This window comes from Amblyomma maculatum, chromosome 1 (genome assembly GCF_055883805.1).
Source record: "Amblyomma maculatum isolate TAMU_Amacu chromosome 1, ASM5588380v1, whole genome shotgun sequence".
NCBI classification, from domain to species: domain Eukaryota; kingdom Metazoa; phylum Arthropoda; class Arachnida; order Ixodida; family Ixodidae; genus Amblyomma; species Amblyomma maculatum.
Window position 1 is genome coordinate 141135671 of NC_139344.1, and position 71677 is coordinate 141207347.

The 71677-nt window shown below is 47.9% G+C and overlaps 3 protein-coding genes across 3 annotated transcripts; 1 reads left to right on the forward strand and 2 right to left on the reverse strand.

Annotated features, from left to right (window-relative positions):
* Window positions 1–11934: 11934 nt before the first annotated feature.
* On the reverse strand, window positions 11935–17702 carry LOC146204178 (uncharacterized). Its single transcript, XM_084589132.1, has one exon. It carries the CDS (start codon window positions 17493–17495, stop codon window positions 16209–16211), a length of 1287 nt encoding a protein of 428 aa, XP_084445258.1. The 5' UTR covers window positions 17496–17702; the 3' UTR covers window positions 11935–16208.
* A 13737-nt stretch (window positions 17703–31439) lies between these two features.
* On the forward strand, window positions 31440–33459 carry LOC146204179 (uncharacterized). Its single transcript, XM_084586186.1, has 2 exons — window positions 31440–31776; window positions 32668–33459. Exons 1-2 carry the CDS (start codon window positions 31580–31582, stop codon window positions 33368–33370), a joined length of 900 nt encoding a protein of 299 aa, XP_084442312.1. The 5' UTR covers window positions 31440–31579; the 3' UTR covers window positions 33371–33459.
* Window positions 33460–36729: 3270 nt separating this feature from the next.
* Window positions 36730–37772, reverse strand: LOC146204180 (uncharacterized). The gene has a single exon (XM_084604381.1). The coding sequence runs from the start codon at window positions 37765–37767 to the stop codon at window positions 36730–36732; it is 1038 nt and encodes a 345-aa protein (XP_084460507.1). The 5' UTR covers window positions 37768–37772.
* Window positions 37773–71677: the final 33905 nt, after the last annotated feature.

Here is a 71677-nt window from a genome sequence, read left to right on the forward strand (position 1 = left end):
CTATGTGCTGATATCTCCAGCTGCATCAGTTTCCTTACGCGGGCGTCCTCTTTCTCGTGACGTTCCCTACGTTCACGATCCTCTTTCTCGCGACGTTCATGTTCCTCTTTCTCGCGACGTTCCTTCTCTTTTCTCTCTTGAATATCATCCCAGGCCTCTGCGGCTTCCTCAACCGTCACTTCCTCTGCCTGCATGATCTCAAGAATTTCCTTTTTTCTTTTTGTTGAGCCCAAATCAATGCCCAACTCATCACAAATTTGGAATTCTCTGACCTTGTAACTCTCCATCCTTTACACCGGCCTCTTGTTGTTTGCCTTTTTAGAATAGTGTACTATACGTTCGCTATCTCGCTCCTAGCAAGAGATGCGCAAGCCTTTCTCACACTGATTCCCTTCTCAGCATCCCCTGGTTTTCAAAACACTTCCTGTAGGCTTGAAACACGCAAGGTTAACACAATGCTACGCTCAGCCTTTCTCTAAGCTACCCTGTGTGTTAGAGAAGTCTGGCGTTTGAGGGAAACTTCAGGTACTCACCGCGCCGAGGTGCCTGACGCCGGTCAATCCCGCAGCTGCCATCCAATGTTGTGCCAGTGGATCCCACCGCTGCCACCAATGTTGTGCCGGTGGGGTTATCACACAGTAGCCCACCGTCAACAGGGTTGTGCCAAGGAGTTGGTAACGCAGCGCTCGTCACCCGTTTCGTGAACGAGGGCTGTCAGCTTCCTGGGCGGTAGCGATGAATCCGAGTCGGCGTTGGTGAGATGAAGAAAAGGCTTTATACACTATTTACATGTATTTACACAACAAGATCGGCTCTGGGGCCGAAAGCTAACATAGCCGTACGCGACTGTTCTCGCGCAGCGACGGCCGGGGAGATTCCGCCGCGTCCGCACTGTCAGGAGGCGAACTGCTCCCGATGGACGCTAGTGACGAACTCACTCTCGGAGTCTCGAACGGAAGCACTTGAGACTCCGTTGCCGAGAACCGTTGACGCTCAAAATGGTCCAATCCGACGGCAGCACTTTCGCAGGGCCAATGGGAGAGCTTGCTGCGCTCTCGCTTCAAATATGCCGCGGGGCGAGAAGGGGTTCACCGTCAGGGCCACGGCGCGCCGTGCTGTCTGGACGTTCAGCGCATGCTGAAACACGTCGCTTCTGTCCCTTTGGTACGGCTCGCCTCCAGTGCATTGGTGCTTTGCAGAGAAGTATCCAAAGTTTGTGAAGGAGGCGTTCGCCGAAGAAGTTTGGCGTCCGGCTGAATTTCTAGGCGGCTTTGGCCAGGCACAACACCGTGGCCGCTGTTTCCTGTCGCGAGTGGTTGACGAAATTCTCCGTTCGTGTTCCGTCCGCCACAAATTCACCACCGCATATCACCCCCAGACCAACGGCCTCACGGAACGTCTAAACCGTACTCTCACAGATATGCTGACCATGTATGTGTCTGACGACCATCGAGATTGGGACGTTCATCTCCCCTTTGTCACATTCGCCTACAATTCATCTGTCCATTCTACTGCTGGATACTCCCCATTTTATTTATTATTTGGCCGACACCCGTTACTACCCTTCGACACCTCTCTACCCGCGGCAGACGCCACCAGTACTTACACCAGTGATGCCGTCACCCGCGCTCATGATGCCCGCCGGATAGCTCATGCCAGGCTCTCTGCATCCCAAGACTCTCAAAAGATCCGGTACGACAGCTGCCACCGTGATGTCCACTACGCTCCTGGATCTCTCGTTTTGCTGTGGCTCCCGTGCCGTCGAGTAGGCTTGTGTGAAAAACTTTTGCCCCGTTACACTGGCCCTTACCGTGTTTTGCGCCCCGTGACCGACGTCACCTACGAAGTTGAATCTGTGGTTCCGGAGTCCACGTCCACAGCTCCAACCTCCGAAATAGTGCATGTGTCCCGTCTAAAGCCCTATCATCAACGTTCTATTTCGCTAACATAGATCGCACCGGGACTGTGCTTTTCCCGCGGGGGGGGGGGGGGGGGGGGGGGGGGGGGGGGGGGGCTAGTGTCACTTAGCTGTATTCGCTGTTCCTGATGAGGATGAAGAAGTGCAACAGACTCCGAGAAGACGACGACGCTGAGTGTTGTGAAATCGGTGCCCTCATCAACGTTAGTTGTGCGGACAGCTTTGGGACTGTAAATCTTCCACGTAACAATATATATATATATATATATATATATATATATATATATATATATATATATATATATATATATATATATATATATATATATATATATATATAAATCTATATAAACTTGAAGTAGGTGACACACAGTGAAAAAACAACTTTAATCCGACGTTTCGGCCGGGGTCCGGCCTTTGTCAAGGAATGTAGGAATGTGCTACATTCCTTGACAAAGGCCGGACCCCGGCTGAAACGTCGGATTAAAGTGTTGTTATTTCACCGTGTGTCACCTACTTCAAGTTTATGACCTACCGGACCCATTCGAGCTTCAACCCCCTCCCTATATATATATATATATAGACGTACTTGGTTGCTAGAGGTTACATACAAGTGAAAAATTGCTTCATACTGTTTCCAAGTTTATTTGTAGTGGACGTTTCGGCAGGAGCCCTGCCTTTCTCAAGAGTCTTGAGAAAGGCAGGGCCCCTGCCGAAACGTCGACTACAAATAAACTTGGAAACAGTATGAAGCAATTTTTCACTTGTATATATATATATATATATATATATATATATATATATATATATATATATATATATATATATATATATATATATATATATATATATATATATATTGTCACCGTGAAACAGCCAAAAGGTTAGAGGTTAGAGCTTATTCACAGTGACGCGGCACTGGGATGCGGCAAGGCTGGAGGGAGCTCGCGAGAAAGACGAAGAAGGCCGAGATCACTAGCGTGGTTAAGGTCAGCTAAAACGTCGGTAATCCAGTCTGGCCGCATGACGGCTCCACGAGAGTGATTAGTAATGCGTCATTTCTCCCCCTCGTTGAAAGGCGCCGTCCTCGGCACTAATCGTTAGCGATTCGAGCAACAAGGAACATTGGTAGTATGGGGTGGCTTGGCGAACGAGCGGCTAACGAGCATGGTAGGGAATTCATTCGTGCAACGAGAACCTCTTCGGACGTTGGCCGTCGAGAAGAACGGACAGTTCCCTTGGGAAGAACTTCATAGTTCACCTCGTTGAGTTGGCGGACTACCTCATACGGGCCGAAGTATCGCCGAAGCAGCTTTTCAGACCGCCCTCTTACACGGATTGGGCTCCACACTCAAACTTGTTCTCCTGGCTCGTAACTCGCACCAGATACGCTATCGAGCAAGTTGGCGAGCGGTCTCGGCATTCAGAACAAATTCATCAGCACCCATGACTACGGGATTAGCATTATCAGGAAGCAGCATTGCGTTCAGCATAGTCGTGGCTTCGCGGCCGTGGACTAAACGAAACGGAGTGAAGTGCGTCGTTTCTTGCGGCGCAGTATTATACGCGAAGATGACATAGGGAAGTATTGCATCCCAGTTTCGATGGTCCTCGTCAACATACATTGAAATCATATCGGCGATTGTCTTGTTAAGCCGTTCGTTTAATCCATTTGTTTGCAGGTGATAAGCGGTTGTTCTTCGGTGGCTTGTGCCACTGAGTCGCATAACTTCCTGCGTAAGCGCCGAGGTGAAAGCCGTTCCCCTGTCAGCTATAATGACTGCGGGTGCACCGTGACGAAGTACAATGCTCTGCATAAAAAAGGTCGCAATTACAGCAGCAGTTCCGCGGGGAAGAGCTTTCGTTTCACAGTATCGGCTGAGATAATCGGTGGCGACCACAATGTACCGATTACCGAGGGAGGACTCCGGAAACGGGCCGAGTAAATTCATGCAGACTTGTTGGAACGGGACTTGTGGCGGATCAATAGGTTGTAGCAATCAGGCCGGCTTCGTCGGAGGCGTCTTTCGACGTTGGCACTGTTGTGACCGTGCATGGTCCGCGCTTGCGCGCACTATTGTGCGCCTGTGGGAATGGTAATTGATATGTGCTTTTGGTGCAAGGGCTCTAAGTGAGCCTGTTTCCATGAATCTTTTTGTGTGAGCCTGCTTTGATTTGTCGAGACCCTGCAACTGCCAAATTGGCCTGTCAAGGGAACCTCAAGAAATATACAAAGAAATGTCGCCCTGTGGGAAATAGCCGGAAGTGCTTTTGTTCAACTGTTCACCCTTCCCGTCGAGAGGCGCTATTGTCAAGTGAGGAATGCCTATTGTCCAAAGGAGACGATCGGAATGACACGTCCGCTGACTTACAGGAGAAGAAATGAGCATGACGAATACGGCCATTAGAGGATTTCCCGGGAATGCAGGAAAGAGTTGCAATTGTCGGAAAGGGACAATGCTGGGAGCAGTATTCGTGGCGCGCTCGTACACTTGGGTTTCTGAGAAGGAAATCCACTTGCCGGAACCACCATATCGGATCTTTGCAGAAGAATAGAAATGTACCTCCTCGCCGTTCCCAAGCTCTACCCGCTAGCAAGTGACCACGCCCGACGAAACAATACCGGACCAGTCAGGGCATCAGACCATCAGTGCAGTGATGTGTTCGATTGGACGCCGATATCTGAGGGGCGTGCCCTGGAACTGGTTGGTCAGCATCTTCAGAGAGGGGCTGGACATGGGGGTTTTTAAGGACGTTGCAGAGCACGAAATGAGGCTCTGAGCCCTGGGTAAACGGCTCATCCAGTCGCTTCTCGCTATGAACTCTTAACGCTTGCCATTTTGCCGATATACCTTTTTTTTCTCATGTAAATAAGTTTTCTGAAAGTGCCATTAAACCTGCTTGTATATATTTTACCAACTTCGAAGATTCAATCCTTCATCAACCCGGAGTCTCTGCATGCTACCAAGTGAAGGCCGGGTCAACTTAGTCCCAGCGTCACGACAGCACTCCCGGCAAGTTTTGAAGTAGCGCTTAACTACCGCAGTGAGCTTAGGCCAATAATATTTCTGGCGTATGCTTGCAAACGTTCGGGAAAAGCCCAGGTGACTAGCAGAAGGGTCGTCGTGGGACTTCGTTGCGAATATCCTTAGGTATGACGAGAAGGTAATTAGCTTTCGTCGACCAGTAGTTCTTGTACAGGATCCCGTCTCGTAAGCAGAACGATGATATACCGCGCGAGACGATTCGCGGCGGAGTCGGAATATTTCCTTCTAGATACTCAATGAGATGCCGTAGTTCAAGGCGGTCTCTTTGTTGTTGGGCCGAAGTGTCCGCGGAGATGGCGCCAAGAAAATAAATCGTCGTCGAACTCAGTGCTGTTACGCTGAAGAGGCGCGTGGGACAAACAGTCTGCATCACTGTGCTTCTAGCCTAATTTATACACCATGGTAGCATCAAATTCTTGAAGTCGAAGGCTCCAGCGTGCTATCTGCCCTGAAGGATCTTTGAGGTTCGCCAACCAACAGAGTGAGTGGTGATCGCTCACTACTCAGAAAGGCCGGCCATACATGTAGGGGCGAAATTTTGTCACTACCCACACATTCCTTTTCAGTAATGGAGTAGTTCACCTCGGACCGGGATAAGGTACGGCTTGCGTATGCGATTACGCGTTCCTCACTATCCTGCCATTGTACGAGGACCGTTCCAAGGTCGGCGTTACTTGCGTCTGTGTGCAGTCCTGTGTCGGCTTGCTCGTCGAAGTGACCAAGTATAGGTGCCCTTTGTAGATGAGTTCGTAGTTTCTCAAATGACCATTGTTGCTCTCGACCCCAGTAGAACGGTTCGTTCTCTTTTGTGAGGCGAGTTAGGGCAGCTATCCGCGAGAAGCTGTTCACAAAATGCCGATAGTAGGCGCAAAGACCCAGAAAACGACGCACGCTTCGCTTGCCGGTTGGAGTGGGGAAAGCAGCTATGGCCGCTGTCTTGTCGGGATCTGGGCTAAAGCCCTTGGCACTCACAATGCGGCCCAGAAACTTCAGCTCTTGGGAAGAGAAATGGCACTTTTCTTGTTTAAGGGACAGACCGGCTGAACGAATGGCCTCGAAAACGGCACGCAGGCGCCTCAGGTGTTCCTCGAAAATGTCGGAAAAAATAACGTCATGTACACCAGGTAAGACTGCCATTTCAGGTCAGAAAGCACAGTGTCCACCCTCCGCTGGAAGGTCGCAGGAGCCGAGCATAGGCCGAAAGGGAGCGCCCTGAATTCGTACAGACCATCCGGGGTAATAAAGGCGGTCTTCTCCCGGCCGCGTTTGTCCATCTCTATCTGCCAATAACCGCTGCGTAAATCTAGCGATGAGAAGTATTTGGCGTGGCGCACACGGTCGAGGGAGTCATCAATGCGCGGTAGAGGATAAACGTCTTTTTTGGTAACCTTGTTTAAACGGCGGTAATCAACGCAGAACCGTAGGGTCCCATCTTTCTTCACCACAAGGACAACAGGCGACGCCCATGGGCTCGTCGACGGCTGGATCACGTCGTCCTGCAGCATTTCCTGAACTTGCCGGCGAATTGCATCCCGCTCCTTTGTAGAGACCCGATAAGGCGACTGACGTAATGGTCGCTGGTTGTCGTCGACTATAATTCGATGCTTTATCTGCCTAACACAGGAGGTCGTTGCTAAACAATCCCGGAAAGAGTCGGTAATGATCTCTAGGCAGCGTTTTTGATTAGGCAGGAGGTCCGGGTTGACGTCAGTTTTAACTGGAGTAGTCAACGTTTCTAATAAGTTTGTTATTTCTGACAACGCGTACTGCCCTGCACATCCCGGGAGTCCTTCAAAATACTCAAGAGTTGTTTTACTAGCCAAATATTGCAGTTCACAACCAAAGTTCGTCACCGAAAGCTCGGTTCGCCTGTCCTTCAGTTCAGTAAGTCCTCGAGCTACACAGACTTGCCAGCCCAGAAGAAGCGACATGTTGACTTCGGTGATGTCACAAGTTCCGGGGCTGCTATCGCACTCAACAGTCACAAACATGCTGGATCTTGACAGTATCACAACGTGATCATCCCAGACTAGAAGCTTCGGTATGTGTTGATGGGGTTCGGCGTCAAGAATGCGGTGGGCGGCAAACGACACCATTAGGTCCTTAAAGTCGATCACAACGCTATACTCCCGGAGGAAATCTAAGCCAAGTATTAGGTCTTTGGAGCACTCAGAGAGCACTGCGAAGCAGCCGGGGAAAGTTACGCCTCGGATCTGTATTCGCGAGGTACAGACACCAATCGGTGTCACCACATGGCCACCAGCTGCCCGGATCTGCGGCCCAGTCCAAGGCATCAAAACTTTTCTTAGGGTCGTGGCTAGCCGGCTGCTCATTACCGAAAAATATGCGCCGGTATCCATGAGTTACGGTTGTCAGCGATTACTCTAATTTCGGTGGAAACCAATTTTTTGCAGCTCGTCGGTAGGCTGGTCGGGTCGAGTCGCCGTCGGTCGGCACGTCGTGGTATATAGTCGGGTGGAGGCTCTTGACTCTGTACAGCTGCGGCGGCCCCACCCCCGGAGGATGCCGTTATTAGTTTTCCCGCCGTGGGGATATGCCTATGAACTGCCCAGAGGTCGACGAGCGGTTGGGAGAAGAGAACCTTCTTGAAGACGGGGATCGGGACTGGTGTCGTTGTGTAGTCGGGGCTGCACGTTAGCGGACAAGTAGGGCTCGATCTCCTGCGGTCGCTCACCGTAGCGAGGTCAAGATGCGTCGGGAGAAAAACCCCTGAGATCCATCTGGCGGTAGGGGCAGTCGCGCGGAACGTAGCCGGGTTCCCCGCAGTGGTAGCACAATGGCCGGTTGTTTCGCGTTCACCATACGTGTCCCTTACGGATGGTGGGCCTGAATTCCTGCTGTTGGACGGGCACAGCTGGGACTTAGTACTGCACAGGAGGTAAAGTAGCAACAGGAGGACTGGCTTGTGACAGAAGTGCAGGCTTTCGTAATACCTCGCTGTAAGTCATTATGTAGGGCTCTGGTTGCGGGCCTACTGGAGGTGGCTGCACCACTCGGCGGATCTCATCCCGGATCACGTACGCTACTGCAGCGACGCCTGTCTGGGGAGTTTCGAAGTGTAGTTTCTGGAGCTCTTCACGCACAATCTTCAGCACGAACTCTCGAAGTTCCTCAGCGGGCAGCGACGTAGGCGGCCAGTGATGTGCGGTTGCTACAGAAGCAAGTCGGCCGTACTGCGCGCAGCGCTCTTGCAAAGAGCGCCCCATACTCGTTGCCTCTTTCGTAAATTCCGCCACAGTTGTCGGAGGGTTGCGGACAAGTCCGACAAACAACTGCTCCGTTACGCCCCGCATTAGGTGGCGCACATTCTTGGCCTCGGGCATAGCTGGATCAGCCCGATTGAAGAGTCGCGTCATGTCTTCAATAACATGGCAACACTTTCATTTGGCTGCTGCGATCTTGAGTGCAGGGCGAGTTTGGCTCTCTCTTTCTTCTCGTCGGTACGAAATGTCGCCGAAAACTCTCGGCGAAAAGTTTCCCAGGTGGTTAAAGAAGCTTCGTGATTCTCGTATCACGTTTTGGCCGTGTCCAGAAATGCGAAGTAGACGTTTTGCAGCTTGCGCTCACCGTCCCACTGGTTGAAGCCCGCCCCACGGTGGAAACTGGCCAACCAGCCTTCAACATCCGTTCATTGAGAAGCATTGAGCGTGCTGTCATGCAAGTTTTCGCTTTTTGTTTAGCATCCACCTTCTTTTCCAGTTTAAGCCCCATTTGTGTCAGGGATTCAAGCTGGTGACATGTGTGGCTCCAATTCTATGCCGTTCACTGTAAACGTAGTGTTCGCCGAGACGATGCTGTGTCTTTACCCTAAAATAAGAAACAAATAGACCTAAGTTTTGCCAACTACGTGCCAGCCTCTAGATGCCTAAAATTGGCGGAATGAAGAGACCGCTTTAAAGGTGCTGCTTGCGTCCTCTTTTAAGTCGAAGCTTTCTGCTATATTTTTTGTTTACATCAGGTCTCTTTATGCTGGCCTGCATGCCTCGCACCGGGGGCAACGAAGCCTATGAAACGATTACTTGGATGTCCGTCATTTGTTCGTGTCACTGATAGACTTACTCGAGATTAAAAGGTGGGCGCAAGCTCTGCACATAAGATATAACTTACTTCGAAGTGAACAATTTCTGATCTGCATTTAGAAAAGAAACTATATTCAAGTACTCTCGTGATAGTTCGTGTAGCAAAGCTCCTTATTTTCTTGCTGGCACATATTTCGAACGCAAAATGCATTATATACCGAAGATGAAGCACCCTAATAATCGCGCTGCCCCGTGTGTTTCGACAGCAATGCCAGTAGAGAACTTTCAAGATTCCAAGAGCCTATCAGTGTACATTGCGCAAATCGTACAGCTGAGCTGCACAAATGAATTTTGATATGGATCATTTTGAGTTCGTCGCAGTACCAGCAATTCGAAAGAAATTTGAGTACTTTCGCAACGAGGAAATAGACGAGCCATGAGGGTGAGGAATTTTGCTTGTTTAAAGACTTTTATCATTGAGCGGTCAATTGTCACGGCAATGATATGTCGTGTATAAAGTTCTCATATCATGTGAATTGAGCCTTTATTACGTAGAAGCTCTTCTGAAGCTCTGGTTACGTAGAAGCTCTTCATATCTGACGTAGTTTTTTTTATCATTGAGCGGTCAATTGTCACGGCAATGATACGTTGTGTATAAATTTCTCATATCATGTGATGAGCCTTGATTACGTAGAAGCTCTTCTGAAGCTCTGTTTACGTAGAAAATCTTCATATCTTATGTTGTTTTAGACAACAAATGAATATTTTGTTTTTTACATTGCTATATACGGGAGTGCGAGAGTGCCGATCCGGAGTTATGTTTCACGCCATACCTCGAAAGTGAGACATTAAGAAAAGCGCTTCTGATTAGGAGACGACGGAGGCGGTTTATTCGTAATCTGTGTTCACTATATCTTTTGACGCGAGTAGCCAGACTTCATGTACTGCATGAACAGGCTGCCCAGGCAAGCAGGTGTCTGCATATAATGGAGACAATCTGCGCAGCGCAGTAGTAAACATGACAACCACTGCGTTACCTTCTAAGGTTAGAGTGCTCCTATGCACAGAAAATTTGACTAATTTGTTTGCATGACAGGATCTATGCCCTGAAAGAAAATATTAAGAAACACAGGTCAGGGTGTAAAGCACGAAACAGGACTTGTGAGTAAGCCGACGGCGCGCACACTTGTTTCGCAGCATTAACAAGTGAATTTAGCATAACACGAACGCTTTCTCCGAGGTAATGCCAAAGCCTTTGTAATGTAGTTATAATTATACTGCAGCCATGTACAGTGCAACGGCTGCACGCAAAAGCTACGTGTGGGCTGGCTCCTCCATGCTTTCGCGCCGCGTGTAATAGATGACGCGCCTTGCAAGGAGCAAGAGTTGACTGCAGCGCTTTGACGGCTCGTGCACCTGCGCGTGCCGGTCAGTGACTTATGGACAGCCACCTGCAATCTCGACCTGTGCACGTGCGCGAGGCGCGGACCTGCCTCGAGTGGACTGCTCCCCATCTGGGAAAAGGCATGGAGCGAAAGGGCTTAAAAAGAGGTGAATGGAAGAGGGGAGAAGATCGCAAGGAGCGGACGATACGGTCGGACAGCAAACGAGCAGGGCAGAAGACTGGGGCTGCGCCACGACTTGCGAGCTCGGTTTCTAGCCACCGTTCAAAGTTCGGCCCCCGTGTCATCCTGCCTCCACGCCTGGCAACTCATCCCCCCCCCCCCCCCGCCAGCTAGACACAAGGAAGCAGCAGCAGCCCTCGGCATTCCACCATCTGGCCGTGACGAACACCCAGCCCTTCTTCGGAGCCTGTGCAGCACCCCGCCAACTCAGCGACGCATCCCAGTGACGTCCAGCCGTAAGCGAAACTGAGCCAGTTATTTTGATTAAATATGTTTAAAATTATATCCCGAGTCTGTGCCTCCATCTCCTCATGTCCGATGTGGACCCAAGACCACTTTAAATAACTCGAGTCATCACATTGGTGTCAGAAGGGGGGTCCACAATAATTGGGCAAAAGCTGGACTGTACTCCCAGCGAGAGAGCTTGAGGCATTAACAATTTGTTAAAACGAAAGGAACCCAGTCGAGTGCACAGCCATTTGGGTCAAGCGTCTTTGCTTCAGCTAGCATGATAGAGAAATTCACTGGTGACGATAAGGGGCCGTCTATGAATGAATTTTTTTATATGTTAGAACAAGTAGGAAAGGTGGGCGGTTTAACTGAAGAACAACAGCCTGGGATGACGAAATATCGAATGTCCGGAGCAGCACATGATTTTGCCTGGAGAGATGAGGTAGTAACTAACGTGGGAACATTTGCTGGATTTAAGACACTAGCGTTCAAGTATTTTGACAGAGATCCTCCCAGTGTAAAGCTCAGGCGGTTTCTTGACGCTAGACAGAAGCTGGGAGAAGACGCACGCGTGTTTGCTTCTCATCTTCGCTTCCTTGGTAATCACACTCTAGCGCGAGAACCAGGGCCTCATAGCGCTAAGCTGTGCTATTGTGAGCTTGTTCGCAGAGTCCTGCCCAATTGCCAAATCTGTGGTGAATGGGGTCACCTGCAATCTGTTGGTCGACTCTGGCTGCAGGATAACGCTCATAAAGCAAAAGTTTTTTGATTTACTGACGAGGAAGGGAGATAGGCAAGTGCAGGAAGCCCGACAATATCCTAATGTAAGGTTTGTGGGGATCACAGGAGCGGATTTTGTAACTGGGGGCCTGTACCTTTTCCGGTGTTCTATCGGAAATGAAAGCCTTGACCATCCCAGCTACATTTTTTCCGACACTGTATCGCTACCGGATGAGACAGCGGGTTTCGTGGGTCAGGACATGCTGCGGCAACATGGCGTCGACCTCATACTGTCACGTAGTGGTGACGAGGTCGACGACACAAATGAAGGGTCGATGATTGCACTAAAGAAACTCTTTATTTGGGCTGACTTGCGCCCGCAAAAGAACTAAGTAACTCGGCGGCGGCGATAGAAAGAGAAGTTTATTTGGTACCTTGAACGTACATTTGAAACCACAGACGATCGTGGGTGCGATGTTTATACAGTCGTCAATAATACACGCTATTCACTGTGCTCAAACAAAGGGTAATAATAACCGTAGCCAAAGCTGTCCGTATGGCCTCTCTTCGCTTAAAGGAAATAAAACTCACACGCACATCAAGGTGTGGAAACTATCCCCCAAAAGAAAAAGCCGTTTGACAGGGCGACCGATTACATCCCATAAAGGCGCAATATAAGCTTGAATACTGCGCCTACTCAAGACCTCGGGTGCAAGCTTAAGAAAGGGGGGGGGGGGAAAGGGGATACGAGGCTCGCAGGCTAGTACAGCAAGGCCGGCATCTTCAGCCTGTTGTCACCTACAACAAAGAAGCGCGTATGCCAACGCCGCAGAAACCGCGCCTCACCATCTCTTTCTAGCTGATCAGACAAGTACTTCCAGATGACGAGGCGCAGATTCCGCAGCGCCGGGTACATTGCGCGAGCAGGAGTCCGACGTGCCTCAGCGAGGCAGCGACGCCGCCACAGTACATACATGGTGGCGGCGACAACTAAACGTGGAAAAAGGCCACGCTGGCGTCTTGTGCCAGGGCCTACGCGAACTCTAAACATGCGCTGCACGAGGCGCCACATAGTGCGTGCAACAACACATTCAAAGAAAACATGCTGCAACGTTTCTACGCCACCGCAATTGGCGCATCTATCGTTGGGTACCACGCCCCACCTGGCGAGGCGCTGGCGCGTGGGAAGAACCCCCCAGCGCCTGTTCCACTCAAAATCTACAACTTCATTGGGCATTCGGCCTGTCGCCAATGCCCGCCATTTGGAGATGGCTGTCATCCGGATTTCATCCGGTGTAAGGCGTGCACACGCGATTTGTTCGCTAATCTGAATGGGTGGCGTGTCTGTAAGGCTCGCATCAGGTAAGTCGGCGTCTAACGCCTCTTTCATTCCCGCGACAGCGCGATAGAAAGAGGACGGCCTCTCTGCTTGGGGGCCTACATGCCTTCCAGGGTTGAAAGCCCGACGTGCCGTGCTTAACCAGTAGACGAGTAGTGAGCGTCCTGGGTAAGACTCCCTTGTGAGAAGGGAACCCACTAACCTCACTGCCAGCACCCGCGACACAGTAGGGATGCACGGCAATCCAAGGCCTCCCCTGTTTGTCGGCAGTGTTAACAAGTGACGGGCAACCAACGCAGTCCGGCCGTCCCACACAAAGGCGCCTACAAGAGACGCGAGGCGGCCCGCTGTACGGCGCGGAATTATTGCGACGCGTGCCACATAAAAAGCGAAAGCGCACACACGAGTTTTCACAACCGTGGCTTTTGCCCTTAGTGAGAGGCTGAAAAGTGCGGCCTCCGAAAGAGCGCGTGTTGCTCGCAACACAACCTCTTCCCAAGTACGGGAAGAAACTCCACTTGTTTCGAACAATATCCCCAACACACGGACTGCGGCCACAAAGTTCACCGCCACAGGCAGTGGATCTCTGAAAGACCCAAAGCGCAGCGCCTGGCTTTTACTAGGGTTGAGCTGTGCACCTGACAGAAGAGCGTATTGGTCAAAGGTGGATAGGAAGACTCGGAAGCTCTCGCTGTCCCGAACAAAAACACAGATATCATCCGCATACGCGGAAACCACTAGCGTTTCCTGTCCTACCATTGGGAAGCCCCGAATTCGTTTGTCGGCGACTACTTTACGCAGAAAAGGATCCAGAGCAAGCACGAAAAGGGCCGGTGAGAGCGGGCACCCTTGTCTTACCCCTCGTGTTACCGCAAAACTGCCTGCGATGGTGCCATTGAGGACGAGTTGGCTGGTTAAACCATTATATAGTGATCTTATGAGTCGTACAAATTCAGTCGATAAGCCAAAGCAACTAAGCACATTAAAGAGATAGCTGTGATCTACGTTATCAAAAGCCTTCGCCTGGTCTAAAGCAACGAATATACCACTGACATTTTTGGCATTTGCGTAAGCGAATACATCTCTCGTTAACGTAAGGGAGGCAAACACCGACCTACCAGGTACCGCGCAGGACTGGTAAGGGCTTACCAGGTCCTCTAAGTAGGCTCGCAGCCTTCTGACAAGTAGAGTGGCAATCAGTTTATAATCAGTGTTCAGGAGGGTAACTGGTCGCCAAGACGCTGGGCTTGATGGTGTGAAGCCGTCCTTTAGGAGCAAGATGATGCGCCCAGCGTTAAACGAGGGTGGTTTCGTGCCATTTGAAAGAAAACCGTTTACAAGCTTAAGAAGCAAACCTCCGATGATGTCGAAAAAGGTGGTGTAAAAACCTGCCACTATCCCATCTGGACCAGGCGCAGTTGACTGATTCATGACCCCTAAAGCGTCGCGCACCTCCTCCATAGTAGCTGGAGATGTAAGTGCCACGCGTGCCTCTTCAGGAACCTGAGGGAGGGGCCCGCAGAAGGAGCTGACAGCTTCTTCATAGCCTTCGCGTTGGTCGACGCCCTGGGAAGAAAACAGGGCAGCAAAATGGCTGCAAAAGATGCGCTGGATATCGGCTTCATCTGAAGAGGGAGTACCATCTTCCAAGATTACTTCATCCACTTGCGGTGGCCGAACTTTAGACTGACCTTGCGAGCGCGCGTAACCAATGTCAGCTGTGTCAACAAGGGGAATGCGTGAACCTGCTGCCATACGTGATGAGCGGGAGCTGTTCTCAAGGATGCGATGATACCGAGTGCGCAGTGTATCAAGATACTCTCTCATTGCGAAAGTTAACTCGCCGCCATCGCGTACAATCCGCATACGTCTGAGGACGTCATTGAGCGCCGTAGTAACACGGACGCGCCGCGCTTTCCCCGTGAGCACGAGAATGTCTCGCCATCGTGACTTGAGGGTATCCCAGCCTGTGGGAGTCCAGTCAGTCACATCCGCTACCAATGCCCGCAGTTCCGCGCGAATCGTAGTAATGCACTCATCATCATGCAGTATGGATGCGTCCATTCGCCACATTAGTGGGCTGTTGGAGCGTCCAGGCGCCCCCTGTAGAGTGACCATTACTGGGAGATGGTCGCTAATATTTCCGACCGCTGCAGGAAAGGGCAGCACCTCACACTCAAGCAAATTGGCCAGCAGGGTAGAGGGGACGTAAACTCGGTCTAGCCGGCTAGCACTCCGACCCCTAGTGCGCGTTGCCACAAAATTGTCCCCATGTAGTGCGACCCATGTGTCCTGAAGGCACAGGGAGCGGACAAGCTTCCCCAGTTCTTTTGCATGACAATGTGACGCGCCCTGTCCGGGCCCCCTGATGTCGCGCCATGAGTCCAAAACACAGTTAAAGTCTCCAAGCAGGACGTGTGGAACATCATCCAAAAAATGTGGCGCAATGGATTTGAAGAACTCGTTCGTCAAACTACGCGTGACCGGCGCGTAAACGTTGACGAAACGAGTCCTCCGGCCGTCCAAAAAAACGTCCACCGCAATCAAGCGACCATCGAGACCGAATGTGCAGTGAGCACTCGATCTGAATGCAGGGTTAAGAAAAACGACACCCACGCCGCAAAACCGCGAGTCCGTCAGAGAAAAAAAGGCATCAACATTAAAATAAGAACGAAAGGAAATGACATCTGCAGGTGTACGAAAATTGCATTCCTGCAAGAACAAAGCATCAACTTGATACAAACGTGCGAGGTGTAGCACTTGCCGCTGCTTATCGGGATTACGGAATCCTTGCACGTTAAAAGTAAGAAAGCGAAACCTAGCCATCATAACAAATGAGTGAATGAAACCAAAACAGCAAAGAAACGCAGCTGAAGAACAAACAAAACGGCGAAGGACTCACGATATAGTTCTGCGGACCAAGTTTGCGAGTGCACCCTGCGTCGGCGCCATGGAAAGGCATGACGGTGTCCGACAGGTCCCCGCTGAGGTTCCGGCTGTTAGCTCGACGACGACGCGGCAGCGACGATACACGGACCATGGGCGGCGAAAACGTCCAGTCAGAACGAGTGGCTATGGAAAAAAACACACAGTCACACTCGAACCCACACACACTGCACCGCACGCACCGTCCATCGTTCACCACCGGCGCCGGCGAAGCCGTAGTCCCGATAAGATAGCAGTGGCTGGGGTGGAGCGCCAAGGTTGCGGCGCTTCGGCCACCGCAAAGCGGGAAAGGATGAGGTTGGCCGTCACGGCCTGTCACCTTGAAGAGTGGCGCCATAGCACTCACGTCTCGGAAAACGAGACGTCCATCGGTGCGTCGTTCTCAGCGGTCTTCGGCTTCTTTTTTGGGGCCGAGGGCGTCGTCACGCTTGCTCCACCATCCGATGCCGAGTGCTGGCGCTTTGTTTCGTCAGCGCCATCCAAAAGTAATGTTTTCCGCACACTTGTGCGTTGGGTCTTGGGAGCACTTGCGCCCAACTCGCGCAACGACCCGGGCAGGAGACTAGGTGTTCTGGGAAGCTGAGGTTCATGGCTGTAGTCTTCCGACTGGGCATGCACGGTAGCTCCAGGGGAGGGGAAAGCCGCCGACTCCGAACAGGCCTCGGGCAGAGCGCTCTCCTTCGTAATGGGTGCGTTCAGAGCCGCACCCTCGTATGTCGGTGTGGCGGGAAGGTACGACGCGTCCGAGTCAGTCACTGACGAGAAGGACGCACGCGACGACTCGTCGTCGGACGTAACTTCCGAGCTCCTGACGTCGGATTCCGGCGACTGGGCGGCGGTGGACGCCCTGTCCAGTTCGCCCTCAGAATGTGTAGTGGGGGTTCTACTTGACACTACCGAGGGCTCATTGAGGACTGTCACGGCGGCGTTTCCACCTTGGTGCGACATGGTATCAGGCGTAGCAGCGGCCGCATACGAGCGCGGCATCACGCAGTCCTTGGTCACGTGGTTACCGCCGCACCGTTTACACGCTGCTTGGCACGCCTCTGTCTCGTGGCCGTACGTGGAGCAGCGGCCACAACGTGCCGCGGTGCAGGAAGCACCAAAATGGCCCTCTGCGCCGCACTTGGAGCACACTCGCTTCATCCCACGATACTCCAGCATCGCACGGTGCCCAGCGACAGTGATGAAGTTGGGTGGTGCCCGGAGCATGTCTAGCTTTACCAGCCTCGCTCCGGTACGCACATGACTCTTTCCCTTGAAAACCGGCTCGGTCACAGCGCGGACCTTGCCGTACGGACTTAGAGCGGCGGCGAGGGAGTCGTCGCTCACTGACGGGGGTAGACGGAACACCGTCACGTAAACCACTGGAGCAGCCATTTGCGCCAGTGGTACTTGCTTTCCAGCGACGAGGATTGCGCCCGCCGCTACCATCTTAGTTGCTTGAGCCATCGACGAGACGGCAGCAAGGAACTTTGTTCCGCCGAGGTGCTGCAGGTACTGCAGACCCCCGACACCGACGACCGCCTCGAGTGCATCAATTAGGTCGTCCGCCGGAGCAGGCTCCGGTAGGGTGAACTGAAAGCATTGCGCTTTCGTAGGTCGCTGGACTGGAGGCGGCAGGTCCATGGCTGCCCTAGCCCCGGACACCACAGCTGGAAGCGTGGCGCCTGGGCCCTGTACCTGGCAGCGGGGACTCCGAGGACGAGTTGGATCCGGGGGCCGCCGGAGTAGGCGTCACTGAAGGCAGTTCGACGACGGCGATAGAAACAAACGTGCTCGTCGATCGTCGAACAAAGAATGCTCGTCACACTCGTCAACGCTCAATTTAAAGGCTGCACAGAACAATCTACATAACGTCGCAAAAAGCTACCAGCATGGGCTGGAACATTGTGGAAAGACACACGAGTGGCCGGAATCTTCGAGATAGATCTCGGTGCATCTTGTGCTACAACGAAACTGATAAAGGTGTGACTCGCGACATCGAGCGTTAACAAACAAAAATTACGGAGCTGATGCGCGATCCAGAATCAGAGTGATAAGCCTGTATGCCGGCGGCTGTTGAAAAACAACACAGTTTTGAAGGTTTCGCGATATTACCATAGAGAAAGAGATTGGTAAAGAGCGGTCACTCGGCGAAAACTGGCCCCAGGAAATGACGCGCGACTTTTTGCGCTGCCGCCGATTGATGGATGGCGGCACCAACATGCGCATGCGCGGACGCGCGCACGACGGCACTCGCTGCAGCGGCAGCGGTAGCCCGCCGGAGTAGACGACAAGAAGTTGTCGAAGGGAGCGGTTGGGTGATTGTGCCTCGCCGCGCTTGTACGGCACAGACCTCTCGTGGGCTGCTGCGCGGAACGACAGCGGTTTGAAACGACGGCAAGGTGAGCAACGTTTTTTGCTTAACTACGCTGCATTTCAAGAAGTTTATGCTGACCATGGCGGCCGGTGCCAATAAGTTTCGCAGCTCGTGAACAGGCGCGCCGGCTATTCAGGCGCAGTTCGTTACGCCGTAACTCTGGCGGTTCCCAACCACGCCGAGGTGTAATATGTTGTGTTCCCGGGAAACAGCATCATTTCGAACAGTTTAGCTCGTCACGCTTGACAAAGTGGCATGTGGAGGCACCAAGGCGCGCCGTTGCGCTAAAATGGCGTGTTCGCCGGCCGGTGCGGCCATGCTGGCGCAGTTTGCCGAACGGCTAGTTTTGCTAAGTGTCGCGTTTAGCAGAGCAACGGTAAAGTGAGAAATGTTTCATTCTTGACTTTCTTGTCAAACTACGCAGTATTTCAGGCAGTTTAGCTGAGTACGGCGGTCTGCGCTTCACAAAGTCGCACGTGAAGGGCAGCCAACAGGCATGACAAGGCGCTCGCCAAAATGGCTCGCCGGCCGCGACAACATGTGACATGGCGTGAGGTTTTGCGAACGGCTAGTTTCGCGTGCTGTCGCGTTTTACAGGGCAACCGCAAGGTGACAAATGTTTCATTCTTGTAAAACTTCGAGGCATTTCGGGCAGTTTAGCTCAGTGCGGTGGTCTGCGCTTCACAAAGTCGCGTATGCAAGGCAAGCCAACATGGCGTGCTCGCCGGCCGCGGTGAGGCCAGGCCGCGGTTTTGCGAACGGCTAGTTTTGCGTGGTGTCGCGTTACTTTTAACGGGACAACGTTAAAGTGAAAAATGTTTTATTATGCGGCAAGCTTCATTGCTTCAGCTGTTCAGTGCTCTTGAGAGATATTGTTAGTTTAGTGGCTGTTATTTCGCGCTCTGTAGAAATGCATTTTCAGATAGGTTCGGTTAGCCTGCATTTCCCGACCTCTACGTTGCAAGAGTAGCTTTTGTATCAATTTTACGAATGACAGCTTTTCTGTTCTGGACCATTACCCACCCACATGCACAGATGTGTGCGCGGTGCAGTGGCCTTATATTTCATTGCAACCTTCTGCATCATGTTCATTCCTTTTCCAACAGCACTGCATGGACCCACGGACTGCAGCCGAAGTACGGCAGATGCGACGAGTGAATAGTGTGGCCTTCCCTCAAGCGTCGGTCCTCCTCTCTGCCCTGGAAAATACTAGTTACTCCTGCTAAGGTAGCCGCGACTGAGTCTGTGTATTTAATGTATACTGCCTGTTTCGTTACATATCATTTGCAATAATTCGGAAATCAGTTATGCTATTTTTTGTCTCTACCTAAGTGCTGTTTCTCACCTTGTGTATTTTTATTTTTCTTTATTGTGCACATCGCCTAATGTGTGTCAAGTATTGTCAATACATCTGTTGCATCTCTTGTGTTTTATATGCAGCAAAATAAATTTCACAAAGCACTTGGCGTCTTTTCTGCAATACTGTTTTGCAAAAGCTGTGGCGCAGCTGCGTTGATGGCCAGTTTAGAGAACTGGGAAGCTATTTTTCTTGTTAAGCATGCTGAAATAAATAGAAACACTAGCAGACCATTTAAAACCAAAATAATGCGCCGAAAGGGCAGGGAAGGGCGTAGCGCGTGGCTAGCATTCAAATCGCGCGCCTTTCAGGAAGACCGGAAGTAGTTGCCGCCGGCCGCTTGGTGCACTACAGTCAAATGGGCCGCTGGGCCCTATTGGAGTGTCCGTTCTTTACCAATCTCTGTCTCTATGATATTACTCCCCCCTTAAAAAAAAACATCGACTCGATGTTCCAAAACAAAGCAACTTAAACACTGCAAATTTTAAACACCACACATTCGTTAACGCGCGTAATATGGCTTCAGTCGTACAACATGTACAATTTCTGGGCGTGCGCGTCGCCGTTGTGATGCTGACATTCCGTCGGGAATGACTTCATAGTCCAGTGGGCCGACGCGGCGAATGATTTTGTACGGCCCAAAGTATCGACGCAACAATTTTTCACTTAATCCGCGACGGCGAACAGGTGTCCAAACCCACACTTGGTCTCCTAGACTGTACTCTGCGTGGCGTCGTCGTAAGTTGTATCGTCGGCTGTCGGTGCGCTGTTGGTCTTTAATACGCAGCCGTGCGAGTCGTCGGGCTTCCTCTGCACGCTGCAGGTAGGCGGCGACGTCGAGGTTGTCCTCGTTGGTTACGTGCGGTAGCATTGCGTCGAGCGTCGTCGTGGGCTCCCTACCGTACACAAGCTTGAACGGAGTCGCTCTGGTCGTCTCCTGGACTGCCGTGTTATACGCGAAGATCACGTACGGCAAGATGGCGTCCCAGGTCTTGTGTTCAGCGTCGACGTACATAGCGATCATGTCAGCGATCGTTTTGTTCAGGCGCTCCGTAAGGCCATAGGTCTGGGGATGGTACGCAGTTGTTCGTCGATGGCTTGTGTGACTGTATTCCAGGATGGCTTGCGTCAACTCTGCCGTAAACGCCGTTCCCCTGTCCGTGATGAGCACTTCTGGGGCGCCGTGTCGCAAGAGAATTTGTTCGACAAAAAATTTGGCGACTTCTGCCGCGGTACCATTGGGTAGTGCTTTTGGTTCGGCGTAACGGGTAAGGTAGTCAGTGGCCACGATGATCCACTTGTTACCCATAGACGAAGATGGAAAGGGGCCAAGGAGATCCATCCCAATTTGTTGAAAGGGCATGATTGGGGGCGGAATCTGGTTTAGTAGTCCTGCTGGTCTGATCGGCGGCGTCTTCACGTAGTGGGCAACTTCGGCAGGCAGTCGCGGCCAGTAGTACTTCTCCTGGATTCGATGCAACGTGCGCGCATATCCGAGGTGGCCTGCTGTGGGCTCATCGTGCAACGCCTGCAGACTTTCTTGTCGGAGGGTTTTAGGCACTACCAGAAGCTGCGCGGTCTTGTTGGGTGCGAAGTTCTTCACGAGGAGGCCATTGCTTAACGCGAACGATGATAAATGTCGCCTGAACACACCAGGAGGGGAAGCGGTCTTTCCTTCCAAGTAATCGGCTAGCGCTTTCAGCTCAGGGTCTGATCGCTGTTCTGCGAAACTGCTGGCGCTTACCGGTCCCAAAAAGGCGTCGTCGTCATCGTCCTTCGGGGGAGCGTCGACGGGAGCGCGTGATAGGCAGTCTGCGTCGGAGTGCTTCCGGCCCGACTTATAGACTACAGTCATGTCAAATTCTTGGAGGCGTAGGCTCCATCTGGCAAGGCGGCCGGAGGGATCTTTCAAATTAGCCAGCCAACAGAGCGCGTGATGGTCGTTTACCACCTTGAATGGTCGGCCGTATAGGTATGGACGAAACTTAGAAGTGGCCCAGATGATCGCGAGGCACTCCTTCTCGGTCGTCGAGTAATTGACTTCGGCTTTTGTGAGGGACCTGCTAGCATAGGCGATTACACTCTCCAGTCCGACACTCTTCTGGACGAGAACTGCTCCTAGGCCCACACGCTCACGTCGGTGTGAATTTCGGTCTCGGCGTTTTCATCAAAGTGGCCAAGTACAGGAGGGCATTGCAGGCGGCGCTTAAGTGCGTCGAAGGCTTCTCCTTGCGGCGCTTCCCATTTAAAAGGTACGTCAGCCTTTGTAAGCTGCGTCAACGGTTCGGCGATCCGCGAAAAGTCTCTGACAAATCGTCGATAATAAGCGCAGAGCCCAAGGAATCGGCGCACAGCTTTCTTGTCGGCAGGCGGTGGGAATTGTGCGATTGCAGCTGTTTTCTCCGGGTCTGGGCGAATACCATCCTTGCTAACGATGTGACCTAGGAACCGGAGTTCTTCGTAGGCGAAGTGACACTTCTCCGCTTTTAGCGTTAGTCCCGATGACTTGATGGCTTCCAGCACTGTCTGTAGTCGTTTTAGGTGGTCTTCAAAGTTTGACGAGAAGACAACAACGTCGTCCAAATATACCAAACAAATTTGCCACTTCAAGCCTGCCAGGACTGTGTCCATTACTCGTTGAAATGTGGCTGGTGCGGAGCAGAGGCCAAATGGCATCACCTTGAACTTAAAAAGACCGTCCGGTGTGATGAATGCGGTCTTCTCGCGATCTCTTTTGTCGACCTCAATTTGCCAATATCCGCTTTTCAGGTCCATCGATGAGAAGTACCTTGGATTGCAGAGCCGGTCGAGAGTGTCGTCGATGCGGGGAAGCGGGTAGACATCCTTCTTCGTTATGCTATTGAAGCGGCGGTAATCAACGCAGAAGCGAAGTGTGCCGTCTTTCTTCTTCACCAAAATGACTGGTGCCGCCCAGGGGCTGTTCGATGGCTGGATTACGTCATCACGCAGCATTTCCTCAACTTGATCGCGAATGGCCTGGCGTTCTCGCGGCGATACACGATAAGGGCTTTGGCGCAGAGGTCGGGCGTGTTCGTCCGTTACTATGCGGTGCTTGGCCAGTGGTGTTTGTCGTACCTTCGATGACGATGAGAAGCACTCCCCGTAGCTTCGAAGCAGACTGAGAATCTGGTCTTTCCTGTTGGGGGTCAATGCCGGGTTGATGTCAAATGTGGGCTGACGGAATAGGTCCGGTGCGTCTTCCAGCGTTTGGTCGTGGAGGGGACTAAATCTTTGAGGTCCGCTAATTCGTCGAGAAAAGCGATCGTCGAGCCCTTGTTGAGGTGCCGGTATTCTTCGGTGAAGTTTGTTACCAGAACCTGAGCTTGACCTCTCCGTAATTTCGTGATGCCTCTTGCGATGCCGACACCTCGTTCTAAGAGCAATTGGATATTTCCTTCGACGATGCCTTCAGCGGTTTCGATGTTTGCTCTACCTACGCAGACTGCGATGCTTGATCGGGGCGGGACGGTCAATTCTTCATCGAGGACGTTTAGAGGGATGTGTTGCATCGACGTCGTCGTAGCAGGAATGGCTTTGTCTGCAGAGAGCTTGATGAGCTTAGATCGCAGGTCGATGATAGCCCTATGTTCATTTAGGAAGTCCATGCCTAAAATCACTTCGCGGGAGCACTGCTGCAAGACCACAAAGCTGGTGGGGTAAGTACGCCCATTTACGGTTATTCTTGCAGTGCATCGTCGCGATGGAGTAATCAGGTTGCCACCTGCGGTGCGAATCAGCGGGCCATCCCAAGCGGTGGTAACTTTTCTGAGCTGAGAGGCTAACGGTCCACTAATGACTGAATAGTCAGCTCCGGTGTCTACTAGGGCAGTGACTCTGCGACCGTCGATATCAACTTCAAGGTCACTTGTTCGCGTCCTCGCATTGCACGTGGGCCTTAGTGTCCGATCTCGGCTCCGTCGTTTCTTCAGGTCATGGCCGGGGCATACCGTTGTTACTTCGCTGGGCGGCGGTGTCTGCTTGCACTCTGGTCGTGTTGTCGTCGATGTCGTCGTGTGGAGCGGCGGTGAAATGGCTGCGTCGTCGTTAGTGGTCGTCGGCGGCGGAGGATGTTCGTCTTTTCGCCGTTGAGCAACCTCACCTCCAAAGGTTGCTCTGTTTAGTTTCCCCTGCGCGGGCTTGGGGACCTTCCGCGCATACTCTCATCATAGGTACGGCCTGGCGACGCAAAGTGGGCCCTGTACGGCGATGTAGATCTGAACCGACGGCTTGGTGGCGCAATCTCACCGCTACGCAGATAGTTGTCAATTTCTTGTGGTCGTTCACCTGGGCGTGGTCGTGGAGCGTCGACTGCAAATCCGCGGAGACCGATTCGTCGGTACGGGCAGTGGCGCAGAATGTGGCCGGCCTCACCGCAGTGGAAGCATAATGGCCGGTTGTTTGCAGTCCTCCAGGCGTCGCACTTCCTGGGGTTTGGGGGTCGTTGGTAGGCTTTGCGGGCAGGGGCTAAGGGGCTGTTTTCAGGAACAGGACGGTAGCGGCGAGGGCTCAGAAAGTCATCACGTCGGGGCGCAGGGCGACGTAATGCACCAGCGTAGTTCATTGCTGTTGTCTCTTGTGCTGGAACAGTCGCAGCCGTCGCTTGAGGAACGCCCAGCGCCTGCTGGACTTCACGGACGACGTCCGCGAGGGTCGCCACTTGGGGTTGTTGCGATGATGGCATCAATCGGCGGAGCTCCTCTTGCACGATCTCCCGGATGAGGTCCCGAAGGTTCTCTCCATTTGCAGATGCGCTGGGGTAGTGGCTTGAGTAGTCTGGCTGAAGTGGTCGCTAGTAGTGGCGCATCCGGGTGTACAACGTCTTCTCGATGGCAGACGCTTCCGTTTCAAATTCTGCCACGGTTTTTGGCGGATTTCGGACAAGATTTGCAAAAAGCGATTCTTTGACGCCTCGCATTAAAAATTTAACTCTCTCACCTTCAGTCATGTTAGGGTCGGCGCGGCGAAAGAGGCGCTTCATCTCTTCAACGTACGCCAGGACAGGCTCGTTAGGAAGTTGAAGTCTTGACTGAAGGAGGGCCTGCGCTCTTTCCTTTCGGACGACGCTTTAAAAGGCAGTTAAAAACGCTTCCTTGAAAGTCTCCCAATCCTTCATAGTTGCCTCATGATTTTCGAACCAAACTCGGGCATGTCCTTGAAGAACAAAGTAGACCTGCCTGAGTTTCGCAGCGTCGTTCCAGCTGTTGAATTCTGCCACACGGTCGAAAAGGTCCATTCAGTCTCCAGCATCTTCATCCGGTCGTCCATGGAAGCAGGGGGGCTCACGGGGTTGGACGAAAACAACCGGTGCTGTAGGCTGGGCCATTGTCAGCGTCGATGCCTTCCGAGATCAAATGGGGTCAGGCAGCAAACCGTGTTCGGGTTGTAGGCCTTGAAGTCGGCGGCTGGCTCGGTGACCTGTAGGCTGTTCTTCCAGGGCGACAGGAACACGGCTTGGGTCTTCGCTTGAAGGATCAAAGGCAGCACCTCCACCAGATGTCACGTAGTGGTGACGAGGTCGACGACACAAATGAAGGGGTCGATGATTGCACTAAAGAAACTCTTTATTTGGGCTGACTTGCGCCCGCAAAAGAACTAAGTAACTCGGCGGCGGCGATAGAAACAAACGTGCTCGTCCATCGTCGAACAAAGAATGCTCGTCACACTCGTCAACGCTCAATTTAAAGGCTGCACAGAACAATCTAGATAACGTCGCAAACAGCTACCAGCACGGGCTGGAACATTGTGGAAAGACACACGAGTGGCCGGAATCTTCGAGATAGATCTCGGTGCATCTTGCGCTACAACGAAACTGATAAAGGTGTGACTCGCGACATCGAGCATTAACAAACAAAAATTACGGAACTGATACGCGATCCAGAATCAGAGTGATAAGCCTGTATGCCGCGGCTGTTGAAAAACAACACAGTTTTGAAGGTTTCGCGGCAATACTAAACCACAAAAGCCTTTCCTGTCGCGGGAATCATATACCATGGCAAAACCGAGAAGCTGAATATGCTGCACGGGTGGAGTATGCGGAGCAGAGCGCAGAAGACTCGTCAAAACACGTGGGAGTTAGTGTTCTGACAACAACAGAAACAGTTGTGCCACCTCGGTCAGAGATAATATTTGTGGGCGCTGTTTCGGCTCATATTAATGAAGGGCACATAGGAGTGCTTGAACCTATAGAAGGGCTCGCAATAGGACTGAGTATATTGGGCTGTGTTGTCACTGTAGGGTCAAGAAAAAGGGTTCCTGCCTGCTTATGTAACTACTCGCAAGAATAGCTCCGCCAGCCGAAAAACAAAAACATAGCTACATCGTCCGCGGCTGAGGTGGATGAGACGGCTGCCGCAGTTTGCTCCACAAGGCTCGTCAGTGAAGGAAAAGACAAAGAAGCGATGCCCCATTTCGACCTCTCATATCGAGAGCCAAGAGCGAGAAAGAGTTGAGTCCCTTACATCATTACTCCGATGTATTCGCTACATCAAAGCTGGACTTGGGAAGGTGCGGAGTGATAAAGCGCGACTCACCGCCAGTGTACTAACGGACCTATAGAATTCCTTACTCCCAAAGAGAGGAAATGAATACGCAGGTCCAAGAGTTGATCGAGAAAGGCATTGCTGGGCACTACAAATCTCCGTGGGGAGCACCGGCGCTTCTAGTTGAGAAACCCGACGGTTCATTTCGATTGGTAATAGATTACTGGTGATTGAATTCCGTTACGAGGATAGACCCCTACCCTCTGCCACAAGTACAGGAAACCCTCGCGCAGCTAGGGTGGGCCAAATATTTTACGGTTGACGACCTTGCATCAGGCTTTTGGCAGATCGAAATTGATCCGCAGGATGTCGAGAAAACCGCATTTAACACCCCATCTGGCCATTTTCTGAGGAGACACATGCCGATGGGACTTGTTAATAGCCCTGCCGTCTGGCAGAGAACAGCGAACGTAATCTTGGCTGGTATGCTGGGAAAGAAGTGCTTCGTCTACATATGGACGATATCATCATTTATAGCAACACATTTACTGAGCACTTGGAGGCAGTCGAGAAGGTGCTGATCAGATTGCGAGCCGCTGGCGTAAAATTGAAACCTTTATTTATTTATTTTTTTACATCAAACAAATCATTTTTAAGTTGAAGCTACTCAATTTGTTTCACTACTTTCTTTTTCTTTTGTCATCCCGGATGTAAATTTCGTGTTTTGAACTGTTTCGTGTTTACAGTTTTAGGATGTAATTAGTAAATTGTTTGATTTTTGTCTTTCTTTTTAATGTCCAATGTAAATATCGTGTTTTCGACTGTTTATCAACCAACTATATACCGATTGTTGGTGCTATATCCTGCTGCTGTGTGTTCTTTTTGTATGCTGCCACGTAGTGGTCTCTTGGGCCTTAGTCAAGCTTCTTGAGGAGCTTTTAGCCCAGGAGACCATCCCCCAACTAGTTTTCTAGAAAAATAAAATACATTGATTGATTGATTGATTGATTGATTGATTGATTGATTGATTGATTGATTGATTGATTGATTGAACTTCTCCAGCAGTAGGTCAGATACCTTAGACATATTGTTTTCGCGGACGGAGTAAAACCCGAACCAGGTAAACTAAGTAGCGTCCGTGAGTTCCCGAGGCCAACCGGAGTTCGAGGTGTGCGCGAGTTTCTTGGCTTAGTCGGATATTACAGAAGGCATGTTCGAGACTTTGCCCGAATTGCGAAGCCACTGACTGCATTAACTGCAAAAACACCGACTTACTATGGACGGACGAGACACAGACGGAGTTTGAGGAGGCCTTCTTCGGCCAACAGTATTGGAAAATAAATAAATAAAATAAATAAAAAGTAGTAACGGCCCCTTTGCTGAGATACTCTGACTTTAGCAGACCCCTTATTGTGGCGACCGATGCCTCCAAGTTTGCCGCAGGTGCGGTGCTATCTTAGAACTTTGATGGCAGGGAGCACCCAATCGCGCTCGCAAGTCGCCAATTCAGCCCAGTCGAGCAGCGTTACAGTGCCACTGAGCGCGAGTCTCTTGCGGTAGTTTGGGCCGTGCGGCCCTTTCGGTGCTATCTCTACGGTCGCAGGTTCACGCTAGTGACCGACTGCCAGCCCCTTAAGTGGCTGCTAAATGTCCAAGCTCGCGCGGTGGAACCTGCAGCTTCAGGAATACGATTTTGAGATAGAACACAAACCAGGTAAGGCGCATACTAACGCGGACGCATTAAGTAGAAACTTAACGTGGTTCGTACCATCGGTGAATTTTTTCCGGCCATAGACACGGGAGATCTCCGCACTGAACAGCGAAATGACAAAGCAGTGGAGAAATTCTTTCGTGCTGCTTCGGGGGCGATCACCTAGGACCAGGATAATGTTTATTTGGTGGACAACCAAGGGACACTGTGAAAGCGCACATGGCCTACTTGGTCAGGAAGAAAGGCTGGCCAGGTATGGGATAGGGTTGTGGTGCCAAAGTCACAAGTACCCCGCATATTGAGGGTTTTTCATGATGCTCCGTACGCGGACCACTGTGGATTAGCAAAGATACGGAGAAAGTTGAAGTGCTACTTTTATTGGCAAAGCATGCGTTCTTACGTGCTAGACTACTGCGCTAACTGCCCATCTTGTCTAAAAAGACCCCGAAAAACCGCAGGTCAGCTCCCCTTCAGGAATTTGAGGAGGTCTCGACGCCAATTGAAAGGGTGGGAATGGATATCATGGGCCCACTTCCAACAACGCCGACAGGAAACAAATATGTGCTGGTGTGTGTGGATCGATCACTTGACGAAATACGCTGAAATAACGGCACTGCCTGACCAAAAAGCAGAAACCGTGGCGCGCGCCTTTGTATAGAAGCGGTCGTTTTGCGGCACGGCGTTCCAAGGCAGCTGTTAACGGATCAAGGGTCAAATTTTCTCTCGAGATCGATGAAAGATGTCTATCGGCTTCTTGGAATTGACAAAAGACAGACAATCTCTTACCACCTGGCTTGTAACGGCACAGTGGAGAGGTTTAAGCAAACCGCAAGCAAACTGTTATCCCACTACGTTTCGCGAGGTCAACGTGATTGGGATTTAGGGATACCGTTTGCAATCTTCGCGTATAACACGGCGGTACTTGAGAGCTCCGGTGACACGCCTTTCTACCTCTTATTTGGCCGCGACCCAGACACACCAAATGCGGTGGTTGACGTAGAGCGACGGATGCCATACGGGTCGCTGGAGGATTATCGAGCAGAACTGACATCTAGATTTGGAGTGGTTCATGACGTGACAGCGGAAGCATTACGGGAAGCAGCCAGCTGGAGGGAAAGGCAGTATGACACCATGGCTGGGGCGGTTTCATTCAGGGTGGGAGACCGCGTATACCTAGAGTGCGTGCATTTAAAGGCGGGACTCACCTGCAAGTTGACCTCTAAATGAAAAGGGCCATACCGCATAGTAGAGCTCAGCTCTCGGCAGTCAATTTCAGGATTCGGGAGATTGCAGGGGCATCGACGGCTGTGGTTCACGCTAACCGACTAAAGCAAGCACCAGCCTACTCGTCTCTTGCCGACATGGTTGCTTCATGGGAACAAGAGGGGGAAAGCGACCAGCGCACAGCCCCTGCCATTATTAACAACCCTGCATTAAAGCGCAGGGAAAAGAGCAGTCGGCGTGAAAACTTTAGCCACTGCGATGAACTGAAAAACTTTCTGCAGTCGCAACTCGGTGGCGCCCTTCTGGAGGAGGAGGCATTGCAATCGGCCGAAACTCTAACGCAGATAACATTGCAACAAGCAATGCCAGCTGACCCGGTTCACCGCTCCCTCTCTCCTTCCGGCTGCTAGGTACTACCTTCGTAGACGACTGGTTGGAACGAAAGTCCCTAGCTAACAGCTACAAAGGATGAAACAACTAAGCTGTCTCTTGAAAAAAAAAAAAAAATTATTTTGTTTTGTACCTAATGCTCGCATTGATTTTAGTCGCATCTTTGGTTGTTCTAAGTTTATGTACATAGTGTTCATTGTTACCTCATTGTGCATTCGAAGGGTATTTACAGTGAAGAATACTTTTGAAATCATGCCCTGGCTCCATGCTCGTGACGAAGAAAACAGTGACACTCGTGAAATTATACCTGAAAGGTTGTAAGTGTGCGCGTGTGTGTGTAGGGTGGATTCATAATGTTCGGCGAACATTCTTTCTTAGAAGGAGCGGATGTGACGGCTCGTGCACCTGCGCGTGCCGGTCAGTGACTTATGAACAGCCACCTGCAATCTTGACCTATGCACGAGCGCGAGGCGCGGACGCCGGTCAGTGACCCATGGACATTGCTGACCACGCCACATCTGCGTCGAGTGGATTGCTCCCCACCTGTGAAAAGACGTGGAGCGAAAGGTCTTAAAAGAGGAGGCGAACGGGAGAGGGGAGAGAATCGCCATCAGCGGACGAGACGGTCGGACAGCAGACGAGCAGGGCAGAAGACTGGGGCTGCGCCACGACTTGCGACTCGGGGTCATGCCGCCGTTCAAAGTTCGGCCCCTGTCATCCTGCCTCCACATCGGGCAACTCATCCCCCAGTCAGCTGCAAACCAGGAAGCAGCGGCAGCCTTCGGCAATCTACTACCTAATCGTGAAAAACACCCAGCCCAGTCCAAGCACACCAACGCAGCGACGCATCCCAGTGACGGCGAGCCATAAGCGAGACTGAGCCAGTAGCCTTAATTAAATATGTTTAAAATTATATCCCGAGTCTGTGTCTTCATCTCTTCATGTCCAGGACCACTTTAAATGACTCCAGTCATCACAGCGCCGCTAGTTCTCGCGACGGCCACCTGGGACACACTCCTCCGCTGGTCTGTGCAGAAAAACTGAGTTTGTTCTAGTAACATTGCTTTGGACGATTTTGTTTCTTATATCTTCATTGTTGTTTTAGATCGGTTAACTTTACCATCATTCTATTTATTGAATTTTAGTTTCTACATTACTAACATTATATTACTTTTCTGCTTTTAAGCCACCAATGTTCCAATCTTTTTCTTTTTTTTGCTAGCTTCCACCGCAGAAAGAGAGAGAGTAAACTTCAATTGGTTAACGGAATTGCGTGGGGGATTTCCTCAGTCCAGGATACTTTTGGCTTGGGCTGCCTCCCGGGCCCTGGTGAGCAGGCTGTGTTGCTCAGAGAGACCCGTGTGGGCCAGCTCTGCCTCCCACTCCGCTTGGCTGAGTGCTCGAGCTTTATATTTTTCTAATTGCTCTTTGCAATTCCATATCATGTGCAGGAGGTTCCAGACTTAACCGCATGCAGTGAATGTGTTATTTTTGAATTTTTCGCCAGGTTCAATCACCCGGCCACTGCTATCTCTAAACCCCAGGGCCTCAGCAAGAGTGACAGCACCTGCATCGACTTTCGGACGGATACCATCGCATTCGAGTATAAGATTGTTAATTGTTTCTATGGATTTGCCACATACTGCCCATGTGTCATCTTATCTTCATGGTTAAATTTCTTTTTGTAGCTGCGTGTTCTAAGGCACCCTGATCAAGCTTCAAAAAGCAGGGCACTGCCTCTTGAGTTATCAAAGAAAGCTTCCTTTGTGATCTGCCTCTTCCACTTTCGGTATAGTTCTACACTCTGTTTCTTTTCTATAGAATTTATCCAATTTTTACCTTGTATGTTTTTCACCTGTTGCTTAACGCTCTTTATTTCTTTGTCCTTGTGGCCAGCATGCTTACTGGTTAGTTTCTTAGTTCTGTTACTGCCCAATTTCCTCAGGCGTTCTCATATAATATTTTACTCTGAGCTTCCCGTACTTCGAAAGATGCCCAGCACATATCTCCCTGTACCGCCTCAATAGGGGATATTCAAAATGCTAAGTGTTCTGGCAACACTGGTAGCGACCGCCATGTTGTAAGGGGCGCGATCGGATTTTTGCCGTTGGATGCTGTGCGTGGAAGGTTCAGCAGGTGCCGCCTTGGGAGATCTTTTAGCTTTCCATCATGCAGCATACGCCTTCAGCGTCAGTTCTGAAATGGTCGCCAGACCTCAGTGCGCTTCCGAAGCTAACCGATGCATCCCTGGCAGCATTTTGCACGCACAGTGATGCGTCCGGCAAGCAGCAGCGGAAGGCATACAATTTCGCCGTTGAGGCGTACGCCGAGCCTTCTTCTGTGTCAACGTGCACGCCAGAGCGGAGGTAAGCACTTGAAAATCATTACCTTCACTAATAGATTGTTTGCCATCTAGAGCAAATGCGTAGTGCTTGCTGCTCGTCTTCAGTTTCAGAGTTGTGCTGCTGTTTAGCTTCCCGCTGACAGCGGTATGGAAGTCAAATTTAGAACTTAATAGGCACGCAAGGCTTTGCTCTCACGAACAGTTCTTGATCCTCGATTGTACAACTGGACCTTTGCTATAGTGTCCTTTGCGAAAAGTTGCAGGACGAGCTTTCCGAGCAGTCCCATCGTTCTCTCATAGTTTCTGTAAAGCAAAAACATCCCATAGAGCAAGGCTGTGTGAAACTTGAAGACCTGGTTAGCTTCAGATACCTTTGAACTGTTCCGTAATGAAGATTGAAACTTCGGGAATGATACTTGGCTTTTCAGGGGGCGCCAACTCATTATCTTGGATAACCTGGGTACGCTGATACGACGTACACGCTCTCACATTTTCCGAGTGATGCCGCGTCCTTCGTTTTCTGCTTACTCGCCTGCCGCGGACTGGTGGAGTGCCGGCCGATAACTAGACAGGCAAACACTATGCTTTTAATATCTCATGCCCCACAACCTGTATTGCGTTGCTGACGGCATCACATACTCTGTGCGTTCGTTAAATCCACCCGTGAAGGTATAACAACAGTCCTCTGTTTTTTTTTTAAATTCCATTCTACAAGTTGTTTTTTATTTTACCTAGTTGCAAAGATGGCATGTAATGTTTGAGAGAACCCTTGCCCTCTTTTGGTGGTTGGTTGATGTCCAGCTGAGCACTTGTGATAATATTCCAAGAGAACTGTACTGCATTTGATAACAGCACAATTGTTTATGTAATGCTTGATCTGTAAATTGCTTGCGTCGTTCACTTTCTACTGCAGCCCCGATGTTGTTCTTGCCCGTGGCATCTGCTACAGAAGCCAGAAGAAGACTGGAGCACCCTACCCTGTGACAATCACACTAAAGAGAGATACGGATGAAATAACTGCCAGCATTTGTGAGTGTCCGGCTGGAAATGGAGTCTGCAGCCATGTGCTAGCTCTTCTGCAGCTCCTCACCTTCCTTCAAAAAGGCGGCTACAAAGAGGCGCCTCCTGCGCTATCCTGCACTGAGCTACCCCAGCAGTGGAGACGCCCTCGGCAAACAGGACTCAAACCAGCCAGTGTACAGACCATTGACTGGCGACGGGTGCATGATGGTGGATGCAGTGTGCCCAAGCGACTGAAAGTTTCGACGTCTGAATGCCAAAGTGAGGACAGTTGCCAAGTTGTCAACTCAGTGAAAGAGCTTGGACAAACCCTGGGAGCCCTGGGAAAAACCTCATTTGCTTCCGTTCTGAGCAATATGCGACCTTTAGTGCCGACGAAATCTGGCTTTGCACCACCCGGCTCTCCTGCGACTTACCACCAGTCTCTCCAGCCGTCTGGGTATGCAACTTTGCTGGGCAACCTGCTGCCTGGAACAGATCAGACATGCACTTTTCCGACCATTGAGCTTTTTGTCGATGTTGAAGAGCATGTCTTTGAAGAACGATGCTCAAGTGCAGAAAAGGCTATATTTGATGTATCTCAGTACCATAACTAAGAAGTTCTGCTATTTTGCGAAATGAAGGGGTGTTGTCTCGAGCATTTTGACTGCATCGTGACTTAAGTCATTGAAGAAGACATTGCCTTTTTTTTAAGACAATGTGTCGCCAGATATGTGAAAAAAAAAGCAGGATTGTATATCGGAATACGAGACTGTAGATGATATCAAGAAGAAAACAATGGCACTGCTGAAGGATGTGACACATAAATGCCTAAAACACCGTTTAAAGCTGTGATAGGTTTGTATGCAGTGGTACATAGTGTAGGATTGCATGCTGAAGGTGTCAGTAGTTATGAGGCTGGCGCACAGAACGAATTGTGATACCAGTTCATCATTTATTTGCTACATCTTGAATTACTGCTACAAAATGTTAAGGAGCTCTGTACGCTACAAGATGCAGAGCAGTTGTGCAGAATAGTTGTTTAATGTGAGCGCACGCTACACAACATCCCAGTTGTGGCAGCCACTTGTCTATGGATGCAAAAAGTAAGGTGCCTGTGTACTGTGTGCTGTCAATGCACATTAAAGAACCCATGTTGGTCGAAATATCTGGAGCTCCTCACTGTGCGTACCTCATTCTAGAGTAGTTTTAGGACATTAATACTCTATAAACCATCTAAGATGCTGCATAAATCACTAGTGCCTAACAAGGTCTTTGTATCCATGATCCTATAGCTTAAACAGCATTATTTTCTTAGCACTTATCTCCTTACTTTTAATGCTACAGCTTTCCATACATTAATTATGGTAGCTGACGGGAACTAGGTGCTTGCTAAGCAAAGGGTTACTCTAACTTTTACAGTCGTAGCCAATATGTGTACCTGTATAATCTTTATCTTGGTTTATATACCATGCCATTGGCTGTACAGCTATCATCTCAAATAACGGGCATTCAAACAAGTGACCCATTTGCTTATGGAACTCTTTTTCTTCACATATACTAATCAATGAGCATAGCTCTCCTTGTCCGAATTGTTGTAACCTGGAAGTATCTGGCTGTCTATAGATAACAACATGCCGTGATTGAATCCAATCAGCGCTTTAGTTTCGTGCCTTATTGTGTAGCTTTAAATCTTACTTATTTGCAGGAAATATCCATATCGGCTGAAGACGCCCGTGAGCTAGAGAAGAATACGCGGCAACAAGCACGGAGCCAATCTTGGATTGACGCTCGCCGACACAGGCTGTCTACTGCAGCCTTTGGCAAGGTGATGATGAGAAAGGAGTGGACGCAGAAAGGCCTGCGCAACTTGCTCGAGCCCAAAGACCATTCCAGAGTGCGAGCCATTCAATACGGCAAAAAAAATGAGGCCATTGCTGTCGAGCGCTATGTGGAAGTGCTAAGAAAACTGGGGCATGATGTGACAGTAGAAGACTGCGGCATTGTTGTTCCTCCTTCGTGTCCGTGGTTGGGGGAGTCACCCGACAGGTTGGAGTTTGACCCAGAAGAGGGAACTTTTGGAGTCCTTGAAGTTAAATGTCCATACTTGTTGAAGGATTCAGATGTGAAATCAATGAAGGCTTCTGACTTTTAGGTTCAGTTTCTTGACAATGGTGAGCCTAGATTATCACGTGGTCATGAGTACTACTACCAGTTAACAGGGCAGATGGCTTTGACCTCCTGTGAGTGGGGGGACTTTGTCGTTTTTTCTCAGGACTGGATAATCATTGAGAGGGTGCGCTTTGATTATGCCCAGTGGAAAGCAATGAAACCTCGCCTAGATTATTTTTTTTTTCAATGATATGCTGCAGTACTTCTGCCGTGAAGTATAGATCTCATATAGAAATCATGTACGTCACTCTTACTATGTTGTTTTGTGCACATTTTCTATTGTTCACCATCGAATCATTCAGTATGCGTTGTTCATTGTTGCATTCCTTGTCACTGCAGTTTTTTTGCCTTTGGCTTTTTATCTTAGTGCTATCTACTTTGTACTGTTTTGCACTGTTTCTTCTACTTGAGTTAACATTTCTTTGTTTTATTTAACTGCAGTATAGAATTTTAATCTTTGGCCTTCTAGTCTTCTTACCATTCCTGTATGAACCTGAATATATACGTTTTTATACTGTTACTGACAGTCGACTGTCCCTTAAATAAATGTCACAGCCTAAACAGGTCACAACCATTGTTATGTTTCGCCCTACACGAAGGAGTACAGTGTTAGTCTTGCTGGGCTTCTTTAATTTGGGTGGCTACATCGCTAAGCAGTATGCTTCACAGTGTTTGCAAGGAGCATCAGTCTGTCATATTTACGGCCTTTGGGAAAAACTGGTGGACTTATGCTCTTGAGGCATGCAATGTGGCTTCTTTGCATCTCCAAAGTTCCAGATATCACATAGATGTAGGGAACTCTCGTCCTTAAATTTCAGGGCTTCCTCCAGTATTACAAGAGCCCCACTACATGTCATAAAAAAATCTTGTGAGATGTATATTTTTGACAATGTTCATTCAAATGTGAGCTGCAATGCCCATGGCTTTGAGCTTGGACGCACTTCACCTGGCACCTGGACATAAGAGCCAGGATCTGTACATTACTGGTTCAAAATGCTGACAGTGCAGTTAGCCAAAATGATAGTTACACGACATAGCAGTGCGATATGAATTGTGACACCTGTCACAAAATAAGATGGTGCTAGGTGACGTGGCCCGAGCCAGAATCCATGCACTCTATCATCTATGTGAAACAACTGCTGTATGGTGCAAACCGTCAAATGTTTAAGAGATTTACAGTGGACATGTCATAAAGTGCTTGTTTTTGATATTTTTTTACTGTTTCTGGTCCATGCTACTGTTCGTCACTTAGAATGAGCTTTCCCAGCATGTAATGCTTCTGTTACAGAACTATGTTTTGTGTGTCCTGCCTTGTAATTACACGCTTAAGTGGTGATTGTGTTGCATAGATAGCTTCTTGCACTATTCAGTGCTTACGTCATGAAACTTGTTTATGTTAAGAAGTGGTGTATGGTACATAAAATAGCACATTAAAGCACACTGCAAGGGGAGATTCCACTTGTTAACTCTTCATTTATTGCACTGTGTGCTACTATTTCGTATGTGCTTGACAAGAGCATGCACTCGTACTCTGCTTAGCATGCTGCTCTAGTAGACTCTTGCTTAGAGATGAGGTCTGACTGAAAATTAGTTAGTATGGCAACCACAGTCCACATCTGATTATTTAATGGTGCCAGTGTGAGAGGAACAGGGCGGTCAAAAATGTGGAAGGACGTAATTCGCTGTATTCTTCCCTCAACATGAATCCTGAGAGATGCAATTTCTTGTGTTGCTTTCACTTCTTCTGCAGACAACTTCCTGTTACACAAAAATGGAGGAATGTTCAGGCCCACATCTTTCTTTTCTAGAAGATCTCCAATCTTGAAACCTTTATAACAGCATCTCCTGCCTCAAATTGAAGGTTTAGAAAGCCACTCTGAATGACCAGTTCTCTGTCAGAAATTGAGCCTGTAAACAGCTCCGAAACAAAGGACAGAAGGCCATTTGGCATTATGCCGACAATTCTTTTGAACGTGTTTGCAGACTTGTACGAAGAATATGTGATTGACTGCAGTGCTAGCGAGCTGGGCACTGCACACTTGACTTCAGTCGCATCCAGAATTACTCTTGTTGCTGGATACTTTTCGACGAACACAGCAGGCATAGTTGCATCCACAGTTTCTCGTGTTGCCCACAGAGGTAAGTTCTTCAGCTTGGTATAGAGCAGACTGATCCATGTTGTGCATATCCTGGATACGGTTGCTTGCGAGATGGTGAACCTGTGAGCCAAGTCCTGCTCAAAGAGGCCAAGTATTAGTCTGACCAGAACCAGAAAGAGCTCGTCGTCCTTGGCCAACTTTCTTTTTCTTCCTTGACTATACAGGTCCTTTGGTTTTCTGCACTGCAAGTTAGTGTTGTCGTCGGGGTGGATATATTTTAGCAATGCGACAAAGTGTTCATAATCGGGGAGCCCTGTATAAAACATAAAATCCTCATTCGATTCTTTAATACGGTCCAAGCAGAAGGCAGCAGTTCTTGACTTTTCTGCTTCAAGCTGACGTCGCAAAACATTGTTGTCGCCTTCTAACTTATAAACTGCCGTTTTAGCTTGTGCCAGTTCATTCCTTAAAGTACTACACTGTAGCTTCAGTCGATGAATTTCCTCGGCCTGTGTCGACATCAAAGCTTGCCCTTCAGCAAGGCAACTTTGTTGTGTTTGAGATGACAGCTGCTCGTCTGCAATGCAGACTTCACTTTCCATTTCTTCCTGCGGTGTTGGACTCTGTTGCTCTTGCGGCTTTGTCTTTCTTGATGGCAAAGGTGTGCGTGCTTTTGGAGCTTTTCTTTCTTTTTTTGCGCGCGCGAACACGAACACGCTGGGAACCACTTCATCTCTGAGCATTCTTTTGCCACTTGCCACTCCTGGTATAAAGTCATCTCTTTTGAAGTGCTTTGAGCATACCTATGTATGCATGGTGACCTGAAATAAAGGGCCTTCATCCCGTTTTATGGCAATAATCCATCTTCTGCGGAGAGCAGGATCTCGCGGAAATCCGTGGTAGGAAACCTGAACAATAAGTACAAGAGGGTTTAGCAGAGATGAAAGGGCACACAGCGACAGGATTCTAATATTGCGCTGCTCTGACGGCGAAAAGATTGCCCTGAAATTGGAGCGCTAACTTAGTACGGACGAAAAAAAGCTAAAATACAACTGAACGAGCACAAGCTGCGGTAGAAATCGCCAGCGTTTTCGCTTGCATGGCGTTTTTCTCGCGGGAGAACAGCATCACTATAAACGCGATATACACGAACTCAGTTCACTTAAAAAAAATGCTGCTGACTTCTCTCTCCCTGTCACAAGTTTAACTCGTAGGAATATTTTTTAGAAACAAGGCGAAGCAGCGTTACGCAGGCACACACCCGCGTGCCCGCGTGCACACACTTGATGGTGCCATTCAAGTGCGTGCACGCGGGCATGCAATATCGCGCATAAGCAGCAGCTTGTGTTGAACAAAAACGAGTAAACGTAAACTACGAATGCACAGCGTATATTTGACACGGTGACGCACAACGGCAACAAAAGAAATCGAGGTTGACACGACGCCGAACAACTGGCAAAGCATTGAACGGACGGGTGGCGGCGTTTCTTTTTTTGAATGTGGCGCGTGAACTCACCGGTAAGAAAAAAAAAGAATTCCTACCTTGTTCCCCGACTCATCCTTGTAGCCTCGCTGCGTACACAAGGGGACACAGCAGTGGGAGGGCATCGTTCGCGGGATGGAGGGTGACTGCGACCCATGGAGGAAGCTGCGACCGTTCCTGCCGTTCCACTGAAGCATGGACGGATGGATAGATGGATGGATTCTAATAGCGTCCTCTTTGAAATAGGGTGGTAGCAGTTGCTATCATGGTCATTTTTTCCCCCTATATCTTAATTATTGCAGCATGGAGCCAATCATAGAGCTAATAGAAGCTCTATGGAACCAGTAGAGCCGCCAACGACGCCCCTGACAAAATGGCGCGCAGTAGTTCGCGTTTTTCCTCCTAGATGGGGCGCCTTTTTGAATATCCCCTATTATGGTTTTGCCGTGGACACCCAGTGCTAATCGTCCGACGGCTCTCTCATTTATTTTTACTGTCGACTGTACCTCTGATTTTAAGCACAAAACCGCATTTCCGAAAGTAAGCCCGGGCTCCATAATTTTTTCCAAATACCCCACAAAACCTGATATGAGGAGGAGGAGGAGGAGGAGGAAACAACTTTATTTAACGCATTGCATTAAGCGTTAAGAATGTTCTGGGCCAGGGTCACCAAGGCCAGCTGATCTTGCAGCTGGTCAGAGGCTAACCAAGCCCGCCACGTTGGGGGAGGAGGGTGTGGAAAGTGAGGAGATTGGAGGGCGACGGGGCATGAAAAGATGCAATGCTCCAAGTTTGCATAGTGTTCTGGGCAATTTGGGCATGCAGGGGAATGTATGATTCTGTATAGAAAAGATCGGGCAGGAGTAAGCAGTGTATTTAGTTGTATGCGTCTAAGAATGCGGATTTGCGTGGTAGTGAGAGATTTATCAGGAAGAGGAAGTGTACGGAGTGTTTCTCTAATGTTGTCGTAGTGAACGTTGATTTCTTTTTTGTAGTGCAGAGTAGTGTCCCACGTTGGTGGATAAGGCCAGGGAATCGCAGGCGCCCGGTGTTGAAATTCGCGGGCGAGGCGATGCACTACCTCATTGCCTGGGATTCCAGCGTGACCAGGAATCCACCTCAGTGTTGCAGTGTGGGGACGTAGTTTGGTAAGAGCTCTGTGTAGATCATCGTGTAGTTCTTCAAGAATGCGACCCGTGTGAATGGCGCGTATAGCTTGTATTGAATCAGTGTATATGGTATATCCTGAAGGGTTAGGGGGTGCTTGTGCGAGGTCTTGAATACTGGTAACTATTGGTAGTGTCTCGAGAGTCGCTGTAGGAGGAGGATCTATGTAAGGACCGAGGGTATGCGTCACTACATCGCTACAGCTCTGAATTGAGTAAGCAGCCGCTCCGACGTTAGTTCGTGATGCATCTGTGTAGATGATCGTGGAATCTGTCGGGTGAACATGGTTGAAAACGCGAGCGAAACGTCTGCCTGTGTTAGTGTCGGGTACAACGTTTTTTGGAATGGGAATTATTCTGAGGTTATTCGGGAGCGAAGAAGGAAGGGTAATTATAGGGAGGTCTATAGGTTTGAGTGCAACCTGCTGTAGTATCCAATGTCCTTGTTTGGTGCTAGAAAGACGTGACATTTGCCGGTCGCGATGTTGTTGTATGAGGTCTCCCAGGGGCAAGAACAGCCCCGTAGAGTATAGGCACTCCGTGGACGTTACAGGGACGCTCCGTACAGGGACGTTAAGGGCGGCCTTGTACAATATGTGAAGCGCAACCTCAATCTGATGTCTTGGCGACAAGTTAGTGTAAGGTAAGGAATCGTATATAAAATTTTGCTAAGTGCTAATGCGTGGACAAGCTGCCTGACTTGACCCTCTCGTAGCCCGGCGTGCTTATTGACTATGCCGCGAACTAGATGCGTAAGCTGATTGCAAACTTTAACGGTTGTAGATACATTGGCCTGATTGGTTGACTCATGGATATGAAGTCCGAAGATCCGGCAGGATGATACACGAGGGATGGGGTGACCTGCCATTGTGAGATTGATCAGCTGGTTATGTTGGCGTTGATAGCGAGTTTTTGCAATCAGCAGCAATTCGGATTTTTCAGGTGCGGGAGATAGCCCTACTTTATCAAGGTAACTAACGACTGCATCGATACCTTGCTGTAGGGTCTCCTCTACTGCTCCAGGAGACCCAGAAGTGCACCAAAGAGTAAGGTCGTCTGCATAGAATGTGTGTTTTAGGTTTGGGATAGACGCTAAAGTACGAGATAGGGGAGCCATTGCAAGGTTAAAAGGGTGGGTGACAGAATAGCGCCCTGAGGAGTACCGCGTGTGAGAGGGAAATGATCAGATATCGAATCGGGGAGACGGAACTTGGCCGTACGGTCGCGGAGAAATGCTGTGAGGTAGCCATACATCTTTAGACCACAGCCAGTAGAGGCAAGGATGTTTAATAGAGGATCGTGGGCAAGGTTATCAAAAGCTTTTCGCACGTCAAGGGCCACTATGGCTTGGATCTGGGAAGTGGGCGGAGGGTCAAATTCGTGCATGAGGAGAAAAAATAGGTCTCGAGTAGACACACCTTTCCGGAAGCCAATTTGTTGAGGGGGAAAGAAATCTATGGATTCAAGATGAGTCTCGAGCCGATTGAGCACCATCCGCTCCATGGTTTTTCCTAGGCATGATGTTAAAGAAACTGGGCGGAGGTTTTGAAGCGCAGGTTTTTTGCCTGGCTTTGGAAGTAGGGTTATAAATGATTTTTTCCAAGATGCTGGGAGTGTGCTTTCTTCCCAATGTTAGTTTATAATGCTCAGAAAATGTTCTTTGTCCTTGTCAGAGAGATTTCGAATGAGTGAGTATGTCACCTGGGACTGACTTCCGCTTTAGCTGTTCTAGCGCCCAGTCGAGATCCCAGAGGGTAAACGGCTGATCGAGTTCTACATTGGAAGCACCAGTGTACGGAGTATAAAGGCTGGGTAGGGGAGGAGGAATGTAGAGATCGCGGAGTTGGGCTGTTAAGGCATCCGCGCCTAGTTGGGAATAGTGCTTCTCGAGAGCGGGAACAGGCACCGGTTGAGGCCCGAGTAGTTCTCGGAGTAAATGCCAGGTTCTTTTTTGATTTAGTGTGCCGTTAATGGTGTTACAAATTTTGTTCCATTGATTGGTGTCAAGTGTAACACAGTGTTCTTTAACCTGTCGCGTCAATTCGGTGACTCGGTCGGAGAGGCGAGCATTGTTGGGCTGAGTGCGAAGAGTGCGCAAGAGTCGTTTCCGCCTCTTCCAGATGCGTACAAGGTAAGGGTCCGGATTATCTGACGGGGCTGAAGTGGAACTCTCCTGCGTAGCTTGTTTCTGATCATGTTTTAGTGCTTTTGTCCAGCTCTGAAGACTGCCAGTAGTATGAGAGGTGTCGCGTATAGTGCGAAAGGTATTCCAGTTTGTGTGGGAAATTTTACGTTTACGCAGACGGGTACGGCTAGTGACAGTGATGTTAATAATGTAATGGTCGCTGAGCAATTTTTCATCTGTAACTTGCCAGGTGACCTCTCGCAGTCCGCGGCCCACTGTGAGGTCTGGCATGGTGGATTGTTGGTTCCTGTAACCTTCTCGGGTAATGGCGTTTGGGGTGTTATAAACAGTTAATTGAGCTCCGTTTAATGCGTCGTTGCGTATACGGCCAGGTCGGAAGGTGTGTGGGTAACCCCAGACAACGTGCGGGGCATTAAAATCCCCACCTATCAAGAAGTCGGAGTCTTGAAACAATCTTGAAGTAAAGTGCATTAGTGGTTTGAAAAGCGTGTACTCTGTAGGAGGGTTATAAAAATTTAGAATGGATAAAGGGCGAGATAAGGTTTCAGAATACAGTGTAAATGCAATAAGGTGACGTTCAAGACAACTGGGGACTTCAATGGCCTCAAATCGGATGTCCCGACGAATATAAGTGCTCACTAATGGGGCACAGTCGCTGTCATGCGCTGCATGCAGGGCACGGTAGCCCGGAATACCTTTAAGAGCACGCGATTCTTGAATGAGAATGACATGGGGCTGCGAGGGTAAAGTCAGGAGCCATTGGATAAAGAGTGTTCGATTGGTACGCAGGTTTCTGCTATTCCACTGTACAATGTGTATGTGATTGTTCCCTGCCATTCTAAGCTACGTTAGCGCGCTTCTCGGGAGGGCAGAAGAGGATGCAGCAGTTGCTTCAGGGGATGTAGATGGACGAGGCCGTTTAAGAGAATGATTTAGGAAATCCATGCGTTCGTCATCCTGCAGGAGATTGCTAAGGAGGGTATGCATGAGTTCGAATGCTTGGTGAATGGCGGAAATTTCTTCTGCAAGGTACCAGATAATAGGGTCATTTCGATCTTTTTTGTGGCGCATATAATTCTCAGATGTGATAACTGGTGTGGAATCGGAAGATGTATAAGAGAAAGGTTTGGGAGGGGAAATGGGAAGTGGCGGGCTCGGCTTACCCGGTGGTGGGAGCGTAGCTGGCTTGAGAAGCGGACGTGGGGCAGCTGGCAGTTCTTGAACTTCTTGATGCCAGACATTGGTCCGAGGGGGTGGTGCCATCTCTTGATTTGCATGTGAAAGAGGGGGGAAGTCCTCGCGAGTCGGAGGATGATGGGGTGGCGTATTCTTCTTGCCAGGGTGACGAGACATTGTTTGTCGCGTAGTCAATAGTCGCTTTGTAGTGGGACGCTGGGAATTAGATGGCTTTTTCTGTTCTTGGACAGAAGGTTCCAGCTGTTCCCTGAGACTCTTCCTTCGGTCATATGCAGCCTTGTGGCTCTTTTGGTTTTGTTGTTTCTGTACAGGGCAGGTGAGGTCAAACGTTGGGTGGGTTCCACCGCAGTGGAAGCAATAGGCGGAGCAACGATGTGGTTCATTATCCCGGCATTTCTTCGCCCTTTTGCTCTAAGATGGTTGCTCATACTTTTCAATGTATGCCAATCCTTCGTTTACCCATACCCCGAGATATTTATAATCTGCCACTCTGGGTATTTCATGGCCTTGTATTTTAAGACCGTGATCAGTTGAGCCATTTAAAGTCATCAGACCGGACTTACTACGCTAAAACTGAAGTCTAGAGCATCCCCTTCGTCTCGCAGCACTTTACTAGAGTTTGCAAGCCTTCCTGGATATCTGCTAACAGCACAATATCGTCTGCATACATTAAACAGGGGAGGCGCTGCTCTACGACCTTTCCACCTAATCTATATGACAGGTTAAAATCTAGGTTACTTGTATCCTCCGCTCTATATTTATCATATAAAGCATGAACAGCAGCGGTGATAGAGGACAACCTTTTCTTAATCCTTTGCATACGTTGACAGTTTCCGTACTTCTTATCCCTTCCCATGTAGTTTCTTTGTTATACCGGTATATTTCCTGTAGGAAATCTGTTATTTCATGCCCGGTACCTTCTTTTAATATGTTCCCGTACGCCCCGTTTATGTCCAGGAAGGCCAAATACAAAGATCTATTTTCCACTCTACATATTATGATGCATTGGGTAAGCACGAACAGGCTATCATCTAAGCGCCTACCATTTCTTAAGCCGTTCTGAAGTTCTCCGAATGCCTTTTAATTTCTACCCATGCTTGCACCTTTAATTTCACCGCCTGCATGGCCAAACTGTACATAACAGATGTTATGGTAATCGGCCTGTAGAATTTTATGTGCATCCTTTCTTCTTTCCCTTTATAAATCAAATTCAGTTTACTCTGCCGCCAGCTGTCCGGAATTTTCTTATTCGTTATCACTGTTTCCAAAGCTTTTCACAATGTTTCCTTACTTCTTGGGCCAAGTTCATTAATCAGCGTGATCGGAATTTCATCTATTCCTGTAGATGCGCTTTTAGGAATATTTTTTCCCGCTCTTTTCCAGTTTAGATTGGTAAGTTCTAAGCTGCCTTGTATTCGACTATCTTGTATTGCTCCTTGATTTGCGGAGATTATCCTATTGTGGCTCTTAAATGACTCGGCTATAATGATATAATGTAGTTCACAGCGTTGTTTCACTTAAACAATTTTCCTCATTATCTTGAGTCCGGTGCGGCTTTCTTTGATTCTTTTTACCTAGGCAGCTTATATGGTTTCAGAATTTTCTTGGTCCGCCTCTAGTGGCATCGCGTATTTAAGCCATCCACCGATTGGTGGACTGTTTTATTTTACTTTGGACGAGGGCCTGTACCTCAAGTTTCTTTTGTCGATACGATTCCCATTTTTGGTCGATTTCCTCCTGAGATATATACCTATGCTTTCTTTGCCTCTCAGTGTTCCCTTGAAGCTGCCCGTTGGTGTTCAATGGCTTCCCTGATTTCCTTATTCCACCAGCTTCGTGGCTACCTCTTTCCATTCCAGCGGTTTGTTACTTTAACCTCCCTAATTTTTCTCCTTATGAGCAGTTCTACAAGTTCATAATCCCAGTCTTCCATGGGGCTTTTCTCCATTGCTACCTGTATGCCTGCGGCTATCTTCGCTTTTCGATCGTCGTTTAATTTTGCGTTTACTTTTTGTCCAAGTTCCATTTCTCTTCTTATCAGGGGCCCCATCTGCAGACATACGTTTACGATCACTTCCCAGACTACACTTCCCTTCTTCGTCTATTTCCATTTTTGCGAGCTTGCTATAAATTCCCTGACACATTAGACAGTAGTCAATGGTCGTCTGCCTGTTCCGGGATTCCCACGTGATTTGCCCCTCACCATTTTGTTACTCTATTCACAATCACTAGGTTGTGTCGCTCACAGAAATCCAGCGTTAGCTTCCCGTTACAATCCGTGTATCCATCCAGATCGTTGATGTGGCCCGTTCATGTTCCCCAGTAGAATAATATCGGCCCCGTCTCCAAGCTGGCTTGTATCGTCACTGAGGCATTCAACGAGATCCTTGCTTTCCTGCCTGCATTGGTGTCCTATTCTTAGATAAACTACCCGTAGCCATGTCCTTATGCCGGCAATTGTTCTTGATACACAGATATGTCCTTTGCAAGATCATTTTATTCTTTGCCAACTTGATCCTTGGTGCATCAACATACCAACCCCTCCCTCCTTTTTTTCGTTCTCGTTCTGTTGCACCCTTCCCAGACGTAGCTTTCTATAACCGGTGGATCTTCCAGATCCCTGAAATGAGTCTCGTATGGAGCGTACACACCTATTTCGTCGTCCTTTAGCTGCTGCTCTATCTCTAGCCATTTCGCTCTCTTTCTACCCAATGCATGTTTATGTAGCTGATCTTAGTGTTAAACCTCTTTTTTTTTTTTACTTTCATTTCGGGACCTTCTTTTTGCCATTTTGTTGGGCTCAGCCTCCATTATTACGCTTTCTTCTGCTTCACCTCCAACTACCCTTGCGCCCAGAGAGCCCCGCCGGGGTGGCGCAGTGGTTAAGGTGCTCGACTACTGTTCCCAAGGGCGCGGGATCGAATCCAGGTCTCGGCGGCCGTTTTTCGATGGAGGCGAAAAGCATGGCGCCCGTGTGCTGTGCGATGTCAGTGCAAGTTAAAGAACCCCAGGTGGTGGAAATTTCAGGAGTACTCCACTACGGCGTCTCTCATAGCCTGAGTCGCTTTGGGACGTTAAACCCCACAAACCAACCAACCTTGCGCCCAGAGCGCTCGCGAACCCCCTAAAAAAGCTATAACCCTGCCTGCCAGGCGCCAGCCGATCTCTACTCCCACCCTTCTGTTAAAATGAATGCCATCTAGCTAAAAAACTTTGCCAAAACCTGCTTATGCACCTTCCTGTTTACCTCAACCACTTCAAAACGCTTTTCCAGGCTTAACTTTCTTATCTGATGATTAACTGTCACCACGTCCTTTTCAAGCTTTCCGTTCGTTCCTAGCATCTCCGGTATTGCGCACACAACGATCTGCGCTAGCTGTGCTATCGCCCTGATATCGTCTAAACTTTCTCCCACTCCTGCAGCGTCACCATTTAGGGCATCGTTCAGCGCCGCGGCTACTGTCACCATATTGCACTTTGCGGAATTTTTGACAGCCTATTTTTACTTTCTTTCAGCACTGCCCTCATTGTGCTCCCTGGGAAGGCTCCAACTAACACTCTCTTATCACCCTTTACACGTTCCAAGATATCTCGCTTGCACCTGCTCATGTTGGAATCCCCGGCGGTAAGCACCTGGGCATTCTCTCTCTCCCGGCACCCAACTGCTGGCTCCTGCTTTGGGTTATCTGTATCCTTCTCCCTGGGATATCCATTCTTCCTTACTTATTCCTTCTTCCCTGACTTCTTAGTAGCTGCTTCTGAATAACGCTGTCGGTTCGGCTCCGCCTGACCTACTTTGCTTTTGCCGTCCATGCCAGTGCTGGTCCCAGCTATGTGGTCCGCACTAGAATGTCCGTCCTCATCGCTTCTAAGGGCAGTGTCGGCCATTTTTTCTTCCATTTGAGGAAGCTGTCCGAGCAGTTTCTGATTTTCTGCTCTTAATAAACCTAATTCATTTTCTAAGGCTCCCTCACGCGACACTAGACCGACCTTTTCTAGTTCAAACGTGTCTAGGCGCGCACTCAGCACGCAACACCGGCACAAAAAGTCAGTGCCTTCCGCTTCCTCTAACGAATCGAAACGCGTTTCCTTGAGATTAAGGTGCGCCTCACGCAGTGTACACTTGACCTTCTTTTGGTTGCACGTCTAAGCCTGTATCAACTGAACTATTTCTACTACGAGTTCTCAGAATATACAGACTACAAAAGAAAGACACAAAAACAACTAGTAAACACGCGTTCAAATAAATTCTGCGAATGTCAATAACATAGGAAAAATATTAAGTATCTAAAAAGCTAACAAGCTAACAAAATAGTTAAAAAATGAACGCCGAAAAATCTAGCTGCCGGCACGAAAACCAGGCCTCTAGGACAAAGAGCTAAAATTATTCTTTAGGCTGCACTTAACCTAACTAGCTGAAAACAATAAAGTAATAAAAGAAAGAACTCATCTATTTGACGCTCTTGGAAGCTCCCGCTGTCGCTAGTCCGTCCGCTTCCGGTAGCCACGTGCAATCCAGAAGTGTGGCCAGACTTCGCAGTAGTGCTCTAGGATATTGGGTAGTGTGACGACCGACGCCGAAGAGCGGGTCGCTTTTGCGATGATAGCCACCGACTCGCAACGTGCAGCAGGGGTGCCACGTTCGCAGCTCGGCGCTTAGCGAGCGCGGGGATAGGGGTTATACAGAGGAGAGGCGCGGTTCTCTTTGGAGTTATTTTCACACACTATGCAATTGGTGCGATATTTATAAAGAGGCTAGTTATTCCAAGAGCTTAAACTGATCCCTGCAATTCCTTTACGTCTTTCTGGAGGCGCCGTGCACGCTTAGGTATTCCTTCGGAGCAGCGCGCGATGTTTGAATCGCGCTATTTGAAATTAGAAAGTTTCAATGTTTCTTCTTCCTGCGGACAGACATAAATCGTCCAGATGAGAGATTTGTACTCAATGTTTTCAACGAATTGTAGTGTTTTGCATTCCCTCTTCCCGTAAGCGTAACATGCGAATCAAACCATGTGCTTTGTATAAGGCCTCTTAACGAACACCTTATTTTTTACGAACCTTATTTACGAACACCTGCTTACATTTTGCAGCTTGCGCTTATCAATACATAACGACTTTTATCTTAAATCGCCAGTAATCTGTAAAATATCTCATCAATCGGTGTTATTTTTGTGCCCTAATCAGCGCTTATAGAAATGACAAATACAGTGTGCGAGCAAAACACATTTATTTATAACCGTACTAATTTAAAGCACTGCGGTATTTAGCGGCAAAAAAGAATGACCGTATAGGCGACTCAATGATTTATACTTTGTGAATTACAAACGTACATATATTTCGGACATTTGTTTACGTGCCGCTCACCAAACGGTGAACCAGCTGTACAGATGAAAAAAAAAAGTCAAGTACAGCGAGGGCAATACTTCCAATAAAATATGAAAAATTAAACCTGTCGCATATAAAGAAATACGTTCATAGTGGGCACTTGAGTGCGGACGCTTTACTAGAATCAAATGGTTGATGTATAGAGGAGAAAAAAGCACTTTTAACTGCGCGTCGTCTTGCAAAGTATGATGCAGTTTTTCGCGCACACCGAGAGAAAACGAAAAAATGCGAAAAAGACAACGAGCACCTAATACGCAAGCAATTAATATAAGGCCGAATTCAAATGCGGACACTATAATGCGTATTTATTGTTCGAGTGTGTGGTACGAAATGAGTAGTCAATTGGATATAGACCAACACCGTGTTCACAAACAAAGGGGGCGCTCGCGGTGCCGCAGCCGACTGGGGGTGAAAAATAGGGTTAGCGCCCATAGGAATACATGGAATCGAAATATTGCAAAGCAGTGATCTCATTTCACGGGGCCCCTGTGATGTTATTCGTTACAAAGCAACTATGAACATCCTAGAACAGATCGTCAAAATATAAAATCTCATTACCGAGGCGAAGTATTTTTAAAATACCGCGAAACATGTGGGGGTGTGAGTTGAGATGGCGACCCGTAGAAATTCATGTAAACACAACTTACCGGAACATTTTTCTCATTTCGCAGAGCATCAGAAGTGGTGGCCGCTAGTTAAAGGTTGGCCAGCGCTTTGAAGAAGTGTGTGATAAAGTGTGGTGCGTCATTACGGAGGCAGTCTACTTTTAAATGTCCCCGAATAACCTGCGTTATGAATCCAGACACCGCCAAAAGGCAAGCTGGGAGTAGCGAATCGCGCAGTTTTGCTTACAGTCTGATATGCTGCCGCATAGGGTAAATAAGCTTGATAATACTGTCGCTCCAGTGATACTTCCTAGACAGAATCATTTAAAAAGTAGTTATCAAACGGCATACGACAATATGAACCGAACGAGATTCGAGCATTGCAGCAGACGACAGCGCAGCTGGCGATACCCACCGCGGCCGCCTCCAACACCGGAGCGTCTGCAGCGACAGCGCAGGTGATGCATGGTCGTCTGCAACTGTGCGCGGTCAGTTTATCGCGCTGTGAGCGGTTCCGCAAGTCGTCCGACTTGCATTACTTGCAAGAAAATGTAGTGTGTCATGCAACATGACGTCGGGGCGTCGTACAAGACGTTCACCAAAAATTGACAAAGGTTCAACGCCGCTGAACCGAGCAAAATGTTGCGGTAAGTTGTGCTTACATGTGTTTCTATGGGTCGCCCTCTCAATTCGTACCCGCATACGTTTCGCGGTGTTTTAAAAATACTTCGCCTCGGTAATGAGATTTCAAACTTCCACGATCTGCTCCTGGGCGTTCATGGTTGCTCTGTACCGAATAACGACATCACAGATGACCCGTGAAATTAGAAAACTGCTTTGGAATATTTCGCTTCCATGTATTCCTATGGGCGCTAAGCGTACTTTTCACCCCCAGTCGGCCCACGCTGGCGATAGAAGCGCCACCGCATCGTACTTACGTCCCAGATCGGTGTTGGTCTATACTTGCCAACTACTGCTTACAGAACTGTACGTCATACTGAGCTTCTGAGGGGCTTGGAGAATACGACGCTAATGAATTGTGATGGGACCACCCGAGTTAAAATTTTGGGTAAATTGCGCCTATAGCTTCGAGCCTATAGCGCAGTTTTTGTTCGTGGTCAGAAACTGAGTGCCGGCCTCACAACCTCTCTTTCGCAGATTGGTTAAGAGCTGCATATCCCAACGTAGAGTGAACTAAATATTTTTGACGTTATAAGGATGATCTAGGGGAAGCGAATCAAGCGCACACTATAGACTCTGCGTCGGATATCTTTCCGTCGTTCTTTTTCAAAGCTATTCTTTTTTTTTTTTTTTTTTTTTTTTCATTTTGCATTTGCACCAAAACGGCTAGAGCGATTTTCTGGGGGCAGTGACTTGCATATTACCGAATGCTTGAGCATGCAGAGTAAAAACTACCTAAAATGAAAACATTTTCTGGAACAATTAATTGTTACCGTCAAACTATAACGCATTGAGATTAAGTATAGCGCGTATATCCGGGTACTTAAAGCTAATCGTTGCAAGTATGTTCCAGCATACTGAAAGGAAAAAAAAAAGTTTTTTCTTGGATTAGTGTACAGTTTCGCAAAGTTGTTGACTATTAAATTTTGACGCTTATATCTTTATACGTGTTCAATTGCATGCCTCGCTTGCTTGTTTGTGCACTGTTTTCCTCTTTTTAGGCCTTCATTTGGTTCCTAGGCTCGATTGTTTCCTTTTTTTTTTATTGCCATTCATATATCTCCGTTTTTCTTCGGCTTTAGCTGCCCGCTTTCTTCTTCGTCGTGCGTTTGCCGTGCCGCACGAAAATTTCAACCCTTTGTTCACACTCGCAGTCACTCTTTTTACGGCGTCACGTGCCTTTCACCAACCCCTTTCTCTCTCCCTAATAGACGACATTTTTTTTTTTCTGTGCAACCTTTACCTGCTACTTCCACCTTTCCTGACCGACTGTATTCCCTCATTCAATAGCCAGTTTACCTGGTGTGTCGTTCGCGTGGTCGTTCGTTTTTCATGTCTTTACCTCCATGCAGGGTAGTTCACATTTAATTCATTCGAACTGAATGCCGAATTTTTTTGTGGCTTCAGGTAACGCACTGTAGTCGGCACGGTTTGCGTGTAAAACAACGGAATATACCATTTTGGATTGTTTTGATCATGGGGTTACTGATGACCAGCTTTAGCCAGCACTCGAATGCACGTGTTGCACGTTTCACTTCTTCATACATATCCTGTCTCCACACTGCCTTTTTTTGAAAACGAGCACATTATAAAACGTTAATTAGGTGGTTTAGGAATGCTAAAGCAAGCTGTATGGCGAGTGAAGCTTGCTGTGCGAGTCTGAATTCGTACGGCCTCTCTAAGCTGTTTTCCTCGGAGCCTAACTCCTGTCATGCTGCTGCCCGGAGGTGTTGCCGACGGACAAAATGGAAAATAAATTAGATGATTGGTAACATTACTGAGCCCTGCTAACCAGCATTTTGTAAAATGTTGTCGCGAACAGCTCTAGACGACGCACAAGCAAACAAGAACGTACACAGTGCGCACGGTATCCGCCCCGCCGCACAGCGTGCATACGCGGGCGCCCGGACGGCTGACACACCAGTTGCATGGTGGCGCCCTCTGCCATGCGGCGTCTCCGTCATCGCAGAAGCGCCCCCCCCCCCCCCCCCCCCCTTCTGATACCGCGCCGCGAAATACATGGTCTTCCAGAGTACTAAGTTCGTGTCGAAGCGACGTGACAGGGTAGCGACATTACGCGAACACGCTGTTGCCAGACAGAGTCGACCAAATGTTTCCGCAGTGTGAACCAGGCTTTAGAGAGTTCCAGTGACTTTAGGCTTTAGCGGCCTTCAGTACACCACGCGGCGTGTGGCCGCGAATTGTCGCCTCATGCGGTTAACGCTTCACACAACATTAATACGAACGATATTTTGGCAAACATAATTTACTGGGTAAAAGATACTTGTGTTAAAATTGCAAGTTGATGCAACACTTGCACGCACATAGCAAAGTAAATAAAAATATTAAAATTCAAGAATTTCTTGTCTTCTGCAGCGTAAAAAAGGCATAGTTTCCTCTTCGGAATACCTTATTCACCAATATTCCCATGATCTGAAGGAAGCCGCAAACCGCAGTACATCATCATTACACATGTTCTTTTTTTAACTACAAGCAGTGAAACTAGTCGCTGTCATGATCATGATGCTGCATAATAGACTCATTGATTCTTACAGGACGGGCATCAGTTTGTCATTCGTACTAAATATGCTACACTCTTTTGTTATGTGATGAATCCTGATTTTTATGTAGAGCTCTGCTACATTTTTACAAAGCTCGCAGACATGCTTACCCAAGGATTGCAGTTTATGAGATGCTCATTCAACTGAAAAAGCGTATCTTTATCTGCCACATGATCAGCACTTGTTGTACTAGGCGGTTTGATTCTAAATGAATTCTCGGAATGATTTCAAATTCTGCTTGCTACCAATGCAGCCCTTTCTCTGTTCGCTTAATTACCAATTAATGTTTTGCCTTTAAGGCAAAGGTCTGCTGCTTACATGCTATGAATGCGAAATCAATTCTTTATTAATCTAACTTAGTCCAGCATAACCCAAATTAGTCGTCTTTAATCCAGCCTAATCTACGTAATTCAATGTGACCACCCTTAATCCAACCTAATACTTCTTAGCCTAATGTAATCAGCTTTAATCAAACGTAACTGCCATAATCTAATTTAATCCAAGTAATCACCCACGTAAACTGCCATAATCCAGCTTATACCACAATAATTCAAGTTAATACGCCCTAATCTAATTACATTATTGCGCCTAATTAAACGTAACACGCCCCAATCGCCTCTTATATGCCTTAACTTATCATTAGCATAACTTCACGAATCCTTAATTCAACTTTGTTCACCTAATTAATCCTCCTTAATCAACACATAATCCAATTTCATCCGCACTTCTAACCAACTTATAACGTGCACTTCTGTGCACGACATACTACGCCACTGCCTCACAAGCCCTGCACATGGCTTCGTTAATTTTTCCTACAAGTTTTTTCCAGTGCTGGGGTACTGCAACGGCTTTTCGACCGAGCGATCGGCATACGCTTTTTGTAGTAATTGCATCAAGATTCATCAACCATCACATTATTACAGAAAAGAAACTGTGCTAATGATTAGCGGCGCCTGCAGCCGCTCCGGGAATAACAGAACCGGCACAGAGCGCATATGCAACCGTGCCGTTTGTCCAGTCCAGTCGAACAACTGTGGTTTAAAATGAACCGAAGACAAGGAGTTTCCGCGCTTTGAATGCCAGCCCTCCCTACGAACAGCTCGTTCTCAAACTGTTCGCGTCTCAGGATTCTTTAGAAACCTAGCAGAAAAGAAACTGTCGCTATATGCCCGCCCGTACGCGCACGGGTCGTGCAACTGTAAGCCACGCATGAACTAATGTTTGTCGGATCGTGTAAATGCCGAGCACTTGAACAACCGCCACTTCGTGCGCTCTGCGGCAACCGGCTCCCTTTTCTTCCCTCCCCGCAAGATGACTTCGCGGAGGCTTCACTCAAAGGACGCTTCTTCCACTCCAGCAGTTTTTTTATAACCTCCTTGGTTATAATATGCGACATTCCTTGTGTTTCTATAACACCCCCGTATACTAGGCATTCAGATAACTCTGATTTAGAGGCTGCAGTGTTCAACGCTCCCGAAAATTTCTTCGGCACGCGAGCGTTCATCGAATACATAGACAAGAGTTTTTTTTTTTCTTTCTTTCTTTTTTTTTTTTTTTCAGCCAAAGGTATGCACGCGTTGAATCAGCCCACATTTCAACTCATTGAGTACAACACGGAAAATAAATAACTGCAAATATAGAAGTAATGTTGAAAATGCTCGACTCCAACACGGTGGCTACTTTTCTGTTAAAATTCAACTCTACCTCAATATTCTGCTCACACCAGCCTTGCCTTGTCCCAACACAAATTAAACATGGCATGTAGAGTCCGCTCAGAACACCAACACGAGCTCAGAATTATTTTGTAAGAGAGAACTGGAAGCAGAATATTTAGAGGACATCAAATTACATGCTTCTTACAAGGTCCCTGCAAAAGATAGGGCCTAGAATAAAAATATGTCGAGTAACGCCCCAATACGTTCCCAAAACACCCCAAATATATGTCCCACAGCGGTGTTGTTTGCGACGTCCTGAGGAAGTCACTTCTTATTTCACGTGGGATGTTTTTGGAATTTTTGGAGGGCTTCTGTTTTTGGGGGCTTCTGTGCGTTGTTTTTGCGCGTCTGTGCAGTGTAATGTGTGAAATGTTTTGTTTATTCATTATCAGAGGTTGATTTCTTATAATTTGTTGCAATTAGTTGTTCGTTTGTGAATGGCCCTTGAATATATATAGCAAGGGAGCAAATGGTGTTGAACATTATATTTGTTGCGCAATGTTAGCTTTTATTTTATTTTATTTTAAGGGATAGCAATTTATTTCCTTTCCAACCAACTGCTAACCGTAACAGCGTAGGGGTTGGGAGCGTCTTCAAACCGCTGGCTTTTTCCCCCTTGTTTCCTGCCACGTATTAGGCCGAAAAACAAATCTTGCACTTTATGTGCGGCAATTAAGTGTATATTAATTAGTGCGGAACTTGATACAGCATTATGGGATACCGCATACGTGCAACTGGCTACCGGAAGTGTGCATGAAGGCGGCAGTCGGAACCCTGCTCTATGCTACAAACAATTTTCATCGTTACGTGAGTGTCCACTGAGATCAGGTAGAGGGACAGACATTTCATATCCTCTACGTGAGCAGAACGCCATTCGCACGGCAATAATGGCGCAGAGAGAGAAAACGATAGAGTGAGAGATGGCGGGAGAGAAACAAAATGACCACTGTGATCCTAAAAAAGACAGCCTTCCTAGCTGCGTAGCATTTTGATGCATGTCACGCAGCTTTCGGAGCTCAACCGCTAGCTTCTACCAAATTAAGCACTGCCTTTGGGTTGGCTTGGGCTTCTCTCGGCATCTCTACCGCCCCTCTCTCTCCTTTCGCCTGGCCTGCCGGTCCAGGCAGGGCTCTCTGCTAGATCGCGCTGGCGGCAGCCGCAAATAACACGCACAAAGAAAGAAGAAAAAAAAAATTAGCCGTCTTCATATGACGGAAGAGCCGCCGTCCTATGGCCAGACGGGTGTCATTACGGGGTTCCCGTCTCACTTTTGCTTTACTTTGAGGCGTTTTGGTTAGTTGCCCACATGCACGCAGGCTCGGAGAGCACACAGATGCCACTGTTGTTCTGGGACTATCCGGTTTACCGCCGTGTTAGACGCGCAGACTTTTTCCCGAAAAAAGCCCACGTTGGATGCACCGCGCAGAGGAAAAGTCGTACGCAGCGACCTGACTGCGAAACGCATAAAGGAGAATGGAGGCAAGTAAGACAACGAGCCTGTAAAGGCATCTTTGACTCAAAGAGGAAACAACAGGGATGTTTTACTTGTTCTTTTTTTTTTTATAGTGCGTTCGCATTTCTTGCGCACGCGCGAGAAATTCTAGCGAGCATTCCTTGGCGGCACATTCGTGCAAGGTGAATGCCTTCGAATTCAGTCCATCCTACTTGCGTTAGTAATGGTAGTGGTTATTCCAGGATAGTGCAAAATTTAGCTCAGAATGCTCCTTTCCTTCAATGCATGCCCATTGTCTATCAGATTATTATTGTTATTATTTATATTATTATTATTATTATTATTATTATTATTATTATTATTATTATTATTATTATTATTATTATTATTATTATTATTATTATTATTATTATTATTATTATTATTATTATTATTATTATTATTATTATTATTATTGAACTTGGACAAGGTTGACAGAGTACAAAAAAAAAATTTTACGGATATTTCATTATCGCTTTCCTTGCGCAACTTCCCCCTCTCGCTCCACCAGGAGCGCCCAACTGAATCTTCCTTCTCTTCACTGCCGCCGTATCAGACTTGATATCATATTTCTGTACAAACTCCTTCATGGCCACATTATGTGCCCTCAGCTCTTAGAGTACATCCTACTGCGCGTTCCGCGAAAGAGCATGAGGGAATTCAGACCATTTCAGGTTTCTCCTCTTCATTCCCACTCCCCTCTGGACAGGATGCAGTGGTTATTTAACTCTTTTTGTCCTCACCTTGACATCTTCCAAAACTCGCTCTGTTCATTTGCATTGGATGTTCGTAGCGTTGTATTCTAAATAGTACTTTATCACATATAACTTCCACTTTCTAGCCTAAATATTGTATTTACTTCACTTTTTGCTTTTTCTCCTGTTCAATGCTGTCTGTATCTTGAACTACTTTTTATCCGTTTCTTACTTATATTTCAACTTTAAACTTTATATTCGAATCTCACTGCTCCTTGTTGAATTTTACTTCTTTATTGTATTATTCTGTATTTTTAGCCTGTGTTTTAAGTACCGTGCACTTGTTGCGCCTGGAATGGTTGTTTATTTTATGTATATTTCTATATTACTATAATCAATGTCAGTTATTTGTTGTTGTGTTTTTTTTTTCTCTTCTATCTACCGTTCTTTTTTTTTCTTTCTTTCTTTCTTTCCTGGTGTGCTCAAAAATTTTCTCACTGTGTATATAAGTGACGCTACTCATTGATTGCATACTTTCCGTGATACTTTTCGTCTCAGTTTCATCTCATGTATTATTTATTTCTTTTTCTGTGTTCTCTCTGTGTGTGTAAACATGCTTCTGCTTTTTCAGTTTTGTTTCTTTTTTTTTTTATTTGTGCTGCAGCACAAAGACCACATGGTTGTTCCTGCGCACATTAAATAAAGATTGATTGATTATTATTTATAATAATAATAATAATAATAATAATAATAATAATAATAATAATAATAATAATAATAATAATAATAATAATAATAATAATAATAATAATAATAATAATAATAATAATAATAATAATAATAATAATAATTATTATTATTATTATTATTATTATTATTATTATTATTATTATTATTATTATTATTATTATTATTATTATTATTATTACCCGTTTGCCTTCGATTTGGTGCGCCTAATTACGTTCTCTTTGATGATAACTCAATTAATGTGAGGCTTAAGTGCCTGGAACCATCTTTGTCCCCTGGATCTGATGGCAATCCAGCCGGCATAATAAAGGCAGATAGTAGTAACTTCATACCCGTTTTAAACACAATATTTAATAACTGTTTGAAAAATTCGTCCTTTCCTCGCCTGTGGAAAATTGCACGTGTTTTTCGTATCTTCAAATCGGGAAACAAATCTGATGTTCCCTATCATCGTCCCATTTCTCTTCTGTGTGAAAACTCTAAGCTTTTTGAATCAGCCTTGACCAAAGTACTTTCCTTTCATTTCAAACATGTCATCCCACCCAATCAGCATGGCTTCATATCGGGTCGTTCTACTACAACTAACCTAGTCACGTTTATGACGTCTACCTCTGACGCAGTCCTTCAGAGATGTCAGGTTGACGCCGTGTACTGTGATTTGACCAAAGCTTTGGACGTTGTCACTCATTACTTCTCGAAAAGCTTCTGCTTTCTGGAATTGAAGTTTCATTCGTAATCCTCCGGAATAGCTACGTCAATCCTTGATCGCTCCTTCTTTGTCAGTATCAATGGAGAGACCTCCTTCGTTTACCCTGCAACCAGTGTTGTTCCTCAAAGTTCAGTATTAGGCTCGCTTCTCTTCTCTGTTTTTATTAATGACGTTTCGCCCGTGCTGCCACGTTATGTGCTCTAAGATCCTGGAGTGCATCCTACTGCGAATTCCGCAGAAAATCGTGAAAGAAATCAAACCATTTCAAATTTCTCCACTTCTGCATTCTCACTCCCTCTAGACGGAATGCAGAGGCTGTTCAATTCTCTGTCCTCATTTTGACGTCTTCAGAAACTGATCGGTTTCCTTTTTATTGGAAGTTCGTAGAGTCCCATTCTTAACGGTCCTTTTTATCACATTTTACATCCTCTTTCAATTCATTCCTATTTGCAAGTTAACTTGTGCTTTTCCTCCTGCTTATATTTGTCTATGTTTTCACAATTGTTTTTAATCTGCTTTTATAGATATTTTCACTTTAACAGTGTGCATTCGTATCTGATACCTTTTATCGCTTTCAGTGATTGTATGTATTGTTTTTGACATTATTTTGTACTTTCTCTTTTGGATGCTTTATTGTGTTATGTTTTTCAAGACATCTTACTGCTTGTTTTCATTCTCTACGTGATTCATTTTATCTGAATTACGTTTATTGTGTTATTTGTCCCTTCTTTTGTCTTTTGTCTGTGTGTGTAAATCTTTCGTGCGCATTTTGAAGCGAAAGCTTCGCTACGCCAGGTAGTTCGAGCCGTCGGGTATGCACAGTTTTCATCTTGAAGGAGATTTAGAGGTCAAACTTCTGTGTTAAGTCTGGTGGTCACCATGTGACTTTGGGGCATAGTCACGTAGGCCACCAAGTTGCCCGTGACCACAGTCAAGGTCAAGGTCATGTGACTTAGAGGTCAAACTTCTGTGTTAGGTCCACTGGGGGCCTACGTGACTTTGGGGCAGTCACGTAGGCCACCAGTGTCCCGTGACCACTGTCAAGGTCACGTGAGGTGACGTCAGTGTGACGTGTGGGGCAGTCTCGTAGGCCACCAAGCGGCCCGTGACCTCTGTCACGGTCAAGGTCACATGAGGCGACGTCTGTCAAGGTGAAGGTAACGTGAGGTGATGTCAGTGTGACGTGGAAGTAGAGGGCGCTAGAGGGGTGATATGTGTACAAATAGGAGTCCCCGGGCTCCTGCCTAGGTTACAACACTACGCGAGATTGAGGAGGACAAACACAGGGCTCAGTAGCGCGTCGGAACGCGAAGAAGGCTCGTCGGAATGAGGCCCTGAAAAGGCGGCGTGCCGAAAAGACCGATGAAGAACGGGCTTTATGTTTGGAGAAACGCACATAGTGTGTTTAATCTAAGCTTGGCAATGAGCGTAGTCATGTACATGAAGCTTTCGCTTCCCTCCAGGGTTAACCAAAGTTACACCACCAACTATTTTTTCTATTCTCATTTGTGCTGCAGCGCCAAGGCCTTATGGTTTTCCTGTTCACATTAAAATAAAGTTTCATTATTACTATTTCACTGATTTCGTTCTCTCCGTGACTCATTTTGTCATAATTTCATTCAATGTGTTATTTGCTTCTTCTGTGCTTTATCTCTGTGTGTAAAACTTGCGTGTGCATTTTTTTTCTTTGCGCTGCAGCACCAAGACCATATGGTTGTGTTCCTGTGCACATTAAAAATAAGGATTGATTATTATTATTATTATTATTATTATTATTATTATTATTATTATTATTATTATTATTATTATTATTATTATTATTATTATTATTATTATTATTTTCCAAGATGGCGCCCATAAGGACGCATGTACGCTGTGCTCTCGCCCGTTTTTTGGCAAGCAGCGGTTTTTACGCTGTGCCTGTGCGAAACGTGTTCACACGAAGTTCGTCACTTAGGCGGATGATGAGCTGCAACTCTTGAAGTCTGGCTCTCGGCCATTCGTGTGCAATTTGTGTGCGTCGTCGTCGTCTGACGGTGCTAGGCCTAGCGACGGTGGTGCGCCGGCAGCTACGTTCCTTTCTCCCATCGCCCCGCTCCTGTCCAGCCACCAGACCGGTTTTCCCCCTTCAACCGCGACCGGCGAACATGGCGGTGAGTTTGCCTCGCTACGGGCTCTCCTCCTCGACGCGCTTGAGGGAATCTCTTTTCTGAGCGATGAGGTTTCCCAGCTACGGGAGGAGAACGAGCGCCTTCGTCGGGAGAACTCGCTGGCTTTCGTACAACAAGCCGAGGTCATTGCCTACGTGCCGATGTTAGCGGCCTACGGCAGGAGCTTGTGCGGCGCGCTGCTTCGCAGTGTGAGCGTCCTCTCGTCGTTTCCGTGGGCAATCCTACCCGTGAGGAGCAGCCGTCTGTGGACTACTCCGCCGCTCTTCATCGAGGGATGACTCCCAGCGATATTACCTGTTCATCTTCTGCCTCTGCTCCTCCCCGTGCGGATAACCCACCTAGTGCGATGAAGATAGCACCGCAGTCCAGCCATCACTGGCGCATCGAGCTCATCTGTCCTGAACGTTGCCAATTACCAAAGGAAGCGTCCGAAGACTATTTTCGTCTCTAAGCTCAGTCCCGAAACAACATCGGTAGACCTTACCAACCATCTAAAATCAGTGAATATTACCCCCATTTCCTGCCGGCAGCTGAAAACAAGGTACGACTCCTACTCGTCCTTCCATATTGAAGTTGATGAAGAATCCTACAGTAAGCTTGTCGAGCCTTCGATGTGGCCGATGGGCTGCATTTACAAGGACTTTCACGGGAAGCTTCATGACGACATGCTGCATTCCTCCGAACTGACGCTAAATTGCAGTGGCCCCTAATTTAGACTTCTGTTATCAAAACGCCCGAGGTCTTCGGACTAAGGAATCTGAATTCTTTTCTAGCGTTTTGGCCAGTTGTTACACCGCTGTTGTAGTTACCGAAACCTGGCTGTCAAGCGATATCCCTTCCAGTGATTTCTTTCCTAATAATTACTCTGTTTTTAGAAGCGACCGCCCTGAAACAGGACCCAAACAAAGAAGAGGGGGAGTGCTCATTGCTATTGACAGTTCTCTGCCGTGTGTTCGACGTTACGATCTGGAAACTGTTGAAGAATGTGTGTGGCTTGAGCTCACTTTAAATCGACGTGAAAAACTTTTACTTGAAGCTTTCTACATTCCTCCTCCTCCTCCTCCTCGAGCATATGATGATGTTATGCTCTCAATCGAACATTTTATAACTCGTCATAGCAAACACAAACTTCTCATTTTAGGCGATTTTAATACTCCAGGTATCTTTTTTTTTGCGAAGTTTATTGCCTCAGGGCATAAAAGGAATGTTATGATGGATGAAGGGTGTGGTCAAATAAATGAAAAAAGGTTGGCTGATGCAATGAAATCGAGGAGTGAACGATGATGCGGTCCCAGTGTCCAAACAGCATATGACTGCGGATTATGGGGGGAGAGGCCAGCTGCCACCAGGTGCCGGATCCGCGTTGGCTTCACCGCTGGACAATCCCACAGTAGGTGATGGATGTCAGCTTCTATATTTCTAGACTCGCAGATGGGGCACCCAGGGTGTGGATATAAATACCGAAATTGTGGCCACTTTCGGGTCACTGCTGGTGTTAGGGCCACCCCAACTCTAATCCTCCGAAGCGCCAACTCCTCTGCACGGGTTAGACCGCGGGGGAGGCTTACCGTACACGGAGGTATAAGAGCACGTGTACGGCGCCGGAGGTGCTCCTTTCTTGTTAAAAGCAGGGTGGCATTGTCCAATTTTATGAGGTTTGGCGATGTCGAGGTTGAGTTTGAAAGGCGGGTCGCAGAATCCACTTGGCTTTGAGCACTTAAAAGGTCACGCGGGGTCCATTCAATACGAATTGGATTTGGTATGCGAGCCGCTAGACTGTGTATGTTCTGGCAGATTTCCGGGCTACTACTAACGCGTCTAAGTAGCTTTGTCACCTGGAGGGCATCTGTACGTATGATAATACGGGCCGTGGGAAGCATGGGAATGGCGGTCACAGAGCGAAGCGCCTCTTGCACTGCAAGCAGTTCCGCACAAAAAGAAGATGTGAAATGTTGCGTCTTGTTCAATGAAGATTTGCTCGGACAGTAAACTGCTGTTATCACTTCACAGGCTTGGATGCTTGCGTCGACGTAAATTATAATGGAACCACGTGGCAAGCGGGCGTCTTGTTCCATAATTCGGTCGCGAAGTGACGACGCCGTTTCCTGTGTTCTTGGTCGGCGTAAATCAGTTGGCTTGTTATCGCTCAGCTGTACAAAACGCCAAAGAGGAAGAACTGGCAGTGGCGGTGGTAGTAGTGAATGTGTCGAAGCATAAGCCTTCAGAGCGCACGTTGCGTGAGAGAGTGTGGCCTTAAGCTTGCGTGCATCACATCGTTGCTGCACCAGTTCATCTATTGTGTTTAGTTGTGCGTTTTCTTGGAGCGCCACGATTGGTGTAATGCGAGGGAGGCAGGTGATGACCCTCATTGCCTCTCGATTTATAGCCTCAAGTCGATCCCATTGTGCCCTTGACAAATGCTGAAATTGGGCTTGATAAACAAGGCGCGGTTGCCCAACTGCCCGCACCAACTGTCTCGCAACATCTGAGCGAGCGCCGCCCATTTTTGGAGCAATGCGTCTAATCAGACCCAGTGTCTGTAACGCCTGTTTTTTAGCGCCAGACAGCCATGTAGTTCCAATTCCTGACTCATGAATTCTTAAGCCCAATATTTTTACTGTTGAAGTTTCCTGAAGTGGGGTTCCGGATAGATGTAGACGAATAGGTGTTGCCGATAGTTTAAGGCGGCCCCAGCGGTTGGCGACTGATATGAACGTAGTTTTACTGGCGGAAAGTTCAAGGCCAATGGAAGATGCATATGTGCACGTAATATCTAAAGCTGATTGCAGGGCCGATGATTGAGTCAGTAGGTCGTTGTGTGTGCTCCACACCGTGATGTCATCAGCGTATATTAAGAATTTAACATCAGAAATTTCATGTAACCGCCATGCAAGTGAGATAAACGCAATATTAAATAACGTTGGTGACAACACAGATCCAATACTCCAGGTATCAACTGAAACTCATTTACTTCTCACAATAATCATGATATATTAAGTAAATGTAGCATGCTACTTGATTTTGTAGCCTTTAACTCTTTGCAGCAACACAATTTCATTGAAAGCTGCTCTGGTAATATTCTCGATATCTGTCTATCGAATTTAGAAAGTGTTCGCGTCTCGAGTTCTGACATACCGCTTACTCGCTGTGACAAATTTCACCCTCCACTTCTTGTGACTACTTCTGTCTCTGCCTCACCCTCTACTAATTCAGATCGGGCGGGGAATTCGCCCTGTTTCGCGTGTGCACGTGGTGACTATGTCGGTCTCTTCAATTTCTTCTCTTCTGTTGACTGGTCCCTTTTAAAGGACATTAGTGATGCCGACGGACAAGTTAGTCGCTTCTCTGAAATAGTTCTTGATGGTATGCATCAGTACATACCTCTGCATACTCCTACTCGTAGTAGGTTTCCTCTCTGGTTCTCCAGAGAACTGAGAACGGCGTTAAAACTTAAAGAACGGGCCCATCGTAAAGCGAAACGCCCCGGGTTTCACAATTGGGCAGGTGAGTTTCGCCGCTTGCGTTCTCTTTGCAAACGCTTATACAAGCGGGACCATGACTCTTATCTTGAGTCTTTAGAGAGGAGTGCCACTAATCGTCCTGGTCAGTTCTGGCGGTACGTTCGCAAGCGTTCCATTAAATCGGATTCCAGTACTAGCTTAGTTGACTCTAAGGGGTCGGAAATTCGGGATGTTGCCGACAGTTTTGACCAACATTTTTCCTCCGTATACAAACCTCCACACTGCGATTCCGTATGCCTCCCATCTGGTGCACCATATAATTCCTTTCTCTTTGACGAGAAGTTAATAACTGCGAGTCTTAAGCGTCTGAGACCATTTTTGTCTCCTGGACCTGATGGCATTCCAGCCGCCATAATAAAAGCATTCAGTTGTGTCTTTGTACCAGTACTGACTGCTATATTTAATAACTGTTTGAAAAATGCTGCCTTTGCTCGCGTGTGGAAAATAGCACGCGTGTTTCCTGTCTTCAAGCCAGGAAACAAATCTCATGTTCCTAATTATCGTCCGATTTCTCTTCTATGTGCAACCTTTAAACTTTTCGAATTAGCTTTGCATATTGTACTTTCCTTCCATCTCACACATGTCATCATACCGAATCAACATGGCTTCATATCGGGTCGCTCTATTTCAACCAACCTAGTCACGTTTATGACATATGCCTCTGCAGCAGTCCTTCAGAGAGGTCAAGTTGACACTGTGTACTGTGATTTGAGCAAAGCTTTCAACGTTGTTACTCGCTCATTACTACTTGAAAAGCTTCTACTCTCTGGTGTCGAAGCCTCAATCGTAGCCCTCCTACGTAACTATCTCCTTGATCGCTCCTACTTCGTCAGTGTCAATGGACAGACTTCCTTAGTTTATCCTGCAACCAGTGCAGTTCCTCAAGGTTCTGTATTAGGGCCGCTTCTCTTCTCCGTTTTTATTAACGACGCTTCCTCCATCATCAAGAACTCGTCGTTTCTTGTTTACGCTGATGATATAAAAATATTCAAGGTCATACATTCTTTTCAAGGTTGCTTGTTGTTGCAATCGGACATATCTGCTTTTTCTATATGGTGTGCGAAGAATCGACTTACCCTCAATTCTTCCAAAACTAGAGTTGTCTCATTTACTCGTAAAACGCCCAGCTTTCTCTACCATTATTCTGTGAATTCTGTGCTATTGGACAGGGTTGATGAAATTAATGACATTGGTGTACTCTTTGACCGTACCCTCAGCTTCTCCTCTCATACTAAACGCATTGCTCAGCGGGCTATGCGGACACTCGGATTGGTCTGCAGACTTTCGAGAGAGTTTCGCACTCCACTTCCATTCCTAAAGCTGTACCTGTCCATATGCTTGCCGCTTTTGGAGTACGCGTCGGTTGTTTGGAGTGGCATTTGTAGATAGAACTAGAACAAGGTTGACAGAGTACAGCAAACATTTTGGCGGATATTTCGACATCACTTTCTTTGCTCAACTTCCTCCTCTCGCTCCACCAAGAATACCCCACTGAATCTTCCTTAACTGCCGTCGTGTCAGATTAGATATAATTTTTCTATACAAGCTCCTTCATGGCCACATTATGTGCCCTCAGCTCAAAGTACATTCTTCTGCGCGTTCCGCGAAAGAGCATGAGGAAATTCAGACCGTTTCAAGTTTCTCCGTTTCTTCATTCCCATTCCCCTCTTGACAGAATGCAGATGTTGTTTAACTCTTTTTGTCTTCACCTTTACATCTTGCAAAACTCGCTCTCTTCATTTATATTGGACGTTCGTAGCTTTGTGCTCTAAACTGTATTTATCACATATAACTTCCACATTCTAGCCTAAGTTAATTTACTTCACGTTTTGTTTTTTCTCCTGTTCAGTGCTGTTTAAAGTATCTTGTACTGCCTTTTATCCGTTTCTTTTTTATATTTTAACTTTAAACTTTATTTTCTAATCTTACTGTCCTCCGTTCAATTCTATATTTTTATTGTATTTCCCTGTATTTCTAGCCTGTGTTTTAAGTCCCACGCACTTGTGCCTGGAATGGTTGTTTATTTTATGTATATTTCTATATTACTATAATCAATGTCAGTTATTTGCTTTCTTTTTTTTCTCTATCTATCTATAGTTGTTTTTTTTCGTGATGGTGCTCTACAATTCTCTGGCTGTGTAATAAGACATGCTACTCATTGGTTTCTTTCTTTGCGTGACAGTTTTCGTCTCAGTTTCATTTCATGTATTATTTGTTTCTTCTTTTGTGTTCTATCTGTGTGTGTAAAACTTGTGAGTGCATTGTCATTTTTGTTTTTGTGCTGCAGCACGAAGACTACATGGTTGTTCCTGCGCACATAAATAAAGATTGATTATTATTATTATTATTATTATTATTATTATTATTATTATTATTATTATTATTATTATTATTATTATTATTGAGTAATTACTCATTGACATCCACCCAAGCGCAGCCATACAGCTACAAAGTAAAGCGATGCAGCTTTCTTAGATACTTCGTAGCTAAAAAAAAAAAAAAATCCTCCTGGTCCGGGGATCGAACCCGGGACCCCCGCCTTTCCGGGGCAGTTGCTCGACCAACTCAATTAATCAGGACAGTCAGCAGATCAGATGGTAGGGCGAGAGCGAATTGATCAATAACTCGAAGTGGGAACAGAGTTGGTCGAATCATTATCCCCCAAGGTGGAGTAGATTTGTAATAAGAGAGTAATTACTCATTTACATCCACCCAAGCAGAGCCATGCGGCTATTTATAAATATCATTATTATTATTGGTAAATTTCCGATTAAAACTGGAGTTCCTCAAGGTTTCATTCTAAGACCTCTAGTCTTTAACATATTTATTGATTATTTAGGACGGGCAAATTTTAAGTGCTAAATATTTCAGTACGCTGATGGTACTGTTTTTGCTTTCAACACATATTTCTTACGACATGATCCCCTTTAATCTATATCATAATATATACAAAATAGTGATTTGGTTCGGTGATACCTGTTTAAAAGCTAGCACCTCAAAAATCTAACTGGTTTGCTTCAGATCCCCTTTAGAATTGACAGTAATATATACGGCAATTTTTCTACACAGCCATAATGGTCACCCCTGTCGATGCACGCCCGTCACCTACATAAACTGGGTGAAATACCCGGGAGTTTTCATCGGCAGGGATATGTCGTGGTGCACCCACCTATCACGCATTTCCAACGAGCTCAGGAGAGCTGCATGATTACTTTTTTTCAAATTGTTGCAAACGCCAGCGGCCGGCGTTCGCCTGCCAACGGGTCGGCGGCGGCGAACCCGTTAGAGCCCAACGAGACTGATGGCTGGGGCAGAAAGAACTCTGTTTATTGTGTGGCTTGGGTTTTTATACCAAGCCAAAGAAACAAAGAACGAAAGGAAAGCTGCAAGCAGAGGCTGCCGGGACGCTTGGTGATGACGAGCAGAGCGGAGGCGGGCACACGTGGCGCTGACGAATCATTTAGCCGTTCGCAGCGTCCCCCTTTTCTTGGAATCCATATCTTACTACGGGCCTCCTGACACGTGTTGACCGCCGCAGCACCGGACCCTCAATGTCGCTGGCTGCGGGAGCCTCCGTTCTCTCCAGCTCCACGTCTGAGTGATCCGCAGGTACTCCAGGGCAAGCAGGGGGAGTTGAAGCAGCAATGGGTGCATCGGTGCTTCTTCTGCGGAGCTGGTCCATGTGACGGTGAACAACCCCGTTGTCTGTCTCCACTTTCACGACACGCGAGCCCGTGGTTTCCTTGACCTTGCCCGGCGTCCATTTCTCGCCGCTGCTATAGTTGCGGATGTATACCGGATCTCCTGGGGCAAAGCTCCAGCCGGCGTCTTCCCGTGACTGGGCCTGGTCGACTGTCTTGCACCTGGGCGGGAAGCACATATCTAGTCTCGTGCGCAATCTGTACCCGAGCAACATTTCGGATGGCGAGCGCCCTGAGGGTAGCGGCGTGCTTCTATAGCTGCACAATATTCTTGCCAGGGCCTTCGTTATATCCCCTTCTGAGCACCTTTTAAGTCCATCTTTAATGGTTCGTACAGCGTGTTCAGCCAAACCATTGCTTTGTGGGTGATACGGCGGTGTTCGAATGTGTGTCACGCCGTTCCGCTCCATAAATTGGGCAAATTCCCAACCGATAAAAGGCGTCCCATTGTCAGAGACAACTGTGCGGGGTAGACCAAACTGACTGAAAATTGTCCGGAGGGCCTTGACTGTGGTGCAGGAAGTGGCGTTGGATAGGGGTATAGCCTCAATCCACTTGCTATGCGAGTCTACGATGACCAGGATCATCTTGTTTTGAATAGGTCCCGCAAAATCAATGTGCAACCGCGACCATCTTTCCTGCGTCTCTGGCCAGCTAACAGGTGCGTGGGTAGGCGGCATTGGAAGCGCTTGAACGCAGGTTTGACACCCAGCAGCCACCCGTTTAATATCTGTGTCGAGACTGGGCCACCAGAAAGTAGACCGCGCAACGGTCTTCATGGAAGAAGCCCCTTGGTGTGCTGCGTGTAATAACTTCAAAAATCTTCCTCTGGCTGCTACCGGAATCACAACACGGTGGCCCCAGTAGAGCAGGTTCTGACTAACGGACAGCTCGTGTCGCCTTTTCGAGTATTCCGCCATCTCCCTCCCTTCCATAACCAAGTGCCTCGGCCAACCCTCCAAGACACACCTACAGACCTTCGAGAGCACTGCGTCTGCTTGCCTGAGCACTTCCCAGTCGGAAAAAACTACAGAAAATTTTCTGATGTTACGACAGAATTTCTGTGCGGTTTCTGACGGGAAACCTGTTGTGACAACAGAACATTCTGTAGTAACATCAGAGATTTCTGTAGTTACAACAAAAAAGTGATACAGAACTACAGACAACAGAAATATACTAGAGAAAAACTACAGAACTACAGAAAAGTACGACAGAACTACAGAAAAATCTAATGGTTACGACAGAACTACAGGATATTTTGTTGTATATTTGACAAATTTCTGTAGTTTTTTCGACTGGGTTGCAGCTCCTTTAGGGGCACGGCAGGTTGGTCCCAGGCGTCCAAGGTCAACACGTACTCTGCCTCGTCCTCCGAATCCTCGGGAACCTGCTGAGATGGTAGCGGTAGGCGGCTTAAGGCATCCGCGACGAACATGTGCTTACCAGGCTTGTACTGTAACTTATACTTGTATGCGCCAAGCAGAATGGCCCATCTCTGTATTCGAGCAGCTGCCATGACGGACGTTTGCCTGTCATGCTTTAGGAGACCCAACAAGGACTTATGGTCTGTAATGAGCGTGAACTCCCGCCCGAGTAGATAGTCTCGAAAACGCTGCACACCGAAAACTAAAGTCAGGGCCTCCCGCTCAATGTGAGAATAATTCCTTTCAGCGGCGTTTAACGAGCGCGAGCGAAATCCGATCGGACGATGTTCGCCATCTATGCGATGGGAAAGCGTGGCCCCAACACCATAGGGTGATGCATCGCATTCTAAAAATAGCTCTTGTTTCGGGTCGAAGTGCGTGAGCACCGGGGCCGTGGACAGCGCCTCCTTCGCTAAGGAAAATGCATCTTCTTCCTTAGAACTCCACACCCACTTAACACCCTTTTCGAGCAACCGGTACAGGGGGGCTAGCAACGTAGCCATGTCAGGCAAAAACTTGTTGTAGAACGTTACCATGCCCAGAAACGAGCGCAGCTCGCTCACATTTTGAGGGGAGGGCGCTGATTTGATGGCATCAACAGCTTTTTCAGTCGGATGCAGTCAGTCCGCATCAATACGGTGACCGAGATAAGTGACAGACGTCTCGTGAAATCGACACTTGTCAGCACGCAGCTTGATGCGATGCTCACGAAAGCGCTGAAGAACCGCCCTGAGGTGATTGCTTTCGCCATCGTGGTTTTCCGCAATCAGAACGTCATCGAGGTATGCTTGTACCCCGGGCAAGCCTTGCAGAACAGTTTCGATACGCCTCTGGAATATGGCCGGTGCAGAAGCAATTTCAAAAGGCAAGCGATTGAAACAAAACAACCCTTTGTGGGTGTTGATTACGGCCAACTGGCGGGATTCTTCGTCTAGCTCAATCTGATTGTAGGCATCCCTCAAGTCCAATACGCTGAATCGCTACCCTCCTCCCAACTGAGCAAAAATATCTATAACTGGCAGCGGGTACTGTTCCATTTCACACACTAAGTTCAGCGTAACCTTAAAATCTCCACATATGCGCACTCGCCCATCTTGAGAACTGGTACAATAGGTGTGGCCCATTCTGCGTGAGTGACCGGTGAAATTATGCCAGCTGCCACAAGCCTGTCCAATTCCTCTGAAACTTTATCGCGTAGAGCGTAAGGTACTTTTCTTGCCTTGCAGAACTTCGGCTGTGCTTGTGGCTTGACCTGCAGGTGCACTGGTGGACCTGTCATGCTTCCCAGGGCCTCCGTGAATAAGTCTGCGTAGTCCTCCAGAACGGCAGTCTGTACAGCAGGGGTCAAGCTGCGGTCCTGTGGCGAACGCAGAACATGTAGCACAGCTGCTTCTTTGGTTTCGAGTTTCTGCAGCAAATCCCGGCCACAAAGTAGGGGTCCTTCGCAATCTAAGACGATGAGGTTGCAATCGACAGCTGCAGTCTTATAGCGCACCCGCATAGGCAACACTCCGAGTACCGGCAGTCTCCCCAGATAGCAAGACAATTTAATCGTCGGTTTCTGCAACTCTGGCCATTGATTACCGTGTGCTTCGTAGGTTGTCCTAGGAATGACACACACTGGCGATCCGGTATCTACATCCATTAACAGCTTGATGCCATTCCAGCTGAAAGTTTTTCTAATTGGTGGCACCAACAGTTCGTTTGTAGTCACTGACCATAGCTGGGCTGCACTAGTTTCGCTATCGCTCTCTGTATGCGCTGTGACGTTCACCGAATGGTTTCTTTCCTTTCGGCACATTCGAGCCAAGTGGCCTTGTGTGCCACAACTGTAACAGCGTCGGTGACGCATCGAGCAGGCGGCATTATCATGACCGCTGTTTCCACAACGCTCGCACTGCTTGTCACTCGCGTTCCGCTTCGCGCGCCAACGCCGCGGCATCTTTAATGCTAGCAAGTCAGAGGAGGCTTCTTCGTGGCTTATCTTCTGCGAATCAAGCTCTGCATGCTCGGATGCTATCGCAAGTGCTGTTGCTTCAGCTAAGGTAAGATCTTTTTTTGCTAGCAATTGTTTTTGCAAGTTCTTCGAACGGACGCCACATACGATGCGGTCTCTCAACATCCTGTCGAGCATTGTTGCAAAGTTGCAGTTCTGAGCAATTCGTCGTATTTCGACAATAAAATCTTGTACTGACACCCCTTCGTGCTGTTGCCGGTGAAAGAACTTGAAGCTTTCGGAAATCTCGTTCGACGTAGGGTCGTAGTACTTGCTTAACTCGTCTACTACTGACTGATAGCTCAAAGAGTTTGGCTTCTGTGGGGCGACTTGTCCGCAAAGAATATCAATGGTTCTTGACCCAAGCGCGGCGACTAGCAAGGCTCTTTTCTTGGCATCGTCAGTTACTTGGTTAGCTTCAAAATAGGCTTCAACTTTGACGAGGTACGATTGCCACTTATCTTTCACGTCGTCGAACTCAGGCAGGTGGTGGCCCATGGCTGCAGGATGGTCCGAGGCCTGGATACTATCGACAGACCCTTGTGTTATGGGAATCCTCGTCGCCACTGTTGCAAACGCCAGCGGCCGGCGTTCGCCTGCCAACGGGTCGGCGGCGGCGAGCCCGTTAGAGCCCAACGAGACTGATGGCTGGGACAGAAAGAACTCGGTTTATTGTGTGGCTTGGGTTTTTATACCAAGCCAAAGAAAAAAAGAAGAACGAAAGGAAAGCTGCAAGCAGAGGCTGCCGGGACGCTTGGTGATGACGAGCAGAGCGGAGGCGGGCACACGTGGTGCTGACGAATCATTTAGCCGTTCGCAGCACAAATTAAGTGTGTTGTTACGTTGCATGAAAAAAAAAAAAAGGACTATTGCGGATGGTCTAGTGTAACGCACTCTTTGATATGGGATTACTGTTCTTGCTTCTTGCTCCACCCGATAACCAAACCGTGTTGATTCTTTGTAAAGAACACCCTAAGAAATGTAGCGCAAATCATTAATAAAATGACATAGCGCATTTAACACGGACACAGACATAGAAGAAGACAGGATGAGCGCTAAACGTCAACTGAGGAATTACAAAAAAGGTACATAAAAGCACTTTTGTGGCTCATGCGCACACTATGTCAAAACCAACAAGCAAAAAACTAATCAAAATGTGGCAAACTGTTCTTTAGGATGCACTTTTTTCTTTTCTGGATAAGGTGATTGAAGGCGCACTGACACACTTATCGCCTTCCCTGCTAATGTGATATGTTTC

Bases quoted from the DNA above. Each gene is read 5' to 3' on its own strand.
- LOC146204178 (XM_084589132.1), bottom strand. From the start codon at position 17,495: ATGGACCTGCCGCCTCCAGTCCAGCGACCTACGAAAGCGCAATGCTTT.
- LOC146204179 (XM_084586186.1), top strand. From the start codon at position 31,580: ATGCAGCATACGCCTTCAGCGTCAGTTCTGAAATGGTCGCCAGACCTC. The intron at 31,777-32,667 runs GTAAGCACTTGA...TTTCTACTGCAG, and splicing joins ACGTGCACGCCAGAGCGGAG to CCCCGATGTTGTTCTTGCCC.
- LOC146204180 (XM_084604381.1), bottom strand. From the start codon at position 37,767: ATGCTCAGAGATGAAGTGGTTCCCAGCGTGTTCGTGTTCGCGCGCGCA.